Here is a 72,089-nt window from a genome sequence, read left to right as displayed (position 1 = left end):
GGGTGGGTGGGTGAGTGGGCAAGTGCATGGATGGGTTTATGGGTACTAAGTGAGTGGCTGGGTGAGTCAGTGCCTAGATGCATGTGTTGTTCGAGATTGAGTTTGAATGGCTTGGTGAGTGGGTGAGTGTGTGAGTGGCTCGGTGGTTGAGTTAGTGTGTGCTTGAATTCGTGGGTGGTTGAGTGGGTGGGTGTTTAAGTGAGTGGGTGAGTGAGTGGGTGAGTGTGTGGGTTAGTGGGTGGGAGAGTCATATAGTGGGGGACCACAGTGGCGATATGTTAACTACCTCGCCTCGTATCCTGACCCTGATGCCTCTACATTTCCCTCCACATTTAGAAACATGCATTTAGAGGAGTTGGTTGCTATAAATTTATACATGATAAGCCACTTTGTTGAGCTATCATTTGTGGCGATGATGCTTCTGAAATAAATATTTATAGCTCAGTGGGCCTTACCTGGTAAAATAAAAAAAATATTAAAATTGTTGTTTAGTGTGTTGATGATAGGGCAGGTGGGTGAGTGGGCAAGTGCATGGATGGGTTTATGATGACTAAGTGAGTGGCTGGGTGAGTCAGTGCCTAGATGCATGTGTTGTTCGAGATTGAATTTGAATGGCTTGGTGAGTGGGTGAGTGTGTGAGTGGCTCGGTGGTTGAGTTAGTGTGTGCTTGAATTCGTGGGTGATTGAGTTAATGGGTGATTGAGTTAATGGGTGGTTGAGTTAATGGGTGGTTGAGTTAATGGGTGGTTTAATTATGGGTGGTTTAATTATTGGTTGGTTGAGTGATGGGTGGGTGATTAGTTATTTGGGTGGTGGGTGATTTGGTGAGTCGGTGAGTGGCTGAGGGAGGGGGGGGTGGTTGGGTGAGTGGGTGGCAGGGTGAGTGTAAGTGGGTGGGTGGGTGAGTAGGTGAGTGGCTCGGTAAATAATTGAGCAGCTGGGCGAGTAGGTGAGTGTATGGGTGAGTGTGGGTGGGTGGGTGAGTGTGGGTGGGTGGGTGTGTGGTTGGGTGAATGAGTGTGTGGGAAGGAGGTTAGGTGGGTAGTGGGTGGGTTATACATTGAGTGAGTGCGTCAGTGACTGGGTGAGTTAGTGGGTGGGTCGGTGAGTGGGTGGGTGGGTTTGTGAGTGGGTGGGTTAGCGATTGAGTGGCTCGGTGACTGAGTGCTGGGTGGGTGAGTGTGTGGGTGAGTGTGTGAGTGTGTGGGTGTTAGTTAGTGGGTGGGTGGGTGATTGATGGGGTGGGTGGGTGAGTGATGGGGTGGGTGGGTGATTGATGGGGTGGGTGGGTGATTGATGGGGTGGGTGGGTGATTGATGGGGTGGGTGGGTGTATGAGTGAGGATATGGATGGGTGGGTTTGTGAGTGCGTGAGGGAGTAAGTGGGTGGTTGGGTGAGTGCTTAAGTGGGTGGGTCAGTGAGTGGGTGTGTGGGTGTGTGTGTGTGAGTTAGTTTGGTATGAGATTGAGTGGGATGCTGGGTGAGTGGTTGAGAAGATAGGTGGGTAAGTTAGTGAGTGAGTGGGTGGGTGAACGGTGAGTGAGTGAATGGGTGAGGGCTGGGTGGGTAATTTAACGTGGGAGGTTGAGTGGGTAAGTTAGCGTGTAAGTGAGTGGATGGTTGAGTCAGAGAGTGAGGCGCCAAGGTGGTGAGATGTTCACTATTTTGCCTAGTATACAGGAGGATTCGATCCCGACCCTGTCGCCTGTATATTTGGAGTTTGCAAGTTCTCACCCGTGGTCGCCTAGATTTTGTTCTAAGTCCTCCGGGGTTTCCCTCTGCATTTAGAAGCAACATGCGTTTAGAGGATTTGGCTGCAATAAATGTCTCTGTGATAAGCCACTTGGTTTATCTATGAGTTGTTACAGGTATATTCTGAAATGGATCTATATAGCTCAATGGGCCTTACCTGGTGAAATAAAAAGTAGTTTAGTTTAGGGGGTAGGTGGCTCGTTGGGTCGGTAGGTCTGTTGGGGGTCGAGTTGGTGGCAGGTTGAGTGGGTGAGTAGGTAAGTGGCTGGGTGAGTGGGTGGGCTGGTGAGTGTGTGAGTTAGAGATTGAGTGGGTGGACGGGTGGGTGTGTGATTGAGGGAGTGAAATGGTGAGTGGATGGGTGAATGAATTGTTGAGTGAGTGAGTCAGTCAGTGGGTGTGTGGGTGGGTGCGTAGGTAAGTGGGTTCGGCAAAACAACCCCCTACCTCCTCACGTTGCCGGACGGGCAACTCTGTTGTGGACAGTGCTTTGGGAGAAGGGCCAATGCCGATTGGCCTCTCCCCTCATGGCGTCTGTGACCAAACGGGGGCTCTGGATGGGTGCAAGGGGCTGGTAACCCCTCCACCTTCAATTAATTACCACAAAACCACGAATTAATAAGCTTGTGCCGGAGGCCCCGGGAAGACAGGCGTCTATGACGTCTCCTGGCCAAACTCCAATTGGCGAAGCCAGGAGATTGAATATTTTCCCTCGGGGCTCCTCCAGAAACAACGAAAAACCACTTCGTGTGGCCACATGGAATGTTCGAATGCTCACTGCGGAGGAGAGGCTGCCACTCCTCTGTCGGGAGCTGGACCGGTACCACCTGGATCTCTGTGGCATTCAGGAGGTCCGGTGGACCGGTTCTGGCTCCTGCCACCATGAGGGGTGGACAGTCCTCTACTCGGGGCAGGAGACTGCCAAACAACAGGGTGTGGCTCTTCTTCTAAACAAAAGAATGAAGGGGGCGTGGGAGCGTGGCGGTGAGGTGTGGGAAACTGTAAACCCCAGGCTACTTTGGGCTCGCCTTCCTATCAACCGGAGGCGAGGAGTGGTGGTCGTGGTTACTTATGCCCCCACCGAAGACGAACATCCGTGGAGGAATGCAGGCAAAGCCAATGAGTCAGATGCCTTCTATGACCTCCTGTCACAGGTGCTGGCTAAAGTGGCCACTCGGGATAGAGTCATCTTGTTGAGTGACTTTAATGCCTGAGTTGGTCATGATACTGGCACCTGGTCTGGAGTGATTGGAGTGCATGGGCCAGAACAGCTCAATAACAACGGTAGGAGTCTGCTAGATTTTAGTGCAGCCCATGGGCTTGTAATTACCAACACGCTCTTCCGGCATCGGCGCATCTACACAACATCATGGATGCATGCCGGGTCCAAGCAAGAACATCTGCTGGACGACATAGTGACGGACCAGCGGATGCGAGCCCATGTCCTTGACACCAGGACCTACCGTGGAGCTGATCTACCCTCTGACCATCGACTAGTCATCTATAAGATGCACCTGCCATTCTTCCACTCCGGTGGTGGGTGTACACCCCAGGACCCCATTCCAACCTAAAGTGGCCTGGTCTCAGTAAGCTGATGAAAGTTGCAAGTGAGAATTTCATCGTCGCTTGCGGCTGGGGTTGGCATCGTCCCCCACTCCCCCTGATGTTGAGGGTAAATGGGCGAGGTTTAGGACTGTGACTCATGCAGCTGCAATGGCTGCTTTGGGTATGCGGTCCACACCTCCCCAGAGACCCTGGCTGACAGAGGAGGTGTTCAGGATAATTGAGAAAAAGCGACAGGCCCACTCTTATCGGCTACAGCATTCCACGTCAGAGAATGAGGAGGCTTACCGCAGCCTTCGCTCAGAGGTTCGGAGAGCCATAAGGCGCTGCAAGAATGGGTGGTGGTCGCGGGTTGCTGAGGAGATGGAGTCTGCCTCGCGATCACAAATCACTATTTAACTCCATCAAAAAAGTAACCTGCAGCACCACACCGATTGCCATCAGGGGAAAAAACGGTGATCCAATCTCCGAGCCCCAGGAACAGGTTTTCAGATTTGCTGAGCATTTCTGTGAGGTCCTGGGGGAGGGGAAATCCCTCTGCCAGGAAAACATCATGGCACAAAGTGGGGATGACCCTGCTGAGGCTACAGTGCCTCAAATATTGGAAGAAGTCACCCCCTGTGAGTGGCTGGCTGAGGTGCCATCTTTTGAGGAAGTACTGAAGGCGATCCGGAGTCTGAGACCAGGAAAGGCACCGGGCAGAGATGATCTCCCAAGCGAAATGTTGAGGGAGGGTGGCGTTTGTGCACAAACTGCCCTATATGACATTATAACAACAGTCTGGACCACTGGATGGGTTCTGCAGGATCGGAAGGATGCCCTGGTGGTCCCCCTCTTTAAGAAGGGGGACCGCACAGACTGTAACAACTACAGGGGCATCTCACTCCTCAGTGTGCCGGGAAAGGTCCTGGCAAGGATTATTCAACATCGCCTTGCTAGACACGCTGAGGAGAGGCTTGCGGAGCCCCAATGCGGTTTCAGGAAAGGGCGGTCCTGCACAGATGCCATATTTTCTGTCCTTCTGCTTCAGCAGAGGTGTAGGGAATTCCAACAAGACCTACATCTCTGCTTTATTGACTTGGTCAAGGTTACCATCAGTAGGCCTGGACTCTGGGTTGTTCTTCATGCTTTCGGAGTCCCTGACCCTCTGCTCACGATCATTAAGGACCTTCATGATGGTGAGGGGGCCCGGGTAAAACTACGTGGCCGGGAGTCAGAGCCATTCCCTGTACACCTTGGGGTGCGACATGAATGTCCTCTGGCTCCCACATTATTTAACATTTATTTTAACCACGTAGTTCGTGAAGCCTTGAATAGCTGTACCGGGGGAATTTCCATTTGGTACAGATATAATGGGAGGCTGATCGATGCCCGGGTGCGATCAAGGGATGGCTCCCTATTGGTCAACCACGTTATGTATGCTGATGATTTGGTAATAGCTGCTCATTCAGGAGGAGTTGGAGACGCTGCTGCTGAGACTGGAGCGTGCCACGAAGAGGTGGGGCCTTACCATCAGCCCCACCAAAACTAAGCACCTGCCTGGGTATTTTGTACCATCGGACACTCCACCCACACAACTCCCAATCGGTGATGGGGCAGTTGTGGAGAGTTTTCCATACCTGGGCAGTGTGCTTATGACCGGCTCCAATCAGTAGAGCAGCAATATCTTTTAATCGGTTGCATAACGCTGTGTGGAAGCTACCTGGTCTGTCACTCCGCACGAAGCTTCAGGTCTTCTCGGCCACAGCCATTCCCTCCCTTCTCTACGCTTGCGAAACGTGGACCCCCCTAATGGAGCATCTTCGCCGGTTAGAAACATTTAGGCTGGCCTGCCTACGATCCATCCTGGGTTTAACCAGGCTGGATTGTGTGAGGAGCTCACAAATCCTTGAAAGATCTGGGCAAAGTCCCATCGGTGAACTCCTCCAGCAGGCAAGGCTGCGTTGGCTGGGTCATGTAGCCCGCATGCCCAGTGATGTGGTACAGGAGGACGTGGAGCTGAGTGGACTTGCCGATGACTGGTATCAGTGGTGTCAAGATCGGCCTCAGTGGAGGAGGCTCGTGAAGAACGCTACTGGGCAGTTGGAGGCAGTCGCCCTCCAACAACAACGGAGGGTGGAGGAGTGACGCTCACAATAACGAGCGGAGCGCCGGGTGGCTAAAACACAGCAAGTTGGCACAGTAGGGGGCACAGGTGGTGCATCAGCCAGTCATCTCGGTCATCTCAGTCATTCGACCCGTGGCACCTGGGTCTGCCCCGTGACCTCCTGCCAGCGGGCGTTCGACGCTTCACGTGGCCTCAACGTGCACATGGCCTGGCACAAGCGTCGTGGTGACGTCACCGCCACTTAGTGGCGAATGGCGGTTGTTGTAATAGGCAAGTGGTTAGCAAGGTGTGTGTGTTTTTGAGTGGGTGGGTGTTTAAGTGGGTATGTGGCTGAATGGGTAGCTGGCTGAATGGGTGGGTGAGTGGGTGGCTGTGAGTTAGAGAGTAGAGCCCCATGGTGGTGAGATGTTAACTACCTTACCTTTTGTACAGGAGGTTTTGGGTTCGGTCTCGACCGTGACGCCTGTATATTTGGAGTTTGCATGTTCTCTTCGTGGTTCATGGATTTTTCTTCGAGTCCTCCGGGTTTCCCCTCCATATTTATCAAGATGCATTTAGAGGAACTGGATGCTATAAATGTCTACGTGATAATCCACTTGGTTAAACCATCATTTGTGGCCATGTTGTTTCTGAATAAGATCTATATACTGTAGCTCTGTGGGCCTCACCTGGTAAAACAATTTAATTTTAGTTTACAGTTGGGCGAGTGGGTGGTTGAGTGCTTAGGTGTGTGAGTGGGTGGTTAGGTTAGTAGGTGAGGGGCTGGGTGAGTGAGTTTTTGGGTTAGATATGGAGTAAGTCACAGTGTGAGTGGGTGGGTTGGTGCATGAGTTGGTCAGTGAGTGAGTGGGTGGGTGAGTGGGTGAGTGAGTGAGTTAGTGAGTGGGTGTGTAGGTGGGTGCGTGGATGAGTGGTTGAGTGAGTAGGTTAGAAATTTAGTGCGTGGCAGGGTGAGTGGGTTTGTGAGTCGGTTAGTGGGTTGGTAGGTGGCTTTAGTAGTTGAGTGGGTGAGTCAAAGAATTGTACGACACGGTGGCAATGTTAACTACCTCGCCTGCTTACAGAAGGTTGTGGGTTCGATCCCGACCCTGACGCCTGTATATTTCACTCCACATTTAGAAACATGTAATAAGAGGAATTGGGTGCAATAAATGTCTACATGATAAGCGACTTTGTTGAACTATCATTTGTGGCGAGGGTGCTTCTGAAAACAATATTTATAGCTCAGTGGGCCTTACCTGGTAAAATACCGCTGGGAGGAAGAATATCTCACATTACCAGAAGAGGTGAGGACTACACATAGAGTGGGTGATTAACTGGGTGGGTTTGTGAGTGTGGGTCAGTGGTTGAGGGAGTAGGTGAGTGGGTGAGTGAGTGTGTTAGAGATTGTGGGTGATATGGTAAGTCATGGGTGACGTGAGTGGGTGTGTTGTGTGGGAGTAAATAGACGAGTGGTTGGGAGGGTGAGTGAGTGGTAGGTTGATTGACTGGGTGAGTGGGTGGGTAGGTGAGTGGGTTAGAGATTGATTGGGTGAGTTAGTGGGTGGGTGGCTGAGTGGGTGGGTGGCTGAGTGGGTGGGTGGCTGAGTAGGTGGGTGGCTGAGTGGGTGGGTGGCTGAGTGGGTGGGTGGGTGGTGCGTGAATGGGTTCGAGATTGAGTGGGTGGTGGGTGGTTAGGTGAATGAGTGGGTGGGTTTGTGAATGGTTGAGGTGACTGAGTGGTTGGGTCAGCGCGTGAGTGGGTGCGGGAGTGAGTGAGGTGGGTTGGTAAGTTGGTGAGAGGATGAGTGAATTGGTGGGTTAGAGATTGCGTGGGTGGGTGAATAGGTGGGTGGGTGAGTGAGTGGGTAAGAGATTGAGTGGGTGGCAGGATAAGTGGGTGGGTGAGGTAGTGAGTGGGTGGCTAAATGGGTGTGTGAGTGGGTGGGTGAATAGGTGAGTGAATATGTGCATGGTTGAGTGGGTGAATAAGTGAGTGGGTGGGTAAGTGGATTGTTGCGTGAATGTGTGGGTGGTTGAGTTATTGGGTAGATGGGTAGATGGGTGTGTGAATATGGGAGGTTGAGTGGGTGAGTTCGTGTGTGAGTGAGTGGGTGGGTGAGTCAGAGAGTGAGGCACCACGGTGGCGAGATGTTAACTACCTCGCTTAGTATACAGGAGGTTGTGGATTTTATCCCAGCCCTTCCACTTGTATATTTGGAGTTTCTATGTTCTTCCCCGTGGTCGTGTGGAATTTTCTCCAGGTTGTCCCTCCACATTTGAACATGCATTCATATAATTTGGTTGCTATAACATTTTACGTGAAAAGCCACTGAATTGAACTGTCATTTGTGCTGAGGTGGCTTCCGACAAAGATCTATAAAATGAAAAATAATGTAATATTAGTTAATTGTGTGGATGAGTGTGTGCGTGCGTGAGTGGGTGCGTGGGTGGATGAGTGAGTGGATGGGTTGATGGGTCGTAGGTAGGTCTCGGCAAGGTAAGGTAAAAGTTAAAAGGTAAAGACAACGAGCCTATTTTTACCCTACCTTTTACCTTACCACAATACAATCACTCTACCCTACCTTTTACCCTTTAGCAGGTAAGGTAAAAGGTAAAAAGCAACGAGCCTACCTTTTACCCTTACCCCATATAAATTACCCAATTACAGGGTAATTACTAGGGAACTACACATGAACAAGGTTTATAACGGTAAATGCTAGGTAGAGCGCTTTATTCATATAGAATACTCTCGATGATTCCAATTTTACACGCTTGTTGTCGTTGTTGTCATTGTTGTTGTCGTTGTCGTCGTTGTTGTATCCTCAAATCTTGTAACTAAATGTTTACCCACTTCCTAATGTGGTATCGACTGCAAACTTGGTATACTTATGTCATACTGATGACAACACTATATTCTATCATAAAATCCTTTTTTTATGTGTTTTGTTTCGGCTTGGGTCTAATTGTCCACGCTCAACTGACGTTGGCTGTAATTAGCCATGGTCCCTTACGTTATGGAAAGCTTCGGTGCCACTTCCTGGAGTCGTGGAGTTCTGCCATTACTCGTACATTTAATAAAAGCGTGTTTTAAAGAAAGTTTGTTTTTAATATTACTTATTAAATGGAGGCCACGGACTGCGCCACGGAGCTTTTAGCGGTAAACAAGGAACCGTATTTACTGGGTAATACTTCGCGCTACCTTTACCCTACCGGGTAATTCTTCTGAGCTACCTTTACCCTACCCTTTACCTTACCCCTTGGCATGTCGACACATTTACCCTTTACCCTTTTAACCGGTAAAAAGGGTAAATTACCTTACCTTGCCGAGACCTAGTCGTAGGTGAGTCACTGAGTGAGTGAGTGGCTGGGTGCATGAGTGTGGGTTAGAGATTGAGTGGGTGGCTTGGTGAGTGGGTGAGTGGCTCAGCTGCCACTGCAATTTAGTGGCCTAAAATACAATGTTTCGATCCGGATGATCGCTGAAAATTATGATCTGTGTTTTGATTTAGTGTGCTGATCTTAAAGGTGCATTGAAAAATGTTGATACTCCGACTGATGCTCCTACTGTTGTGGAGTGACTCATGCAGCCAGCTATGGCTGCAGAGTTTGGTAGTACATGTTGTTTACGTCGTTTATTGTGAATATTCGGTCACAGTTCCTATGACCACTGTTTCATTGATTTTATGGCTTTATTTTGGTGATTTTCGAAAAGTTTTTTGGTTTGGCTATGTTTGTTGTAGTACAGAGTTAGACTGATGGCCTTAATCTAAGTTGTCTTGTGGTTGTTGTTGTTTGACTTGCATCCCGCTGGGATTTTTGCACACAGTGTTGGTGTACGGTGATTTTTCTGCAATATTTTGCTGTCTTTTCTTGTATTTTCTGTTTGCACATAGTCACTATAAGATGTATTCTTGTTCATGTTTTTGTTTTTTGTTTGTTGCGGTTGCACCCGATTCAAGAGCCGAATTGCTCACAAAGCTATACCTAATAAATGAACTTGAAAATAAACTTGAATTTGAGTGGATGGGTAATTGAGTGGGTGAGTGTGTGGGTTAGTGGGTGGGAGAGTCAGACAGTGGGGCGCCACGGCGGCGAGATGTTGTGGGGTGGGCTGCTTCTCAACGAGCCAGGCGAGAGGGACAACAGCCTGGTCATGTTGGGTTCATAGCACAGTGGGGCACACGCGTACACACAAGCAGACCACGCACGTGTGAACACAATCACACCAGTGGGAGCCACTCACGCGATAGGGATGGGCCACAGGGATGGGCCACACGGTCCACTCCAGCTCCATGTATGGCTTGCCCTTGTACAGATGTTAATTACCCCATCTGGTATACAGGCCGTGGGTTTGATCCCGACCCTGCCGCCTGTGTATTTGGAGTTTGTATATTCTCTCTGTGGTGGCGTGGCTTTGTCTCTGGGTACTCCGGTTTTTACCTCCACAATAAAAAAACACATGTTTAAAGAGTATTTACCTGCTATACATTTCCACTTGAGAAGCCACTTTCATTTTGTTTAAAAGTTTATTCTAAACAGCCACTTTCAGTTTAAGGAACTATACCACGTATTTGTCGTACTGATATCATCTGAGGTGCATGCAGCCCAGCAATTACTTCCTCAATGCTGGCAGATGGACCTCTGTGGGGGCGACTGCCCCCCGACTCCTCTCCCCCTTCCTCCTCCTCTTCCTCCCTCGCTGCCGCTCGTAGCTTTGGCCTCGCTACCTCCGCGTCCCCCCTGTGAGACATAACTCTTGACTGGCCCTCGGCCACCTCGGATCATTCACCCACACTCCCCGCGGTCATTCCTCCCCCAAATGTTCGGAGAAGACTCCTCGCACGCGCGTGCCCGTGCACGCCGCTGCCCACACTCGGGTACGAGCAGCCACCTGCGCCTATTGGCCCTCCACATGCTCGACAAGGGTGTCAAAGAGAAGGCGTGCGCTGCCCACTTTGGGCTGCCACCACGCGGTGCGAGCTAAATATCGGTGAATCTTGTCGGCGGCTAGCTCCTCAATTACCTCCGTCGCGTACCCTGGGCGGGCGATCCGTGTTAGCGATCGCACGTCCTCGGCATAATCGCGAAAGTCCTCGCCGGGTTGGCGGCGGCGCGCCTCTAAGGCCGCCTTTGCCTCTCTCTCATTATACGCGCCGAAGCGCAGGTTGAGTCGGCGCATTAATTCCCCCCACTGGGTTTGTGTACTTGCGGGTAGAGCTACCATCAAAGGTTTGTACACGAAGCCATACAAATATACAAACGCAGACATAATTTCAACCGTGATGATGGTTACAAACTGAGTAATCATTGGAAAGATGTGATTAACCATGCAAAAAATATTTAACTACACTTATTTGGACTATCTTATTTGACAGAAAAGTATTACAGGTTACTGATAGACAGCCAGTTTTGTTTTACCAGGTTTAGCTTTCTACCAGGTTTAGCTTTCTTTTTTCACACTTTTGTTATGTAGGCTAGGCGTAGTCACAAACCGAACCTCTCCATAATAAAGGCTCAGTCTTTTGTTATGTAGTCTATTCATAGTCTCAAGCCGCACCTTTAATCATTGGAAAGATGTGATTAACCATGCAAAAAAAGATTTAACTACACTTATTTGGACCATCTTATTTGACAGAAAACTATTACAAGTTACTGATAGACAGCCAGTTTTGTTTTACCAGGTTTAGCTTTCTACCAGGTTTAGCTTTCTTTTTTCACACTTTTGTTATGTAGGCTAGGCGTAGTCACAAACCGAACCTCTCCATAATAAAGGCTCAGTCTTTTGTTATGCAGTCTATTCATAGTCTCAAGCCGCACCTTACCATAATAATAAAAAGTGGGCCATTCCTGCCCCCCCCCTCAACCATTATATATACGGAGTGGTATCTCTTGTAATCTCTCATTTACTTGATACAGCTGTCGGGCTGTGATGGTTCCACCTGAAGACGGAAGCTTGTGTTGCCTCCGAAACGTCGTGATTTTTATTTTATTTTACTCATTTTAATTTTTTGCCTACGTAACTTTACCGGAAAAAACCTAAGAATATGAATATTCCACAAAGTCGGCTGCCCGCCCATCCAAATGCATATTAAGTTGCTATAACGCCTACGCGTCCGTCCAGCCATTAATATCTTTAGCACACGTCATGCTGCGGGCGAACGATTTCCATGAAGGAATCCCTCGCCCGGTGAATACATGTCTTACCTGAGCGTGGGGTGAAGCGCCTCTTTCCCTTGGAGGTGCGGGGGATCGTACCACCTCTGACACCATTTTGTGGGGGCGACTACCCCCCGACTCCTCTCCCCCTTCCTCCCTCCTCGCTGCTGCAGCTCGTAGCTTTGGCCTCGCTACCTCCGCGTCCCCCCTGTGAGACATAACTCTTGGCTGGTCCTCTTGGCTGGCCCTCGGCCACCTCGGGTCATTCACCCACACTCCCCGTGGGCATTCCTCCCCCAAATATTCGGAGAAGACTCCTGGTACGCGCGTGCCCGTGCACGCCGCTACCCACACTCGGGTACGCGCAGCCACCCACGCATATTGGCCCTCCACGTGCACGCGCTAAAAATAGCGCGGCAGCTGCCCGCGCGCTGCTCACCTCGTCTGCTACGACTCGCGCAAAAAATAGCCGTATGAGGATGCGCGGCCGCGGCGCAGCACGAGCCCCCCTGGCTGTACAACCCACCACAATACCCACCACCACCACAATAACCGCCACCACACCTACCACTATGCGACAACCGCAACCACCCCTGTGCAATAGTGAAGCAATGACCGGAGGGTCTGCCCGTTAATTTCCAGGGCAACGGCACGCTACGGATGATAAGGCATGTGCGTTAAGCCCCGAGTGAACACGCATGGGCGAGCGCAAACACGTGGGTAAATACGCCCTCGCGCGCAAACAACGGCACCGACGCGTGGCCGTTTGATCACTGAATACGCGCGCGCTCTCCACGTACGCCCGTACACAGACCATGTCCCCACTCTCTCCACACTCGCAGAAACCACACAAAATTGTTGTTGATCACTAACGGTTTATTGCCGGCGTGCCTGATACTAAATGTTACATAAACCGGGGCCGAAATCAGTGAGGAAGCTGCTCTGTTTCCCGACGGTCTAAACCCAATCCGCCCCGCCTATTTCGAATTACTCTCTCGAGGGATTCTCACGCTGTTCGCTATCTCTCTCACGTACTCACGGTTCGATTCGTACGGAGCTCCTGCGGGCCCGTCCTCGCTGCACTGCGACTCGTCACACGGACGTTAGAGTGGCTGGAGAGTCAACCGATCGCTGACTTGTGAAGGACACGAACTAACTCTTGTGCTGTCTATTGTCCTTTTATTGTCCTCTCCATCAAAGGGGCCATTGCTTAGCTCGTGGTTGCTCCCAGCCAATCAGAACGCTTCCCTGGCGCGCAATCGCAGCTTGGCCGGCGCGCCGAATGTTCAGCCGCCTGCCCCGCTCCCACTACCTGCCTAGTTGCATCTTTTAGTGTTCTCACTGCGGGTGCTGAGTGGCCTTGCCATGACCAAGTAATTTCAAGTCAATTCACGGCGCCACAGTGTAATTTAACCTCGGGGAAGCCTCGGCCAATTCCCTGGCCCCAGGAAACCGTGGAGAATGTTCCTCACGAGGAGGGCTCCTGGGTGAAAACCTGTAGGCCAGGTGACTTCCCCACGAGGCCCTATGTGGGGGTGTGTGTGTTCATGTGGGGGTGGTGAGGGAAGAGCAGCGTCGGCCAAACTGCTTTGTTGTGTTGGCATCGCGGGCGCGGCGCCGGAAGAGCGGCTTCGCCGCTGTGGCATCACACCTCCACTCGAGGAGCTCGAGAAAGCCCCTCGAGATAGTTTTGGCCTCCTGTTCCCTGCTGGCCAGACATTGTTTAGGAGGTGGGATTACCCACACTGTATCCCACTACACACAAATTGCCCATCGACTGCGCTGTTCCCATAATAAATATACTGGTGAGTGGACAGGAGGGGGAATTTAAAAAAAAAATTCAACGAAGTGGCTTATTACGTAGAAATGTATAGCAACCAAATACTCCAAACGTGCCGATTCTAAATGTGGAGGGAAAAACAGGAGGACACGGAGACAAATTTAGGTGACCACAGGAAGAATATGCAAACTCCAAATATACCGGCGGCAGGGTCGGGATCGATTCCATGACCTCCTGTATACTTGGCAAGGTAGTTAACATCTCACCACCGTGGTGCCCCATTCTCTGACTCACTCGCCCATCCACTCACACGCTAACTTACTCACTCAACTTCCTACACTAACTTACCTACCCACCAGCCACTCACCCAACCACCCACCCATTCACCTACTGACTCACACCACTTACTCAAATAACCATCCACTCACAATTACCCAGCCACTGACTCAACCACCCACCAACTCACCAACCCAGCACCCATTCAACCACCCAACCACCAACCCACCCATTCACTCACTCACCCACGAAACAAAAACTAAACTGTATTTATTTTACCAGGCAGGGCCCAATGAGCTATATAGATCTTTTTCAGATGCGACCTCGCCACAAATGATAGTTCAACGAAGTGGGTTATCACGTGTAAATTTATAGCAGCCAATTTCCTATACATGCTTGTTTCTAAATGTGGAGGGAAAACCCAGAGAACCCAAAGAAAAATACATACGACCACAGGAAGTACATGCAAACTCCAAATATATACAGGCTTTAGGGTTGGGGTGGAACCTACGAACTCCAATATACCAGATGAGGGAGTTAACATCTCGCCACTCTGGCGCTTCATTATCTGACTCACCCACCCACTCAACTATGAAAGCCACCCACACACTCACCCACTCACAACCCACTCACCCACTCACCCTGCCATCCACTCAATCACTACCCCACTGACTCATCCAGACACCCAGCCACTCACTCAAGAACTTACCTATGCACCCACCTACACACCCACTTACTAACTCAACGACCCACCCACTCACCTATTCACCCACCCACTCACACACCCACCCATCCACCCACCCACGCAAACACCCACGCACTCAATCACCCATCTACCCACCCACCCACCCAATAAACTAAAACGAAACTTTTTCATTTTACCAGGTAAGGCCCACAGGGCTATATAGATCTTTTTCAAAAGCGACCTTGTTACAAATGGCAGGTTAACGAAGTGGCTTATCATATGCATTGCAGCCAAATCCTCTGAATGCATGTTTATTCTCAATGCAGAGGGAAAACTCCGAGGACCCGGAGAAAAATCCACGCGACCACAAGGAGAACAAGCACAATCAAATATACAGGAGACAGGGTCTGGATCAAATCGACAACCTCCTGTATACTAGGTGAGGTAGTTAACATCTCACCACCGTGGCACCCCATTTTCTGACTCACTCACTCAAACACCCACCCATTCACCTATTCAATCACACCACTTACTCAAATACCCACCCTCTCACTCAATAACCCATCCACTCACTCATGAACCCACCCAAACACTCACCCACTCACTCATCCATCCACTCACTCATGAACCCACCCAAACACTCACCCACTCACTCATTCATCCACTCACATACTCACCCAGCCACTCACCTACTCACCCAGTTATATACACATACACTCACCATGCCACCCACTCAATTTCTAAACCACCCACTCGCCCAACCACCCGGCCACTCCCTCAGCAACTCACCCACTAACCACGTAATTATTCACCCACCCACCCATCACTCAACCACCCAATAATTCAACCACCAAAAACATTCAACCACCCACTAACTCAAGCACCCACTAACTCAACCACCGAGCCACTCACCCACCCACGCACCCACCCGCCCACTGACCAACACACTAAACTAAATATAAATGGCGTTATTTTACCAGGTAAGGCTGACAGAGCTATATAAATATTTTTCAGAAATGACCTGGTTAAAAATTATAGGTCAACGAAGTGGCTTAACACATAGACATTTATTGCAGCCACATCCTATAAATGCATGTTGATTTTAAATTCAGAGAGAAATATACAGGCGTCAGGGTCGGGATCAAACCCACAACCTTCTGCATACCAGGCAAGGCGTCGTCGTGAAGAAGCTGCCGGGAGGAAGAATATCTCACAATACCGGAAGAGGTGAGGACTACACATCGAGTGGGTGATTAACTGGGTAGGTCTGTGAGTCGGTGGGTCAGTGGTTGAGGGAGTCGGTGAGAGGGTAAGTGTGTTAGAGATTAAGTGGGTGGCACGGTAAGTCGGTGGGTGACGTGAGTGGGTGTGTTGAGTGAATATATGAGTGGGTGGGTGAGTGGCTGGGTGAGTGGGTTAGAGATTGATTGGGTGAGTGGATGGGTGGCTGAGTGGGTGGGTGAGAATAGGTTAGAGATTGAGTGGGTGGTGGATGGTTGGGTGAAGTAGTGGGTGGGTGAGTTTGTGAATGGTTGAAGTGAGTGGGTGGGTCAGTGTGAGTGGGTGAGAGGCGGGTTGGTGAGAGGATGAGTGAATTGGTGTGTTAGAAATTAAGTGGGTGAGTGCCTTAGAGATTGAGTGGGTGGCAGGGTAAGTGGGTGGATGAGGTAGTGAGTGGGTGGGTGGCTTAATGGGTGCGTGAGTGGGTGGGTAAATAGGTGAGTGGGTGGATGATTGAGTTAGTGGGTGGATGGGTGAGGGAATATGGGAGGTTGAGTGTGTGAGTGGATGGGTGAGTCAGAGAGTGAGGCACCATGGTGGCGAGATGTTAACTACCTTGCCAGGTATGCAGAAGGTTGTGGGTTTGATCCCGACTGACGCCTGTATAGTTCTCTCCGCATTTAAAATGAACATGCATTTATAGGATTTGGCTGCAATAAATGTCTACGTGATAAGCCACTTTGTTGACCTATCATTTGTAACCAGGTCACTTCTGAAAAAGATGTATATAGCTCTGTCGGCCTTACCTGGTAAAATAAACATAATTTAGATTGTGTAGTGTGTTGGTGAGTGTGTGGGTGGGTGCTTGTAAGAGGCTCGGTTGAGTTTGTGGGTAGTAGTGGATGGTTGAGTTAGTGGATGCTTGAGTTAGTGGGAACTTGAGTTGATGGGTGGTTGAATTATTGGGTGTTTGAATTATTGGGTGGTTGAGTGATGGGTGGGTGAATAATTATGTGGTTAGTGGGTGAGTAGCTGAGTAGCTGAGGGAGTTGTTGGGTGTGTGTGTGGGTTAAAAATTGAGTAGGTGACATGGTGAGTGGATGTGTATTTGACTGGGTGAGTAGGTGAGTGGCTAGGTGAGTATGTGAGTGGATGAATGAGTGAGTGGATGAGGGGGTGTGTGTGTGTGAGTGGGTGAGTGTGTGGGTAGGAGGTTAGGTGGGTAGTGGGTGGGTTAGAAATTTAGTGAGTGGGTTAGTGATTGGGTGAGTGAGTGGGTGGGTGCGTGGGTGAGTTGTGGTTGAAAGAGTCAGTTGCAGAGTGAGTTGATGGGTTAGAGATTGACTCGCTCAGTGAGTGCTGGGTGGGTTAGTGAGTTATTGGGTAGGTGAGTTGGTGAGTGTTACCGTGTGGGTGCTTGACTGGGTGGCTGGGTGTCCAAATTAACGGGTGTGAGTCGGTGAGTGGGTTAGAGATTGAGTGGGTCATTGTACGATTGAGTGGGTGAGTGGATGGGTGAGTAACTGAGTGGGTGGGTGAGTGTTTGGGTGGGTTCATTAGTGAGTGGATGGGTTATTGAGTGAGAGGGTGGGTATTTGAGTAAGTGGTGTGAGTGAATAGATGAATGGGTGGGTGGTTGAGTGAGTGGGTGGTTGGGTGAGTGGGTGAGCGACTGGTGGGTGGGTAAGTTAATGTGGGAGGTTGAGTGGGTAAGTTAGTAGGTGGGTGAGTGGGTTGGTGAGTCAGAGTGGGGCACCACGGTGGTGGGATATTAACTACCTCGCCTAGTATACAGGCAGTCATGGATTCCATCCTGACCCTGTCGACTATATATTTGGAATGTGCTTGTTCTCCCCGTGGTCACGTGGATTTTTCTCCGGGTCCTTGGGGTTTTACCTCTGCATTGAGAATAAACATGCATTCAGAGGATTTGGCTGCAATACATGGAGATGTGATAAGCCACTTTGTAACAAGGTCGCTTTTGAAAAAAAATCTATATAGCTGTGGGCCTTAGCTTGTACAATTAGAAATAGTTTAGTTTTTGTTTATTGGGTGCGTGAGTGGGTAGGTGAGTGATTGAGTGCGTGGGTGGTTAGGTGGGTGTGTTAGTGGGGGAGTGAATAGGTGAGTGGGTGGGTAGGTGGGTGCACAGGTAAGTTCTTGAGTGGCTTGGTGTGTAGATGAGTGAGTGGCTTAGCAGTTGAGTGGATGGCAGGGTGAGTGGGATTGCGAGTGGGTGAGTGTGTGGGTGGCTTTAGTAGTTGAGTGGGTGGGTAAGTCAGATAAAGAGGCACCACAGTGGCGAGATGTTACTCCCTCGCTTGGTATATTGGACATAATAAAAAAGAAACTCATGGATGACATTGGTCGCGAAAGCCGACGTATTAAACTGGTATATTGGATTTCGTAGGTTTGACCCCAACCATGATGCCTGTATATTTGGAGTCTGCATGTTCTCCCTGTGGTCTCTCTGGGGTTTCCCTTCACATTTATAGGATATTGGCTGCTATAAATGTTTACGTGATAACTCTCTTCGTTAAACTATCATTTGTAGCCAGGTCGCTTCTGAAAAATATCTATATAGCTCATTGGGCCTTGCCTAGTAAAATAAAAACAAGTTTAGTTTTTGGTGAGTGAGTGGTTTGGCGGTTGGGTGGTTAAATGGGGGTTGGGTGGTTGAGTTGGTGGGTGGGTCATTGTGTGAGTGGATGGGTATTTGAGTACGTGGTGTGAGTGAGTAGGTGAATGGTTGGGTGAGTCAGAGAATGGGGCACCACGGTGCCCACCTGATATACAGGTGGGCATGGACTTGATCCCGGCCCTGCCGCCTGTATATTTGAAGTTTGCCTATTTTCCCCGAGGTCACCTGGATTTTTCTCCGGGTTCTCCGGGCTTTTCCTCCACATTTAGAAACATGCATTTATAGGATTTGGCTGCTATAATTTTCCGCGTGATAAGCCACTTAGTTAAGCTATCATTTGTGGCCAGGTTGCTTCTGAAAATATTTATATAGCTCTGTGGGCCTTACCTTGTAAAATAAAAATTGTTTAATTTTGTTTATTGGGTGGGTGAGTGGGATGTTGAGTGCATGGGTGGGTGGGCGTGTGATTGGGGGAGTGAATAGGTGAGTGGGTGGGTGAGTCGATTGTTGAGTGAGTGGGTTAGTGGATGGGTGAGTGAGTAGGTTGTTGGGTGAGTGTGTGGGTTGGTGGGTGATTTAATAAGTGGGTGAGTGAGGGGCAGGGTGAATGATTGGGTGGGTGGGTGAGTGGATGGGTTGTTTTGAGTAGGGTGATTGATTGCGAATGGGTGATTGAGTTTGTGGGTGGGTAGGTGAGTGGGTGAATGGGTGTGTTGGTAAGTGAGCGTGTGAGTTAGTCGGTACGATTATTGAGCGGGTGGCTGCCTGAGTGCGGAGAAGATGGGTGATTAAGTTAGTGCAGGGGTCGGCAACCTACGGCTCCGGAGCCGCATGCGGCTCTTTACGGGCTGCTTCTTGACGATATGTACGTATGTACAGTATGTACTCAGATGCATTGCGGCTCTTGAAATACTGAATTTTGTACCGAATTGGAAAGAAATGGCTCTTCTTGTTATTTTGGTTGCCGACCCCTGAGTTAGTGGGTAGGTGAGTTGGTGGGTGGTTGAGTGAGTGGGTGGGTGAGTGAGTTAGTGGGTGAGTTTGTGAATAGTTAAGGTGAGTGACTGGGTGGGTCAGTGTGTGAGTGGGTGCGGGAGTGGGTGAGAGGTGGGTTGGTGATTTGGTGAGAGGATGAGTGATTTGGTGGGTTATAGATTCAATGGGTGGGTGAGTGAGTGAATGGGTTAGAGATTTAGTGGGTGGGTGAGGTAGTGAGTGGGTGCATGGTTGGGCGGGTGATTGAGTTAGTGGGTGGGTGGATGGGTGAGGGAATATGGGAGGTTGAGTGGGTGAGTTAGTGTGTGGGTTGGTGAGTCAGTGTGAGGCACCGCGGTGGCGAGATGTTAACTACCTCGCCTAGTAGTATGCTATACAGCATATACATTGTTCACACCCACAACTTCACTCCATATGATGTACTGTACTGTATATGTAGTGTTGACAAAATAGGCAGACTTCCCTTTGTAGGCAACACCGTTTATTCGCTCTAACGACTAAGAGCGTCCCTAACACGGAGAGGTATCGGCCTCTCCCACCCGATAGCCTCGAGGATACGTCCTCACACTTAGTGTGCCCTCACACTATTCTCTGCTATCGGGAATTCCTTCGCTAAGGGACCTAGGGGAGGCTATGCTCACCCGACCTTGTCAGGGTAACGGGTGCCGCCACTGGGCCGTTCGGACCTGGCCCTGACAAGGGCTGGGGGTCGGAAGTGCCAGGGCGCTATCTAGATGTCTTCGGGTCTTGAGGTGAGTGCGGACTGACTCACGCTGGGAGAGCTGCCCTTTTTATACTCCTCTCTCCCAACCGCCCTCTCTCTCGAGAGGCTTGGAATTGAACTCAGCCAGCGGGATTATGGTGCAATACAGAAAACCACTGCACCACCACTCCACACTAACACAGCTGAACTGAAGCGATGGTGATATCTGAAACAGTTCTGAGCTCCCTTTTCACCAACTTACACTCATCAACGTAAAAAAGTATGGTCAAACAACCTCCATGACTGACACAGTGTGTGGAGGGCTTCATGTCGTAGTGGATTGACAAAGGGGCTGTAAATAATTATATTTAGTCTTCAACATTCACTTTACAACAACTGAGGTTTTGAGGAGATTCTTGTACAAATAAAAAGGCGGCTGTAGCGGGAGTGAATCCATTGACTCTGCGCACAGCTTGGTGGACTCCACCAAGCCGTTGCAACCCCCGGGCAGATCTCAATAAACGTTCAAATGCCGCATCTGTGGTGAATAGCGTTTTTGAGTTAATGCTGACTGGACATAATGACAGCTGTCCGGCTCTAGTTTTGCGCGGATCCCACAGCCATCACTCTGTGGCCCGCATCCGTGGAAGCTCGCAAACGGAATGCCCAGTGGTCCTCTTGGCGGTGCTGCCCTGTCGCTCAGTCTGGCATGAGCTCAAGCAGCTCCGAGTCCGACAGTCCGTTAGCAGATATGATCCGGTCGAGCTCACGCTGGTAGCTCTCGGGGTTACGTAGGAAGTGCGGCAGCCGCGTCTTCTCTGCTGTGGCCAGCGGACGCAGCCGCTCCACGTCCTCGATGGAGACCTGCCAGAGGGGGCCCGGAGTCGGCTCAGTGGTGACGGTGCAAGGGAGAGTTCGGAGGGCCGAGAAATATAGCTTCAGTGCTTGACTACCAAGAGTCACTCATAAACCAATGGAACATCGAGCACTGCCTCTGGAGCAATGTTTCTAAATGCCAGCCCTCGTGACCTCCCAGGGAACAGCTTTACATGATTGCCAATCGTCATGTGCACAAAGTACGTCGTGGTTTAATTTGCAGATGAATTGAAAAAAAAACCCTGGGCATAGGACGAGTTTTGAATCATTGCTCTTGACCATCCAGCACTACCACGACACACTGTGCATCAATACCAGGCCAACACAACACTAATGCTAATGCTACAAGACCATGACATCAACATTTTCTCAGTTTACATTGTTTAATTATATTAGCATTACTCTTCTTTCCATCACCAGTAAGACCCACCAGATTATCTGGTGTTTGGTCATAACATTGACATCAAACCTTTGCATGTGCACGAGCATGTACGTGTGTGCACATATACGTACACTTATGTGTATCCTTGTGTGCGTGCATGCATACGTGTGAGCACATGGGCTCGTGTGTGCATGTGTGTGTACGTATCGATAACCATGCACGCTTGCATTGACGAGCATGAACTCGCCTTGCCCAGGGTGTAGAGCATCTGGAAGTCAATGGAGCGGCGGTGGCGCAGGATGGCGAGGACGCCCGTCAGGTAAACCTGGTCTTTGTTGAAGCAGCCTGGAGCCCGAAAACACGGTCGTGCCACCCGGCATTAGCCCAACCGCGTGACCATCGCGGAAGCCGCATACTCGCTACCTACGGATACAATGAAGTCGTTGCTTAACGCGTGGTGTTCACATAACCCGTTTTCGCTGGACAGTTTTCCCTCGTTTTTCACGTACTTGCTATCTGCTACTTTGGCTATCTGCAAATCGTATTTGGAACTCTACATCACTGCATCGAGAGAAAGTGATGAGATAATTTAAGGTAAGTTAATTTAGAAACTACTAGCGGGAAGTACCCGGCGTTGCCGGGTGAAAAAGACACACATTGACTTAGACCCACACAGACATCGACCCACACACACAAACACATCGACTTACACACAGATATGGACTCGCACACACAGACATCCATTTTATATACACACACATGGAGTTACACACACAAATCGACGTACACACATACAGCGACTCACACACACACACATACGTAGACTCTCACACACACATCGACCTAAGCACACATATGGACTTACACACACATGGACCCACGCACACACATCGACTTACACACACATATGGACTAACACACACACATATGGACTCACACACACATTGACAGACATACGTAGATACACACACAGTGACTTACATACTCACATGGAGCCATACACACACATCGACTAACACACACACACACATCGACTAACACAACAACAACAACAACAACCGCCATTCGCCACTAAGTGGCGGTGACGTCACCACGACGCTTGTGCCAGGCCAAGTGCACCTTGAGGCCACGTGAAGTGTCGAACGCCCGCTGGCAGGAGGTCACGGGGCAGACCCAGCAGGTGCCACGGGTCGACTGACCGAGATGACCGAGATGACTGGCTGATGCACCACCTGTGCCCCCTACCATACCAACTTGCTGTGCTTTAGCCACCCGGCGCTCCGCTCGTTGTTGTGAGCGTCGCTCCTCCGCCCTCCGTTGTTGTTGGAGGGCGACTGCTTCCAACTGCCCAGTAGCGTCCTTCACGAGCCTCCTCCACTGAGGCCGATCTTGACACCGCTGGTACCAGTCATCGGCTCCACGTCCTCCCGTACCACATCACTCCATCGCTTCTCTAGCCCGTGCCGCGCCCGTTTAGCCCCCTCGATCCGGCCGAACAAAAGCTGTTTAGGCATGCGGTAGCTGGGCATGCGGGCTACATGACCTAGCCAACGCAGCCTTGCCTGCCGGAGGAGCTCACCGATGGGACTTTGCCCAGATCTTTCAAGGATTTGTGAGCTCCTCACACAATCCAGCCTGGTTAAACCCAGTATGGATCGTAGGCAGGCCAGCCTAAATGTTTCCAACCGGTGAAGATGCTCCATTAGGGGGGTCCACGTTTCGCAAGCGTAGAGAAGGGAGGGAATGACCGTGGCCGAGAAGACCTGAAGCTTCGTGCGGAGCGACAGACCAGGTAGCTTCCACACAGCGTTACGCAACCGATGAAAATATAATGCCGCTCGACTGATTCGGAGTGAGACCTCTGCTGATAAACTGGAGCCGGTCATAAGCACACTGCCCAGGTATGGGAAACTCTCCACTCTCTCCACAACTGCCCCATCACCGATTGGGAGTTGAGGGGGTGGAGTGTCCGATGGTACAAAATACCCAGGCAGGTGCTTAGTTTTGGTGGGACTGATGGTAAGGCCCCACCTCTTAGTGGCACGCTCCAGTCTCAGCAGCAGCGTCTCCAACTCCTCTTCTGAATGAGCAGCTATTACCAAATCATCGGCATACATAACGTGGTTGACCAATAGGGAGCCATCCCTTGATCACACCCGGGCGTCGATCAGCCTCCCATTATATCTGTACCAAATGGAAATTCCCCCGGTACAGCTATTGAAGGCTTCACGAACTACGCAGTTGAAATAGATGTTAAATAATGTGGGAGCCAGAGGACATCCCTGTCGCACCCCAAGGTGTACAGGGAAAGGCTCCGACTCCCGGCCACGTAGTTTTACCCGGGCCCGCTCACCATCATGAAGGTCCTTAATGATCGTGAGCAGAGGGTCAGGGACTCCGAAAGCACGAAGAACAACCCAGAGCCCAGGCCTACTGATGGTATCATAGGCCTTGACCAGGTCAATAAAGCAGAGATGTAGGTCTTGTTGGAATTCCCTACACCTCTGCTGTAGCAGACAGACAGAAAATATGGCATCTGTACAGGACCGCCCTTTCCTGAAACCGCATTGGGGTTCCGCAAGCCTCTCCTCAGCGTGCCTAGCAAGGCGATGTTGAATAATCCTTGCCAGGACCTTTCCCGGCACACTGAGGAGTGAGATGCCCCTGTAGTTGTTACAGTCTGTGCGGTCCCCCTTCTTAAAGAGGGGGACCACCAGGGCATCCTTCCAGTCCTGTGATACCCGTCGAGCGGTCCAGAATGTTGTTATGATGTCATATAGGGCAGTCTGTGCACAAGCGCCACCCTCCCTCAGCATTTCGCTTGGGAGATCATCTCTGCCCGGTGCCTTTCCTGGTCTCAGACTCCGGATCGCCTTCAGTACTTCCTCAACAGATGGCACCTCAGCCAGCCACTCACAGGGGGTGACCTCCTCCAATATTTGAGGCATCGCAGCCTCAGCAGGGTTATCCCCACTTTGTGCCATGATGTTTTCCTGGCTGAGAGATTTTCCCTCCCCCAGGACCTCACAGACATGCTCAGCAAATCTGCAAACCTGTTCCTGGGGGTCGGAGATTGGATCACCATTTTTTCCCCTAATGATGGTAATAGGTGTGGCGCTGCAGGTTACTTTTTTGATGGAGTTAAATAGTGATTTGTGATCGCGGACCACCGAGGCAGATTCCATCTCCTCAGCAACCCGCGACCACCACCCATCCTTGCAGCGCCTTACAGCTCTCCAAACCTCCGAGCGAAGGCTGCGGTAAACCTCCTCATTCTCTGACGTGGGATGCTGTAGCCGATGAGAGTGGGCCTGTCGCTTTTTCTCAATTAACCTGAACACCTCCTCTGTCAGCCAGGGTTTCTGGGGAGGTCTGGACCGCGTACCCAAAGCAGACATTGCAGCTGCATGAGTCACAGTCTTAAACCTCGCCCATTTACCCTCGATATCAGGTGGAGTGGGGGATGATGCCAACCCCAGCTGCAAGCGATGATGAAATTCTCGCTTGCAACTTTCATCAGCTAACTGAGACCAGGCCACTTTTGGTTGAAATGGGATCCTGGCTGTACACCCACCACTGGAGTGGAAGAATGGCAGGCGCATCTTACAGATGACTAGTCGATGGTCAGAGGGCAGATCAGCTCCACGGTAGGTCCTGGTGTCAAGGACATGGGCTCGCATCCGCTGGTCCGTCACTATGTAGTCCAGAAGATGTTCTTGCTTGGACCCGGCATGCATCCATGATGTTGTGTGGATGCGCTGATGCCGGTAGAGCGTGTTGGTAATTACAAGCCAATGGGCTGCACAAAAATCTAGCAGCCTCCTACCGTTGTTATTGAGCTGATCTGGCCCATGCCTTCCAATCACTCCAGACCAGGTGCCAGCATCATGACCAACTCGGGCATTGAAGTCACCCAACAAGATGACTCTGTCCCGAGTGGCCACTTTAGCCAGCACCTGTGACAGGAGGTCATAGAAAGCGTCTGACTCATCGGCTTTGCCTGCATCCCTCCACGGATGTTCGTCTTCGGTGGGGGCATAAGTAACCACGACCACCACTCCTCGCCTCCGGTTGATGGGAAGGCGAGCCCAAAGTATCCTGGGGCTTACAGCTTCCCACACCTCACCGCCACGCTCCCACGCCCCCTTCATTCTTTTGTTCAGAAGAGCCACACCCTGTTGTTTGGCAGTCTCCTGCCCCGAGTAGAGGACTGTCCACCCCTCATGGTGGCAGGAGCCAGAACCGGTCCACCGGACCTCCTGAATGCCACAGAGATCCAGGCGGTACCGGTCCAGCTCCCGACAAAGGAGTGGCAGCCTCTCCTCCGCAGTGAGCGTTCGAACATTCCACGTGGCCATCCGCAATGGTTTTTCGTTGTTTCTGGAGGAGCCCCGAGGGTGAAGATTCAATCTCCTGGCTCCGCCAAATGGGGTTTGGCCAGGAGACATCATAAAAGCCTTACCCCCCGGGGCCTCCGGCACAAGCTTATTAGTTACAGGTTTATGTTTAATTCGTGGTTTCGTGGTAATTAATTGAAGGTGGAGGGGTTACCAGCCCCTCGCACCCATCCAGAGCCCCCGTTTAGCCACTGTGGTGGTCACAGACGCCATGAGGGGAGAGGCCAATGGGCATTGGCCCTCCCCCCACAGCACTGCCCACGACAGTGTTGCCCGTCCGGCACCGCGAGGAGGTAGGAGGTTGTTTTGCCGGACTAACACACACACAGCGACTGACACACACACATGGACTGACTCGCACACTTGGACTCACACACACTCATAGACTTACACAGCAATCCCCGATGATGCACAGCTAGAGCAATGTTCTCTTTGAGAACAAAGGTCTTCCCAGTACTGGCAGGTGCATCAAGGAAAAAGAAGACTAGATTTGTAGTCTCAATGTCTTCCAAGATTTCCGTGTAGGCTTCTATTTGTGCATCCATCAGCTTTGATTAATTTTTCTAAATACATTTAAGAAGCTGTAAAGCATGATAGCATATTTAACGTAGGATCTCTTAAGCAAGGACATGCAGGTTGTCCCTGTAGGGTGTTGGTAGTCCCATAGACGGGAGGTATTTTCCACCAATGGAGTGCAGTTTGTCCTGAAGGAGGATGAGGGCCTGTTTGAAGATGACATCAGAAAAGTTGACGTCGAGGTTTGTATTTTCTCATTCAGCTCCGTTAAGGATCTCCTCACTCATGCCCTCTTTGTATTTTTGCCAGAGTCCCATGGGGTTAGATGGGCTGCAAACTTGAAGATTTATGCAGAAGAGCAATGTCAGTTGGAAAGGGGACTGACCAACAGAAGCTTCTGTCATAGCTTTATGAAGATGGTGATCATCTTCTTAGGTTTTTTTTCGGTAAAGTCACGTAGAAAGTAAAATAAAATAAAAACAAAAATCATGACGTTTCGGAGGCAACACAAGTCTCCGTCATCAGGTGGGACCGTCACAGCCAGATTAGCTGTATCAAGTGAGGCAATGATTCAAGATGTAATCCCTTAAAAGCGAGTTGAGGGGGGAGGGAGAGGGAGGGGGGAGCTCATCAGACTATGGTAGCCAATGAAAGGAACGTATCGGGAGAGAGGGGGGGGCGAGGCCAAAAGGGTGGGCGATGGACGTGGAAGCGCTTGTGCGCAAGCGGCCAATTACTGCACACGCCAACACAATGGAGCGATTGTGCGCAAGCGGCCAGCCACTGCACCCGCCAACACAATGGGCAGAGAGGAGGAGGGGAGGTCTAATACACATGATAGACAAAAGAACGAAAATGATGATGGGTACAAACTTAGGGGGAGCTCATCAGACTATGGTAGCCAATGAATGGAACGTATCGGGAGGGAGGGGGGGGGCGGGGGGGGCGAGGCCAAAAGGGTGGGCGACGGACGTGGAAGCGCTTGTGCGCAAGAGGCCAATTACTGCACACGCCAACACAATGGAGAGAGAGGGGGAGGGGGGGTCTGATACACATGATAGACAAAAGAACGAAAATGCCCATGTTTATACCAATGCTGGCTGAACAATGAAGAGAGTACTGTTAAAATAACTGAGGATGTTAACACTCGGTAAAGTACAGTAAAATAGTGCCTGTCAGATAAGATGGTCCAAAAAATTTGTGATTAAGTCTTTTTTGCGTGGTTGATAACATCTTTGGTGATCATGCGCAAGAATTGCACGAAGATTGCAAGCTTCCCTGTATGTTTGACAGACAACTCCTTCCATTGTTTAGAGGTCTTGGAAAGATTTGTGCCCTTTGGCAATATGGAGAAGTATTGGGAGAAAATAGCACTGCTCATTGTTGGGATGAACTGCGTAGGCTCATCCTAAGGCATCAGATTCACCGTCAGCAGCACGATGCTTCCATTTTTTTGAGCAGTCCATGTATAGTAGGAGGGAACTTAATGGAGAGCAGATTGGCAGCAAATGGGTCACTTGGGCACAAAACAAAAAACGCCATAAGGGTGGTATCTTGTGGAGCCAGGGCCTGTTGTTGGGCATTTCCTTTGGTGACGTAGATGCGTTGACCATTTTGGAGATGAAGTGCCAAATGGACGACTGTGGGGGAACGGTCATGGATGGGAAAGCCAATAATTATGCAAATGGACTTATTGTTGCTGATGTATGTTCCTTGGAAAAAAGTTTGAGCTCATGCACACTTTGCCCCTCTGTTTTGTAAGGCAAAGACAGCCATGTCAGAGCCTTTATTGATGTATTGGCAAAAATATTTAATGGCTTTTTCTAGAATAGCAGAATTTCACATTAAAGTGGGCGTGGAAGATCTTGCAAAGAGGGCAGTAGGGAGGCAGGCCTGAGCGTTGTTTGAAATCCACCATGCTCAGTATTTTTGTGACGATCAGCCCACATTGTGACCGTTTGCATCTCCTTTGGCATTGATGGCGTCCCAGAGATGAGCGCTCACTCTCAATGTTGGCATACTCATCAACAACATACTGGTGAAAGAGGTTGGCGCACCATAATATGTGGTTTCCTCCTCTGTCTATGATCACGAAGGAATATAAGTTTTTTTAGAGGAGACAGTTTTGTGAGGATGTCTTTGTCCTGCAGCTTTGTAATTTAATTGGAGGAATCTTGACGTGGTATCCATCTTGGCCTTGCGACAGGAAAATGTGTTATTGTAGGGCATTGTATGCTCTGTTAGTGTCAGGAAATCGTGCGATGGTGTTTTCTTGGTATGGAAGAACAATGTCTCTCTCACATTGTTCCTCACCCACCGTAAGAAAGCAAGGTCAACAATATATGGGGCATTAAACCTCCCTGCATGCTCCCCGCTTTGGTGGAAAGTAAAGGTGCGGTACGGCCAAATAAATTGTCACGCACAACGAGTCTGTGTGCAAAATGTCAGCACGATTGGATCACGGGAAGTGGTTTAAAAAACGACCGAAAGATTTGCACGGTCGTAAGCGCGCAAGCAAGCAAGCAAGTGAACTTAATATGAAGGATTTAAAAAGGAAATACTGTAAGGCGGTTTTGCCATTAGGGAACACTTTTTTCACAACGCGGATTGCATCCTGTGATAACGCAGTATGCACAAAGTTTCTTGAGCTTTGCAGCTGAGTGGTATGATACAGTACGCGGAATGATACAGTAATGCGGAAGCATACTCTGTTATTTGTCCTGTCATCTGTGTGTGTCAAATGTATCTCATGAAACTTTATCGTTATATTATTTATGGAAAAATGTATTTCCCTTAACTCGCTTTTCATTTGACCAGGCGCTTTTCAGGAACGCATCTACCACGTTAAATGAGAAATGACTGTATACATGTGTAGTGGCATAGCGCTGGCTGCTGGCAAAAAAGGGTAACTGCGGTGTATGCCAATACCCACGTCAGCAGGCCTCGATAGACACGAGTGGGGGACATCTAGGGGAAAGGTCACAGAGGGGGGCCCATCGGGAAGCCTCCAGAACCCGCTAGCAGGTCCCAGATAGGGAGCGTGGCCGGGACGGAGCGAGGCCACGCTGAGAGTATAAGAAGGGCCCCTGTGAGGGACCTCGTGGCTGTTGCTGGAAGTAGGATCCCCGTCATGCTGTTCAAGATAGTCGTCGTTACCATCTCGTCGTCACCATCGTCGCTGTTGTCTCGTCGCCATCGCCGCTGCTGTCTTCACTCAATATTGCGCTGCTAGCTAGTTGTTGGCTGTCTCCATTCAGCACCGTCAGTATTAGACGGTTAGTGTTTTGTATAGGCTAGCAACAGTAATAGTGTGTACCCATGTAGGGTGTGTATTATCGCCGATGGTGTTCGTTAAATAAAAGAAGTGCCTTCAAGTCTTACTGTCTCCGAGTTAGTCACTACACATGTGTAGTGTAATAGCTCCGGCTGGTGGACAACGGCGGCAACTGTGGTGGACACGGATGACCCCATCTGGAGGCCCCTGGAACCTACTAGTGGCTTTGAGAAGGGAGGCACGGTCAGGGTGGAGCCAGGCCGCGCTGCTAGGATAAAAGGAGCCGAGAGTGGGAGCTCGAGGCTTCAGGTTCTGGGAGTGGACTCGTCTCGTCGTCGCTGCCGTCTTCACGAGATATTGCGTTGAAAGGTTAGTTGTTGGCTATCTCAGTCAGCGCCGTCAGTGTTAGATGGCTGGTGTTGTGTACAGGGTAGGCTAAGCAAACTGTGGAGAGTGTGTGGACGAGACCGTGAATGTTAAGAATAGAGAAGGTGCCTCCTACAAACCTTGTCTCCGAATCACTGACACTACACATGTAACAATTCATGGAGTTTAAATTTCAGGCCTGTGTCAACCCACTGCTGGATGAAGGTCTCTGCACACCATGTCAGTAATAAGGGTTACTTCACCACGCAGGTCGGTGCAGGTTGGTGAAAGGGGTGCTCAGGATCAGTTCAGATGGTAAATACCACTATACTCTTTGGGTCTTTCGGTAAAGTCACGTAGATTGAAAAATAATAGATCACGACGTTCGATCGCAACACAGACAATCATCTTCAGGTGGGAGAGAAAAAGCTACTGAAACAAGGTCTTATATAGGCCTGAGATGGGAGTCCCTCAGGGTAAGAGGGCGGGGCTAGAGATGGTCTCCCTGAGGCTGTGGAAGTGGCCAAAGTATTGTGAGAGATTAGCATGTCAATGATGCATCGGTGACAGAGCGAGTAGGACATCCAAGCCTGTCAATACAAAGACATCCAACCTAGTAATGCAACTCAAGAGAGTCAGCTAACATCGGCAGGAAGGATGGAAACATATGGTTAATCACGTCCTTCCAATGATTGCTCAATTTGTACCCATCTTCTCAGTTGAAGTTGTGTCTGTGTTTATATATCTGGATGGCTTCATGAACAAATCTTTAATGATAGCCAGTGGTTTTGCAGAGTACCTTCGTCTTGGAAAAATCAATTTCATGTGAGCCCACAGCGTTAAAACAATGATGTTTAGTTTCCCCAATGTAACTACTGCCGCAGACACAGCTTAGTTTGTAGGTTTGTAGACACCGGGGTATTGCATGTCAGGGATCACATCCTTCACAGATGGGATCAGATCACAAATTTTATGTACCTGTCTCGGACCATGTTCGTGAACAGATCTGAAACACGGTAGGACCAATACCTCGGCCGTGGCTGATCATTGTTTTAATGCTGTGAGCTCACATGAAATAAAAATTTCCAAGACGAAGGTACTCTGCAAACCCACTGGCTATCATCAAAGATTTGTTCATGAAGCCATCCAGATATATAAACACAGACACAATTTCAACCGAGAAGATGGGTACAAACTGAGCAATGATTGTGTCGTGGTCAAGGTTGACACCAAGGTTGACACAGGTCACACAGGTCACACAAGCTAGGGGAGAGGTACGTACTGGTCTGGACCGGTCCGGACCGGCAGGGACGAGAGGTGGTTGGAACCGCTCTGAGGGGAGGGGGCTGGCGAGAGCCAGGGCCCCGAGACACCCCCGCCCCTCAGAGGGAGGAGATATAAGACGGCTCCCGGAGAGCGGAGGGGGTCAATCTCAGGAGAAGCTGAAGGAGGTGCGGCCGGAGATCCTGGACCCCCAAGCCTCGAGGATGCCGCCCCGCTGGGACTGAGTGGGCTGAGTAGCTATAGGCTAGGGAAGGAGAGTAACTGGGTAGCTGTAGGCTAGGGAAGGGGAGTAAGGAGAAGAGAGCCGGAGGCTGTACCTCCCTAGGTTGTGTGGTTGGGCTGTTCCCCCAGTGAGTCCGGAGGACTAGTGTTATTGGAATAAAAGCGTGTGGCCTCTACGAAGTCTCTGCCTCATTCAAGAATACTACAACTGGTGTTAGAAGCGGCCAACGAACCTCGCCAACATGGAAACAAGACAGAAAGCGCTCACCAGGGGCCAGGAGAAGGACGTCGAGGGCGACGCTGAGCCGGAGTCGGGAGCGCCATTTCCGGGGGACGGGTCTGCAGGGGCGGGCTCGGGTTCTCCGGGGCCCTCCAGGAGTCCGCCGACGTCGGGATGGGCGATCCAGTCGGCCCATGCCCGGCTGGCCGATCTCCTCCATGCCGCTGCCTCCATCCTCGACGAGCTCACGCTGGGGGGAGCGGGAGCACCGGGTGGAGAACCAGGCCGGAGGATGGGACGGGTTCCCGCCGAGAAACGCGCCATTCCCGCGCAAAATTTTGACATCGCCTCCGGAGGGGGAAACGTCACTTCCGCTGGGAATGCGGCCGCCGGAGATGACGTCACTTCCGCCGGGGGGGTCACCGCTTCCGGGGGAAATGACGTCACCCGCCCAGGAGGTCATGGGGCACAGGTGACTCGCGTCACATCCGGCATCGGCGGCCTTACATCGGGAGAAGCAGAGTTTTCGGGTAGGTGCCCGCCGATTTGGTCGGATATTTTGCCGCCGGAAGATGCTTCAAATACTGCACTTGGGACGCTGCTGTCTTCAAGGGGGGACTACATCCCGGCGCTGCAACAGCGCTTGCCTTCGCTGCAGGTTTTCGCGGCAAAGGGGGGGGACTGGGCTGCTTTTTCACGCCGTTTCGTGGCAAATGCCGAGACGGCTGGGTGGTCTGCCGACATCGCTCTCCGAGCCCTGCCTTCCGCCTTGGACGACGTGGCCTTGGCCACGTTCCTCCTTATTCCACGGAGGGAGCGCTCCACCTTGCAGGAGGCCCTCAATCGGATGGCCTTAGTGTATGGACCTCCATCCGAAACAAGACATCGTTTCGCCAGTCGGAGGAGGGAGGCGGACGAGACACCCCTCGCCTATCAGAGTGCACTGATGGCGTTGGCTCAAGCGGCCTATCCTCGAATGGACGATGTGGGCCTGGACTCCATAGTGCTTGAGAAGTTGCTGCTGCTGGCTCGGGAACTGAGGATTGCCGTCCACGTCAAAGATGAAGCTAACCTTTCCTCGCTGGGGGCGGCACATTACTTACACACAGAGTTGCTCCTCCAGCGGGATGGGCAGGTGGCGGCGTGCGCCGCTGCAAGAGTTGACGAGGTCCCGGATACCCAGGCCTTCGCGTCGCAGCGGGCCGCCAGTTGGAGGGGGGCCGACCGGCCTCGCCAAGGGGAAACCCGGAGGAGACACGGATCCCCGCGGGCGTGGGCTCGCGTCACGTGCTACAACTGTGGCCAGCTGGGTCACCTGGCATCGGGTTGCCCAGCACCCCGGCGCCGAGCTCCGGGTCGTCCACCATCGTCCGCCCGTCCACCGGCCGCTCCACAAGAACCCCAGGCATGTCGCGACACCTCACGCACACGGTCCCTGCCCGCATCTCATACACCGCATACACCGCCAATCGGCGCGCCACTAAATCGCGTTGCGTTGAGGGGGGGGGAGCGGAACGCGGCTGATGTTCGGGGGCCACTTCGCGCTGTTCAGTGGTCCGAGTTGGCCCACAGGGTCGTGGCCGCGGCGACGGGCTCGTCGGTTATTCTCGGGGATATTGAGGGAATTCAATTTCGATTGCTGGTCGATACGGGAGCTTCGGCTACTATAATTTCAGACCTCATATACAACGTGTTACCAAAGAGATGTCAGGCACTCACCCCGTTCTCCGTCCCTTGCTTTGCGGCGAATGGGGGTTCCCTGGGGATTATTGGCCAAATAACTGCACAAATTTGTATTGGCGACATTAAATTATCTGGTCCCGTTTTGGTTTCCGATGCCTTGGCCGTTCCCTGTTTGTTGGGTACGGACTTCTTGGGGAGGATGCCCATCAAAATTTTAATTGACAAAGGCTGCATCGAGCTTCCTTCGGGCCGCCGGATGGCGTTTCTGCCCTCACCAAACCGGCTGCGCACAGCTTGCACGACTGTTCCGGCTATGGCGTCTGAAACCGTGCGGATTCCGCCGGGTGCGCAGATGCTAATACCGCTTCAGTTACGCAAACCACTGGAGGCAGACGCTACGTCGGGGGTTTTGTTGTCTCCTTCCAATACGACCGAGCGAGGGTTGGACCTGGTGGGTGCACAAACGCTTGTGCCTAGAGATGGACAGCCCTTCATTCAGGTGCTGAATGCGGGGTTGCGGACGAAGGTCGTGCACCGAGGGGCTGTCATTGCACATGCGTCGCTGCCGCTGCACACTGACTCCGTCGCGGCTCATGTCGGTGAGGCACCGGCGTTCGGGACGCAGGTGGGTGTCGATGAGGCATGGATGGATTCTCTCTGTTCAGGGGCTGAAAATCTTTCAGAGTCACAAAGATTAAAGCTGCGCATGTTGCTTCGTGAATTTCCCGATGTTTTTAGCAAACACAAATTCGATGTTGGGTGCACTAATCTATTGAAACACCACATTGATACGGGAGATTCCGCTCCCATTCGGCAAAATCCGTTCCGATTGAGTCCGGCAGAGAAGGAACATGTCCGGTTGGCAGTGAATGACATGCTTGCCGCTGACATTGTGGCTCCCTCCAACAGCCCATGGGGTGCGCCGATTGTGCTTGTTAAAAAACATGATGGCAGTTTGAGGTTTTGTGTGGATTTTCGGAAGCTTAACAAGGTTTCGCTGGCGGACGCGTATCCGCTCCCTCGCATGGACGAGTCGCTCGATGCCTTGGCGGGGGCACGGTATTTTTCAACCTTGGACCTTTTGTCGGGGTTTTGGCAACTGCCCTTGGATGACGCTTCCAAACCTAAGACCGCGTTTCGTACGCCACAGGGCCTTTATCAGTTCAATCGGTTGCCCATGGGATTGCACTCAGCTCCAGCGACGTTCCAGAGATTGATGGAACTGGTCCTCGCTGGCCTGCAGTGGGACTCTTGTCTTATATATCTGGACGACGTGATTATTTTCAGCCGTACGTTTGAGGAACATCTGGACAGACTGCGGGCTGTATTTCTCAGAGTGCGATCGGCTAACCTTAAATTTAAGCCTCAGAAATGTTTTCTGTTGCGTGAATCGGTGCGGTACCTCGGCCACGTTGTCAGTTCTACGGGTATAGCCACCGATCCTGCTAAAACTGACTGTGTAAGAACGTGGCCCACGCCCACGTCTGTGGGGGAAGTCCGCAGCTTTATAGGCTTTGCGTCCTATTACCGCCGGTTTGTTGAGGGGTTTGCGACGATCGCCAAACCCCTTCATGCTCTGACGGCTAAGGGGGCTAAATTCCATTGGGGGGAAGAGGAAGACAGGGCGTTCAGGGCGCTTCGCGATGCCCTTGTCCGAGCTCCTCCCTTATGCTATCCCGATTTCACATTGCCCTTCATCCTGGACACCGATGCCAGCAATACCGGCATCGGCGCGGTGCTTTCGCAGGTGGTCAACGGGGTCGAACGGGTCGTTGCCTACGGCAGTAGAGTCCTGTCTCCGGCAGAACAACGTTATTGCGTCACCCGCCGTGAACTGCTCGCGATTGTCGTGTTTGTTCAACAATATCGACCGTACCTATACGGTAGGCATTTTACGGTTCGTTCAGATCACGCCGCGCTACAGTATGCGTTGAAAATAGACCAGCCGTCCGGCCAGCTGTCACGTTGGCTTGAGGTCCTACAGGACTACACGTTCACGGTGGTGTACCGGAAGGGGACACAACATTCAAACGCGGATGGCTTGTCACGCCTCCCTCCGGGTGATGGGTGCGCGTGTTTTATGGGTTCGGGGAGATGCAAATCGGCCACGAGTACCGCTCCGGCTTCCCCCTTGGCGGCGGCAGCAGGGGTGGTCGATGGGGAACCTGTCACCGAGGGGGACTCACAGGTGTTGGTCGCTCGCGACTCGCTCCTCGATCTGCCTCTGGACGAATGGGGACGGTTCCAGATGGAAGACAATTCCCTCCTCAGGTTACGCCGTCGTGCGGAGAGAGGGGGAGATTGTCAGGGAAAGGTAGGTACTGTCAGCTTGCGGGAGGGTCTCCTCATGTCATGGGACGCCAGCTCGGGGCGTTACAAAATCGTCGTCCCCACCGCTCTGCGGGGCAGGGCCGTGTGGGCGGCGCACGAACGCATCCTGCATTTGGGTATTCACAAAACGCTCGCTACACTGCAATTGGATTTTTTTTGGCCGGGAATGGCGCGCGATGTCGCCGACCTTTTGAATAGTTGCACGCAGTGTGCGCGGCGGAAACACCCGGCTAGGGCGGCTTGCCCACCCCTTCAGTCCATTCAGGTGTCCCGGGTTAACGAGCTGGTGGCCCTTGACATTCTGGGTCCCTTCCCTGTCACCGCTCGGGGTAATAAGTACCTGCTGGTTGGGGTTGAATATTTCACCCGTTGGCCTATGGCCTGGCCCCTCCCCAACCAGTCGGCGGCAGCCATTGCGGAGGCGTTTCTCCAGGGCTACGTCCTGGATAAGGGCGCCCCGGAACGGCTGCTAACCGACCAGGGAAAGAACTTTTCGTCCAATCTTCTGCGGGAGGTTTGTGACCTTTTGTGCACGCAGAAGGTCCGGACTTCCCCCTACCACCCGCAGACCGATGGTATGGTCGAACGTCTACACCGGACCATTACCTCTATGTTGTGTCATCAGGTAGACGACACACAGTTGGATTGGGACCTGAGGATTCCCGGAGTTCTGGCCGCATATAGGTTGGCGCCTCACGCGGCCACGGGCTATTCGCCCTTCTACTTAATGTACGGCAGGGATGTCGACCCCCCCATGGAGGTGCAATTGCGGGTCCAGTCGGCGGCGTCTCGCTCGAAACTGTCCGAACACGCTCAGTTCAATATTCGGAAGTTGGTCGAGGCGAGGGTGGCCGCGCAGGAAAATTCCAGGGCAAGGCAACGGGCCAATGAGCGTCTGTATGATCGCCGGGTTACGGGGTATAAATGGGCGGTAGGGGATAAGGCGTGGCTGCACTGCCCGCAGGTGCCGCTGTCAACGTCATCGAAATTGCTGCGGCCCTGGCGGGGGCCGGTCGACATTATTCGGGTCGTTCGGGACCAGTGTGTTAGGGTCGCGTGCGGACGGCGTTCTTGGTACGTGCACCCCTCGCGCCTGAAGCCCTATGTCACACCACGCACTCACACATCTTCATCTCGCAGGGGCCGGCCGCGTGACGTGTCCGGCAGGTTGGGGGAAGGGCCTCGCGACCCCCTTGTTGTTCCGACACCCCCTGCCACTCTTTCGGATGCTGCAGGTGTGAGTCCACCTAGGGTGGCCTCACCGGAGGAGCGGGAAGCGAGCCGGCCGCCTGTCCAGCAGGAAGACGGCTCGCGGGCTTTGTCCCCGGGGCCTCGGGACGTGCCGGACGCCCGTCATTTGGGCCCTCCTGACCCTCCGCAAGGAACGCTGGCCTCTGGCGATGGACCCGCCACACGGACTCGTTCGAAGGGTCTCAGGTTTTCCTGAGACCTGTCGCAGACACACTGCCTCCTCGCGGAGCCTGGGTGTTCGAGTCACCTTGTTCGTTGGTGTGGTGTGTCCGCGGTGTTCTTGTGTACAGGGGGGTTGGGGTAAATTATTGGGGACGGTTGTGGTTGCTGTTCTGTTGTTGTTACTGTTGTGTTGAGGCTCACGCATTGTTCTTGTCGTGTTCAGAATTCCTGGTTCGCGAGTTAGGGTTGGGATGTGGATAGTGATGCAGCCGGGACGGCTGCGTGCTGTGTAGGGGGGGGTGATGTCGTGGTCAAGGTTGACACCAAGGTTGACACAGGTCACACAGGTCACACAAGCTAGGGGAGAGGTACGTACTGGTCTGGACCGGTCCGGACCGGCAGGGACGAGAGGTGGTTGGAACCGCTCTGAGGGGAGGGGGCTGGCGAGAGCCAGGGCCCTGAGACACCCCCGCCCCTCAGAGGGAGGAGATATAAGACGGCTCCCGGAGAGCGGAGGGGGTCAATCTCAGGAGAAGCTGAAGGAGGTGCGGCCGGAGATCCTGGACCCCCAAGCCTCGAGGATGCCGCCCCGCTGGGACTGAGTGGGCTGAGTAGCTATAGGCTAGGGAAGGAGAGTAACTGGGTAGCTGTAGGCTAGGGAAGGGGAGTAAGGAGAAGAGAGCCGGAGGCTGTACCTCCCTAGGTTGTGTGGTTGGGCTGTTCCCCCAGTGAGTCCGGAGGACTAGTGTTATTGGAATAAAAGCGTGTGGCCTCTACGAAGTCTCTGCCTCATTCAAGAATACTACAATTGGAAGGACGTTATTAACCAGTTTAAGTCATAACTGGCTCTGATGTTTCCATCCTTCCTGCCGATGTTAGCTGACTCTCGGAGTTGCATTACTAGGTTGGATGTCTTTGTATTGACAGGCTGGATGTCCTACTCGCTCTGTCACCGATGCATCATTGACATGCTAATCTCTCACAATACAATGGCCACTTCCACAGCCTCAAAGAGACCATCTCTAGCCCCACCCTCTTACCCTGAGGGGACTCCCATCTCAGGCCTATATAAGACCTTGTTTCAGTAGCTTTCTCTCTCTCACATGAAGACGAATGCCTGTGTTGTGATCGAAACGTCGTGATCTATTATATTTCTATCTACGTGACTTTACCGAAAGACCCACAGAGTATGAATTCCTGCAGTCACGAAAGCTTTAAATCAATATGTAAATACCACTGTTCGCCATAGCCAGTAATCTAACTCAGGTCACCACATTCACAGCACAGTGCAAAATAACCACCATTGCCACCGCCCTACACAATATGCACACGAGTTCATCAGTCAACGCACTAACCGCTGCGCCACCAGTGCACCCTGATTCGTCGCGTCTCACACGCTCGACTTTAACACGATGCCAATGCTCACCCGGGACGGAGGTGTCCTCCTGGCCGCGCTTCGCGCGGAGGCAATACTCCCATCGTGTGGATGGGTCACGCACGAAGCGGCCGAGCTCCGCGAAGAGCGCGGAGAAGGAGAGGTGGGCGGCACGGCTCACAGCGTAATAGAGCAGCGCGGCGCGCCACAGCAGCGGGTCACGGCGGTGCAACACACTGTGCACGCTCGCCAGCCCCTCCTCAGTGGGATTCGCCGGGCGCAGCGCAAAGCGGCGCCGCCCGCTTGGGCGTCCCCACGGCTGGCGGGCGCCATTCAGCCCCCGCAGGAAGTGTGTGCCTAGGGCGAGGGTCGCGCGCGCCAATGGAGGGGGGATGCAGCGACGGGTGTTAAATGTCGACGCGACGCAGGCAAGCAGTGGCGCCTTGTTAACACCTGTTGCGGAACGTTAAAGGTCCTCCGATTGTCCTTCTGCAAGAGGAGGCCAATGTGTGCCGGTTTCATGATGCCATTTTGCCAAAGTCGAAAAGTTGTTTGCAAATTACTCAATTGAGATTAAACATAGCAATCGTCGTCTTCTACAGGCAGACCAATGCTCCAAGTCACTATTGCAATTGAGTTTCATCCTGGAATCTTGAGTACTCACCTAGTTAAACAAAATATACTTTCAATTGAGGGGGTTTGAGAATGTTCAACAAATAAGATTTTCTGGAAAGTCTAAAGACAAGATTTAATGAGGGAGTACACCAAAGCGGTTTAATGAGGGATTTAAAGATGGGGTTCAGCAAAAGAGTTAAACTTGGAGGTAAAAATTTTGGCTCTCATGAGGTGGATTTAAGGTGGGTTTTACAAGGAGGTTTAATTTGTTTACTGAGGTTTGCCAAGGAGCCCAACCCAGAAAACATTTGATGAAAATAAGTTGCGAAAGGTCAGGAGGTAAGGATGGATGTATGGGAAGGGCTGCGCCTCTCGGCTGGGAATGGGCAGGAACGGAGCATTATTCGGTGGGGTGTTCATCTCGAGGTCACACATGTGCGTGTCTCCTTCTACCCTTCCACCTTTCCCCTCCCCCATATAACTCCTCACTTGGGTGGGGCAGTGAGCCAAATTCTTCCCCTTCATAGGGAGGGCCCTGTTGCGCCGAACTCGGGTTGCCTGTCCCCCCTCTCCCCCCGTTTTTCGAATGGCGTATTGTAACAGGCTCGTGTTGCGTTACAATAAAAACATGTAAAAAATGATTTGCAAAAATGTATTTCTAAAATTGAATCTCTGGTGGTTTACCTCTTTCTCTGGATGTCAAAACGAATCATTAGTATACAGTAAAACCTTGTTATTTCGGTATTTGATCATTCGTAATTGTGGATAATTCGGCACGGCTGCGCATTCGACATATATAAAGTACTAGCAGGAAGTACCCGGCGTTGCCCGGGTCTTAAAAATATTTCAAAACTACTCTTAAAAATGTAACAGCAGTGCATATTGACTGTGGTGGTACCTGCTATGATTACAGCAGTGCATACTGTGGTGCTACCTGCTTTCACTGCAGCAGTGCATACTGTGGTGGTACCTGCTATGATTACATCAGTGCATATTGACTGTGGTGGTACCTGCTATGATTTAAAAACTATTATGAATAATATTGGTCGCGAAAACCTACGTGTTAAATTGACTAACCTCTATGGGGAGGATACTTTTCTCAAAACTAGAAAATTGGAGAAGCTCTGCATCAAGCGGATGAAATTAATATCGTCACTGGCGTTCCTCAAAAGGTGCAGAGATTCGAAGGTAATACCAAACGCAGTTAAAATAATACATCACATAAAGTCTGTTAAAGCTAATCAAATACTACACAAAGCTAGCGAATTATTATTCATAGAGAGAATACAACACAACAGGGGTGAATTGTCTTACATTTCAGAATCTCTAAGGCTGTTGCACTTGGATATAAGCAATAGTGTATCTATGCATTATTGGAATATAATCGATACTATAACACAACACCCGACGGAGCCGGGGGGGGGCGACGGAGCCAGGGAAGGGGCCGACGGAGCCGGGGGGGGTGGGGCGACGGAGCCGAGGGGGGGCCGACAGAGCCGGGGGGGGGGGCGATGAAGCCAGGGGTGGGGCCGACCCATTCACTCATCATACACAGGTTCACTCATCGTGCGCTGGCACTCGCACATCATACACTAACTCACACTGCCGCTGACTCGCTCACACATCATCCACTGACTCACTCATCATACGCTGACTCGCACATCATACACTCACTCACGCTGCCGCCGACTCACTCACACATCATACACTGGGAGTGTCGTGCTGCCAGCTATCGCTGCAGGTTTTGTCGTACGTGTTATGTATATCGTTTATTCTTAAATTTTTTATCACAGTTCAAATGATTACTGTTGTTAAATTGTTTTTATAGCTTTATTTTGGTAATTCAAAAACATATGGTTCATCTAAATTGTCTTATGGTTGTTGTTGTTGGCTTGCACCACATTGTGATTTTTGCACACAGCGTTTGAATACGTTTTTAAGGAATATTTTCTGGTTTATTCTATGATGTTTCTGTTGCGCGTTCTCGCTTTGGCATGTTCTGTGTTCATATTTTGTTTGTTGCGGCTGCCCCCGGCTCAAGAGCCGCATGGCTCACAGGGCTATACCTAATAAATGAAACTTGAAACTACTGTGGTGGTACCTGCTATGATTACAGCAGTGCATACTGACTGTGGTGGTACCTGCTATGATTACATCAGTGCATACTGTGGTGATACCTGCTATGATTATAGCAGTGCATATTGACTGTGGTGGTACCTGCTATGATTTAAAAACTATTATGAATAATATTGGTCGCGAAACCCTACGTGTTAAATTGACTAACCTCTATGGGGAGGATACTTTTCTCAAAAGTAGAAAATTGGAGAAGCTCTGCATCCAGCGGATGAAATTAATATCGTCACTGGCGTTCCTCAAAAGGTGCAGAGATTCGAAGGTAATACCAAACGCAGTTAAAATAATACATCACATAAAGTCTGTTAAAGCTAATCAAATACTACACAAAGCTAGCGAATTATTATTCATAGAGAGAATACAACACAACAGGGGTGAATTGTCTTACATTTCAGAATCTCTAAGGCTGTTGCACTTAGATAAAAGCAATAGTGTATCTATGCATTATTGGAATATAATCGATACTATAACACAACAACCGACGGAGCCGGGGGGGGGCGACGGAGCCAGGGAGGTGGCCGACGGAGCCGGGGGGGAATGGGGCGACGGAGCCGGGGGGGGGGGGCGATGAAGCCAGGGGGGGGGGGGGCCGACCCATTCACTCATCATACACAGGTTCACTCATCGTGTGCTGGCACTCGCACATCATACACTAACTCACACTGCCGCTGACTCGCTCACACATCATCCACTGACTCACTCATCATACGCTGACTCGCACATCATACACTCACTCACGCTGCCGCCGACTCACTCACACATCATACACTGGGAGTGTCGTGCTGCCAGCTATCGCTGCAGGTTTTGTCGTACGTGTTATGTATATCGTTTATTCTTAAATTTTTAATCACAGTTCAAATGATTACTGTTGTTAAATTGTTTTTATAGCTTTATTTTGGTAATTCAAAAACATATGGTTCATCTAAATTGTCTTATGGTTGTTGTTGTTGGCTTGCACCACATTGTGATTTTTGCACACAGCGTTTGAATACGTTTTTAAGGAATATTTTCTGGTTTATTCTATGATGTTTCTGTTGCGCGTTCTCGCTTTGGCATGTTCTGTGTTCATATTTTGTTTGTTGCGGCTGCCCCCGGCTCAAGAGCCGCATGGCTCACAGGGCTATACCTAATAAATGAAACTTGAAACTACTGTGGTGGTACCTGCTATGATTACAGCAGTGCATACTGACTGTGGTGGTACCTGCTATGATTACATCAGTGCATACTGTGGTGATACCTGCTATGATTATAGCAGTGCATATTGACTGTGGTGGTACCTGCAATGATTTAAAAACTATTATGAATAATATTGGTCGCGAAACCCTACGTGTTAAATTGACTAACCTCTATGGGGAGGATACTTTTCTCAAAAGTAGAAAATTGGAGAAGCTCTGCATCCAGCGGATGAAATTAATATCGTCACTGGCGTTCCTCAAAAGGTGCAGAGATTCGAAGGTAATACCAAACGCAGTTAAAATAATACATCACATAAAGTCTGTTAAAGCTAATCAAATACTACACAAAGCTAGCGAATTATTATTCATAGAGAGAATACAACACAACAGGGGTGAATTGTCTTACATTTCAGAATCTCTAAGGCTGTTGCACTTAGATAAAAGCAATAGTGTATCTATGCATTATTGGAATATAATCGATACTATAACACAACAACCGACGGAGCCGGGGGGGGGGGGCGACGGAGCCAGGGAGGTGGCCGACGGAGCCGGGGGGGAATGGGGCGACGGAGCCGGGGGGGGGGGGGCGATGAAGCCAGGGGGGGGGGGGGCCGACCCATTCACTCATCATACACAGGTTCACTCATCGTGCGCTGGCACTCGCACATCATACACTAACTCACACTGCCGCTGACTCGCTCACACATCATCCACTGACTCACTCATCATACGCTGACTCGCACATCATACACTCACTCACGCTGCCGCCGACTCACTCACACATCATACACTGGGAGTGTCGTGCTGCCAGCTATCGCTGCAGGTTTTGTCGTACGTGTTATGTATATCGTTTATTCTTAAATTTTTAATCACAGTTCCTATGATTACTGTTTTTAAATTGTTTTTATAGCTTTATTTTGGTAATTCAAGAACATATGGTTCATCTAAATTGTCTTATGGTTGTTGTTGTTGGCTTGCACCACATTGTGATTTTTGCACACAGCGTTTGAATACGTTTTTTAGGAATATTTTCTGGTTTATTCTATGATGTTGCTGTTGCGCGTTCTCGCTTTGGCATGTTCTGTGTTCATATTTTGTTTGTTGCGGCTGCCCCCGGCTCAAGAGCCACATGGCTCACAGGGCTATACCAAATAAATGAAACTTGAAACTACTGTGGTGGTACCTGCTATGATTACAGCAGTGCATACTGTGATGGTACCTGCTATGATTACAGCAGTGCATACTGACTGTGGTGGTACCTATGATTACAGCAGTCCATACTGTGGTGATACCTGCTTTCACTGCAGCAGTGCATACTGTGGTGGTACCTGCTATGATTAAAGCAGTGCATACTGACTGTGGTACCTGCTATTATTACAGCAGTGCATACTGACAGTGGTAGTACCTGCTATGATTACAGCAGTGCATAGCGACTGTGGTGGTACCTGCTATCACTACAGTAGTACATGCTTACTCTATAGCAGTATTTATCGACTCTATAGCACAAAGTACTCACCTGACAGAGTGGCATGGTGAGGCCTAGTCCCGTGCGGTGATACCTGCTATGATTACAGCAGTGAATACTGACTGTGGTGGTACCTGCTATGATTACAGCAGTGCATACCGACTGTGGTGGTACCTGCTACATCTAGCGACTGTATAGTAGTGTAATAAAGGACTCGATCCTGGGTCTGTCTCCGTTGTCCTTTATTTGGGTTCTTACACTTGTCCCACACGGCCCTCGCTCAGAGGCTCCCCCGCTTGGCAGCTCGACCTCTGCCTTCACTCCCGTAGCCTTTCGCGCTCCTGCAGCTCCGCTGCAGGTCCCCCTTGTGCAGCCCTCCGGCTGCTCTCACAGCAGCTCCACCGCTGCTCCCCGTTCCTCCGTGCTCGGTCACCGCTGGCTGGCGGTGCCGAGTCTTACCGTGTGTGGCGATCTCGCCACTCTCCAACCTCAGCCCTGCGTTGCCTCTGTGGCGATCTCGCCACTCTCTGTCTCTATCCCCAACTCTCTCTTCCACCCCGCTGGCTGGCGCCGTCATGAGCCCCTCAGCCACCAGGCTGAGGCACGGCGACCACCCAACGTGTTCTCCACTCTTCACTCCCCCGACTGACCCAGATGTCTTCCTGTCTCCCCGCTATAACATCTCCCCCCACGTGACCCTGACTCCTCCCTTTCGGATCGTCACATCCGACCCGCCCATTTACGCCCGCATTACAGTAGTAATAACTGCAAGCATCGAGGTGAGGGAGACATCACACAGTGAAGATTTTTATAGCATTTCTAACGCGAAAGAAAATGTTCCCCCCCCCACCAAAGGCGCGTGAGTTGGTATGGTCATGCGCGCGTGATAAATAAATAAATGATCTACTGCCTATAGTGCTAGCATCTAGCGACTGTGTATATTAGTAACTGCACGCATCGTGGTGGGGTGGGACATGACACAGTGAATAATTTACGTCAGCGTATAGTGTATTTTATAGCATTTTTAACGCGAAAGAAAATGTCCCCCTCACTCCCACCAAAGGCGGGCGACTTGGCATGGGCCGTTCCCCCCACCAAAGGCGCGTGAGTTGGTATGGTCGTGCAAGCGCCATAAATACATAATTGTAAAGCGCACAAAAATCACACTAAATCGCTAATTAAACTAATTAAAATTTGAGGGATGTGAAAAAGGAATAGCACTTGCTGATCGCGGGGCTTACGGCATGGTAACTGGCTATTTTCTTTTTACGCAAACCCCACCGTTGGAGAGCCAAGCGAGCGACCACACACAAACCCAAACACAAACCCACAATTTTTTACTTTTATATAAATGGAAGAAGTAATTCTCCACGAGCCGAAATGTCGACCAAAATAATTATTCAGTCTAGTGGAGGCGCGCATGTTGAGCGTTAGTGCAGACCTTTTGCTTTGGACTTTACCTTGTTTATGCACTCTGTGCAAGCCAACCTTCTCAGAAATGTTGTCCACACCTACATCAAGAAGTAATAGAAAGGGACTGAAGTATAAATCCCTTAGTCTGCTAAACAAATCCAAAGTTTCGGATATAATTGATGCAGATGTGTCAATGCGTATGGTGTGTGAAAGGTTTGGAGAATAAAAAAAATAATATATATATAATATATATATAGAGGCACTGGGGAGTACCATTGTACATAATTTAGAATATTGGATAATTCGGCAAGGCCAGAGCCCCATATGTCGAATTAACAATGGTTTACTGTAAATCCCTTGGCTTGGCGGTAGACCTCGTATGCGCACTCACCGATCTCGTGCTGCAGCATCCCCTCGAGCCAGTGCTCACGCGCCGCTGCCGTGTTGATGCATAGCGTGGGGCGGCCGTTCTGCACTGTCATGGAGGCACGCGACAGCAGGTCGTCGTGCAGGCTCACCACCACCTACAGCAGCCAGAACCACACAGTGGGTCAGAGCTTCAACCACACCACCACCTACAACAGCCAGCGCCATGCAGTGGGTGAGAGCAACAACTACGCCACCACCTACACCACTCAACAACACGCGGTGGATGAGAGCCACAAACAAACTCATTACCTTTCGATTTAAAGCTTTCGTAACTGCAGGGATTCATCTTCTTGGTTCTTTCGGTAAAGTCACGTAGAATGGAAATAATAAAATAATAAAAATAAAACATAATAAAATAATTCTCACGACGTTTCGGCCACAACGCAAGTAGCCGTCCTCAGGTGGAGAACAGGTCTGTCGAGGAGACAAAGTCTGAATGACAAGCCCCAGGCTTGGAGCGACTATTTCAGCTGGGATGGAGGGGCGAAGAGCGCCTTAACAAAATAATTTGCATATCAAGATGAATTTAGCATATTTATGGGAAATGCAGATATGCGATTAGTACTACTTGTGAAATGCGTAGGAGGTTTGGCGAGGGGTTTAAAGTCATTATGCCCGTGCATTATGCAGGATTAGCAGCATCAAAGGGAGGGGATAGGGGTGGCATTAATAAAGGGAAGGAGTGTTAATAGTATGTAGCTGCAGTAACTAAACCACCACGTAAACAACTAAAGTATAAACTACATAGTATCATCAGTATACTAAATATACTCTTCAATAAGCTGCAGGGAATGGATTCTTTGCTCCGCTGCAAGTCTCCCTCACTACTCTCCCATTGATATATTTCGTTGCTTCCTCTTAGTATCTTTTACATGACGGTCAATGGTACAGTGTAAAGCGGATTGTATAATAGTATAAAATTGTAATGCTTAATACAATGTACAAAGAAACATATAGTATCGTAATTGTATAGTGAATATACAGCAGTGTGATATACATTAGGGTGGGTAGAATAATACAAAGTGGTGTATAGCAATACAGTATATAATTTAATGTTGGGTTTGTCTATGGCAGTATATAGTACGGTGTAGACTCGTGTGATGTAAGAGAATAAAGTTTAGATGGTAGCATATTATATTTTTTGCGACATAGAATTGTAATGTATTACTTACTGTTAGTAACTCAGCTTATTGTAGAGTATATTTAGTATACTGATGATACTATGTAGTTTATACTTTAGTTGTTTACGTGGTGGTTTAGTTACTGCAGCTACATACTATTAACACTCCTTCCCTTTATTAATGCCACCCCTATCCCCTCCCTTTGATGCTGCTAATCCTGCATAATGCACGGGCATAATGACTTTCAACCCCTCGCAAAACCTCCTACGCATTTCACAAGTAGTACTAATCACATATCTGCATTTGCCATAAATATGCTAAATTCCTCTTGATATGCAAATTCTTTTGTCAAGGCGCTCTTCGCCCCTCCATCCCAGCTTAAATAGTCGCTCCAAGCCTGGTGCTTATCATTCAGACTCGTCTCCTCGACAGACCTGTTCTCCACCTGAGGACGGCTACTTGCGTTGTGGCCGAAACGTCGTGAGAATTATTTATTATGTTTTATTTTTATTATTTTATTATTTCCATTCTACGTGACTTTACCGAAAGAACCAAGAAGATAAACTCATTACCGCCTACACCACGTGGTGGGTGACAGCTTCAACCACACCACCTATACCACTCAACACCACGCAGTAGGTGGGAGCTACACCACACCTTCAGCTACACCACTCAACACCACGTGGTAGGTGAGATGTATAACCATACTACCACCTACATCACTCAACACCACGTCGGTGGGTGAGTGGTATAACCACACCACCTACACCACTCAGCATTGTCATGGGCGACAGCTTCAACCACACCACCACCTACACCACTCAACATCATGTGATGGGTGTGAGCTTCAATCAGTCACCACGACCTGCACCACACAGTATCACAATGAGATTCAAAACCATGCACTCATTACCACCATCACCCAGCATTATGTCAATACTAGAGGTGAGACTTGTAGCCATACACCAAGCATGATATCAATACTCTTTGGTTCTTTCGGTAAAGTCACGTAGGTATAAAATCAATTAAATCACGACATTTCGTGCGCAACATAAGTGTAATGTGAGGTTATATCCGGGTCGTTGACAGATTACAACTCGTCACGACGAATGGCTCTGCCGGTCCTGGTTCATAGCCAATGGGGGGAAGCCTAGGGGCGTGGCCCTGACGTAATGGAAAGGTGACAACTAGTTGTAAAGGATTGGTTCTGCTGGCTTGAGCCACAGCCAATGGGGAGACGAGTCAGGGGCGTGGTCTCGGGAGCCTCTGGAATATTCCATAGAGGCTAACCAGGATTGGTGGAAACGTATCACGTGACCTGGGTATGAAATAGGGGTGGAGACGTACGACACGTGGTCAGAACGGGAACGAACAGAGGAAGGGGGCCACGCGGGAGCGGGGCTCCGGGTTGCCACGTGGCAGTGTGTCTCTCTCTCTATTTGTCCCTCTCACGCTGCTGACAGGCAGCGTGAAGGGAAGCTGTAATGCAAAGTTGAATAAAAGACCGGATTCCAGAAGTCGCCTCAACGAGCTTTATTACACAAGCGTCCATCATCAGGTGGGAAAGCATGGTCTGCTGCTGAGGAAGACTGTTTTAAAACAGTCTGCCTCAGCTTGTGTTGCGCCCGAAACGTCGTGATTTATTTTATTTTATACCTATGTTGAGTAGTTCCGACGGACGTACTCGTAGACGGAGGTAAGTTAAGGGCTTCCGCCAGGGTTTATTAAAGCTTATCAATATTACACAGGGTACACAACTCCCAGGGGCTAGGGGTCCTACTCTGAGTCCGGGTCCCTGCCGGCTAGCTCCGGTCTCTCTCTCTCGTGTCGGATCGTGGACTCTGCCGACTCCACCGACCGGAGAGAGAAGCACCTCTATCGGCTACCACCGGCTTCTCCCCAGACTCCCTATTCGATCCCTCTCTCTACCCCTGGTTCCCTCTTCACCCTGTTTACTTTCCCCGTTCCCACAGTGACCCCGCTTACGTCACGGGGTATCCCTTAAGTACCCTAGGAGACGTGACGTCATGTGCACTGTCCAGCGCGCGTGACCCCACGTCCCGTGACGTCATCGCACTGGACAGCGCACACGACGCCACTACTCTCCCCTACTCCTCTACATCACCCCCCCCCCCCGTGAAAAAAAAACAGCCGACCCGGCTGCAATCACCCCACACCGGACCGAAGACCGAACAATCATGAGTGCGTGTGCCTGAAGGTAAAACCGGCTGCTAGACAACTCAACCTTAGGGCAGCACGGCCCCTCAAGCAGAACAGCAACAACCACAACAACAAAAAAACAAAAGAAATAGAGCCCGAAGGTCTCATCCGCCGGATAGCGCCGAATGGGCGCCAGGGGCTGGGCCCGCTGAACGGCCATCAGGGCCGTCACCGGAGCCGCATCCCCCTCGAGCGGGTATACGCTGCTGGCCCGCTCCCCCGTGTGGCGTCCGCTACCCGTGCAGGTGGCCCATCAGCGGGCAATAGGCCGACCGCCGTGGCCTCCGGTGACTGGGGGGTCTCTGTCGGCCTCACTCGGGAGGGGCCTGGGGGCACACACACAGGCCGGACGTCACCTCCGTCAACGAGACCCGGCCGGTCAGGCACGCTGGATACATCACATCAGCCGGCCGCTCCGGAATTGGGGGTGGATCCCCCAGGGTAGATGGAACATAACGTTTGAGCCGGGACGGGTGCACTATTCACTGCTGGCGACCGAACCGAATCCGGACGCATTGCGGCCGGCGGACCTCCTCAACCTCCACGGGGCCCTGCCAAGGGCGATGCAATTTGGCCGATGTGCCAACGAGGACCTGGGGACAATGCAGCCACGCTTTTTGACCCACTACCCACGGGAGGCCAGCTGCCTGGTGTTTGGGCAGCCGCTCATTAGCCGCCTGTCGGCTGGCGGAATTCTCGGCAGCAGCCTGTCGCGCCTTGCGCAGCCGGTCAAGCGCGACCTTCAAAGGTGCCGGCACCGCCGACTCCTTCCTGGAGAAGCCAACGTCCATTTGGACGTGCACCGGGGGCTCCGGTTCCCTACCGTACATCAAATAAAAAGGCGAAAATCCCGTGGAGGCATGAGGGGCCAACCAATACGCCGCCAAGACCCCCGGGACAAACAGGTCCCAGTCTGACTGGGACGTGTTCACCTGGTGGCACAGCATGGACGTAAGGGTGCGGTTCAAGCGCTCTACCATCCCGTCTGACTGGGGGTGGTAGGGCGAAGTGCGGATTTTCTTGGTGTCATAGAGGTCACACACCTCCTTGAGCAACCTAGACGAGAAATTCCGCCCCTGGTCAGTCAACAATTGTTCCGGCGCGCCCTTGTCAAACACGTACCCCTGGACGAAGGCCTCGGTGATAGAAGAGGCCGACTGATCGACCAAAGGCCATGCCATGGGCCAACGTGTGAGGTACTCAACGCCCACCAAGAGGTATTTGTGGCCCCGTTGGGATGCAGGGAATGGCCCCAAAATGTCGAGCGCCACAAGCTCATTAACGCGAGAAACCCGGGTGGACTGCAGCGGGGCCCGGTCCCGGACAACTGGGCCCTTCCTCCGCACGCAGTCGTGGCAACCCTTCAAAATCAGTGCCACGTTACCCTCAACACCCGGCCAGTAATAGTCCCGCTTAAGGGTCAATAAGGTCTTGTGGTAGCCAAGGTGCATAAGCTTCTCGTGAATGGCTCGGGTTAATTTACCACACAGGCTAGTGGGCACAACCACACAAAAGCGTTCCAATTGGGCATCCCAACGCATGAGGAGTCCGTCATGCACGGCGATCGCCGGGGCAGCCGACGAAGTTGAGCTCCGGGCCTTACGCCCGACGCGGTGCCGTAGCTTCAGCAGAGAGGAATCCTCCATCTGCAAGCTGGACCATACCTCCCGGGGGAGTCCAAGGCCGAAATCCTCGGGCCCCGCCGCACCTGTAGGGGTGGCCGCCTCGGCCGACGTGACCAACTGGGCCGCAACGTCCCCTGGAGCCTTGCAACAGCTAGAGCCCAGGGCGCAAGCACACCCGCCGCCTGCCGGCAATCGGGATAAACCGTCCGCATTTCCATGCTGTGTCCCCTTCCTGTGGATTACATCAAAGGGGTAATCCTGGAGCACTTCGAGCCAGCGAGACAGCGGACCCGAGGGCTGACTAATCCTCAGCGAATATTGCAGGGCCGCGTGGTCAGTTCGGACCGTAAACAGCCTACCGTACAAATAGGGTCTATACAACTGAACAAAATAAACTATGGCCAAAAGCTCCCTCCGGGTCACACAATATCGCTGTTCCGTCGGGAACAGAACGCGACTGCCATAGGCTACCACCCTCTCAACCCCGTCGACCACCTGGGCCAGGACAGCCCCAATTCCCGTGTCGCTGGCATCCGTATCGAGCAGGAAGGGTTTCGAAAAATCTTGGTACCCCAAGGGCGGCGCGTCCGCCAAGGCCGTGCGAAACGCCGCAAAAGCCGCCTCCTCCTCCGCGCCCCAGCGAAACCTTTGGCCTTTGGCGGAAAGGGCGTGCAGTGGCTTCGCAATTGTCGCAAAATCGAGGACAAACCGGCGATAGTACGATGCGAAGCCAACGAAGCTACGCACCTCCGCAACAGATGTGGGAGTCTGCCATGTCCGGACACAAGCCGTTTTATCCGGGTCCGTGGCGATACCTGACGCGCTAACAATGTGTCCCAAATACTTCACCGATGGTTGTAGCAAGTGGCATTTCTGGGGTTGAATTTCAAGCCAGCAGCACACACTTTGACGAACACCGCCTCAAGGCGATGCAAGTGCTCGCCAAACGTACGGCCAAAAACAATAACGTCATCCAAGTAGATTAGACAAGACTCCCACTGCAGCCCTGCCAAGACCATCTCCATGAGACGCTGGAAGGTGGCCGGGGCCGAATGGAGACCCATAGGAAGCCGATTGAACTCGAACAACCCCTGGGGCGTGCGGAACGCTGTCTTGGGTCTAGAGGCCTCATCCAGTGGCAATTGCCAGAAGCCGGAGAGCAAATCTAAAGTCGAAAAGAACCGCGCACCCGAGAGGGCGTCCAGGGAATCATCCATGCGAGGCAATGGATATGCATCAGCCACCGAGATCTTGTTCAATCTACGGAAATCGACGCAGAACCGGAGACTCCCGTCCCGTTTCTTGACTAGCACAATGGGGGCACCCCAAGGGCTAGTAGATGGGGAGATGATGTCCGCCGCCAACATTTCGTCGACAGCCGAGCGGACATGATCTTTTTCCGCTGGGCTAAAGCGGTGGGAATTAAGTCGAATAGGGGCCGCGTCGCCCGTGTCTATGTGGTGGTCCAAAAGAGTAGTGCGACCCAGATCAAACTTACTTTGGCTGAACACATCGGTGAACCGCTCGATGAGGTCGCGGAGTTGCCGACGTTCCACGGAGGACAACGAGGCATTCTCGTCGCACAATGTGGCGATCCATGATGCGTCGAGGTCCCCCGTGCGCATCATGCCCGCCACGACCCCTCCATCCGGGGCAGCGCTCTCGGGTGGAAGAGCCGGGGTCGCGTGCGCCAGGACGGCGCCGGCCGGGACTACGACCGGCACGGGTCCCGAATTGAGGACCTGCAAAAAAAGGTCCTGGCCCCCCGACACGGCTGTCAAGGCGCCAACCAACCCCTTCATCCTTGAAAAGTAGCTTGACGGGGACAGGATACCCGTCTCCGTGGAGCCCATTTCGAGCGGTTTGCGCAACCTAAGGGGTAGCAGGATTTGTGACGCCGGCGGTACGGTCACCGGCGCTTTATTCAAGGCCCGTACACCGGCGACCAAGGAGACAGGATGGTAGGCGATTGTAGGAATTGCAGCCGCCTCCCTAACGGCATTTCCACACAGCCCTGGTCAACGAAAATTCGGATGGGCATCCTAGACAAAACGTCGGTCCCCAAGAGGCATGGCACTGCCAAGGTCCTGGAGACCAAAATAGGCCCGGCCAACTCAATCTCGTCAACCCGAACCGACGCTACGTGGCCCAAGATGCCCAAACTGCCGCCGTTCACGACGACACAAGCCCCGCGAACCGGCCTTAACGGACCCACGCTGCGGGGTAGCAGCCCGAAAATGGCTTCAGAAATAATGGTGGCCGACGCCCCCGTATCCACCAGGAGGCGAACGTGCACCCCTTGCACATGTCCTGCCACCGCTGAGGAGCTGGCAGTTGCCGCCACCATCCGATGCGCAAGCGCATCCCAGTGGCGGGTCTGTCTGGGCCATTGAGGGGGTGATGACGATGGTGCACCCGACCCTTCGAGGACAACCCCATGACGATGGGCCCTAGCCCCGCTAGATGCATGAGGTGAAGGGAGCGGCCGCGCAGATGATGCGTCGCGACTCGCCTGGGGCCCTGGACCCGATGCCAACGAGGGTCCGGGAGAAGGTGGAGCCCCTTTTCCAAAGGCCCCCGGGGCATTCCAGCAGCCCCGCTCAATGTGGCTCCGATGACCACAGCGGAAGCAGGCCACCGTGGCCGCCTCCTGCGGACGGGAAGGTACCGGCCGCCACCGCTGCTCCGGATGGCGACCACCCGCCCCCCTTCCTCGACGATCGGACATCGCCAGGGCCGCGAGGGTGTCCACCCCCTGAGAGGCGGCCCCCCCGTCCGGCGCCGGGGGACCCCCGCACACGCCGCCATCCGAGGCTGTTGTCGGAGGGAGAGGTGCGCCTGAATGTTTTCGGCGACTGCCAAGGATGTGATCTGCCGATCATTGTTGATCGACAGAGCAATTCCTAGCTCCCTTGCCAGGTCAAGCAGCTTCCCCAAGGCCATAGAATCAAGTGCCCTGCCGTACAGGTGAGGGTATGCAGCCTGCGCCAGGGCCAGGAGCGAGCAGCGGAAGGCCAGCGGCAGTTCCCCCTCCTCCCGCCGCCGCAGCGAAAACTTTAGCTGCGTGCAGGATGGCGGCTCAAAAACGTTGGCCATTTGGATATAGGCCACCGGGAGCGTAGCCCGATTGGCCGGATGGATGGACTTGAAGGACTGCAGAGCCCTCTCGTCCAAGCAGGTCGGAAGCGCAGGCAGGTCGAACCGGTCCTGGAAGGCCGACCAGTCGCCCCCTTTCGCGACAAACGGCGCAACGTCGGGTAACCGGCGCAGCCATTGGCCGCGTGGCGCCGCGAGGTGTGGAAGCCAAGCGGCACCTGTGGGCCACCCGGCGGACGCGAGGTGGTGCGGTGGTGGCAGCGTTGCGGCACCCGTGGGCCACGCCGAAGACGCGGAAAGGTGCGGTGGTGCTGCGGCCCCCGCGGGCCATGCCCCGGGCGCGGCGAAGTGCGGCAGAGTTGCGGCCCCCATGGGCCACGCCGTAGGCGCAGCGAAGTGCGGCAGAGTTGCGGCCCCATAGGCCACACCGTAGACGCAGCGAAGTGCGGTAGAGTTGCGGCCCCCATGGGCCACGCCATAGACGCAGCGAGGTGTGAAGGCGCCTCCGCTTTCGCGACCCACCTGTCAGCGGCGGCGTACGAAGCCTCCCGTGACGCGGCGAGGGACCACGGTGTTGCAGCCTCCACGGGCCACGCCGAAGACGCGGCGGTATAATTCGGGCCTGCAGCGGCCCCCGCGGCCCATCCCGCCGGCGCAGCGAGGTGCGGGACAGCGGCCGTAGCTGCGGAAACCTCCGGCGACGCGGCGAGGGGCGGCGGCATTGCGGCCTCCCCGGGCTACACTGTAGTCACAGCAGTGTAACACGGAGCCAGTGGCCGGCCCCGTGAGCGCGGCGACGGGCGGAGCCGCGGCAGCACCCGCGGCCCATTCCGGCGGCACGGCGATGTACGGGGCAGCGGCGACTGCCGCTGCGGCGGCTGCCGCTGCCCACCCCGGCGGCGCGTACTTACCCGGGGCCCCCCCGGCGGGCGCAGCTTGATGTGGAGCCGCGTCGTCGCCGGCGGCTGGTCCCGCAGGAACGGCGTGCCGAGAAACTCCGGCCACGCCGGTGGAGAGACCCGGCGTCGCGGTCGCCATGGCAGCCATGGCGCCGACTTGCGGCGTCGCAGCAACAATGGCCGCCGCCCGCCGCGTCGCAGCCGTAGCAGCGGCCGCATACGGCTCCCGAGCCAACATGGCCGCCGCGGACTGCGTCGCAGCCAACATGGCGGCCATTTCCGGTGGAGCGACCACCGGGAAAACGGCGGCGGTTTCAACGATGGGAGTTGACGGTTGCTCCCGTCCCGAGTGCGGGCCGGTTGGCTGCGTCCGCGTCTCCACTTCGGCCAACCTAACGGTGAGCTGCCCCACCGCCTGCAGGACCTGCTGCAGCAGGGCTGCGGGGACGCTCTCCGTCTCTGGCGGCGGTGGTGAGCTGGCACTCCCGGCTGCCGACTCCTCCCGCTCCGGCCCGCTCGTCTCCATGGGGACCGTCACCGGGGTCCCGGGCTCCGGGGTCGCTGCTGGAGCCTCCTCTCCGCCTTCGGCACCCTCCAAGTCATGTGCCGGTGGGTTCTTACGCCGTGCCCCCGCTTTAGACATTGTGGCGACGGTGTCAACTACTGACACCAGTTGTTGAGTAGTTCCGACAGACGTACTCGTAGACGGAGGTAAGTTAAGGGCTTCCGCCAGGGTTTATTAAAGCTTATCAATATTACACAGGATATACAACTCCCAGGGGCTAGGGGTCCTACTCTGAGTCCGGGTCCCTGCCGGCTAGCTTCGGTCTCTCTCTCTCGTGTCGGATCGTGGACTCTGCCGACTCCACCGACCGGAGAGAGAAGCACCTCTATCGGCTACCACCGGCTTCTCCCCAGACTCCCTATTTGATCCCTCTCTCTACCCCTGGTTCCCTCTTCACCCTGTTTACTTTCCCCGTTCCCACAGTGACCCCGCTTACGTCACGGGGTATCCCTTAAGTACCCTAGGAGACGTGACGTCATGTGCACTGTCCAGCGCGCGTGACCCCACGTCCCGTGACGTCATCGCACTGGACAGTGCACACGATGCGACTACTCTCCCCTACTCCTCTACACCTACGTGACTTTACCGAAAGAACCAAAGAGTATGGATTCCTGCAGTCACGAAAGCTTCAAATCAAGATGATATCAATACTAGAGGTGAGATTTGTAACCATACACCCAACACGATGCAAATTCTAGAGGCGAGACTTATAACCAGACACCCAGCACCACCTATGCTGCCCAATACTGCAGGAGAGAGGCATAATCATTATGTCCCATAAATCAGTTTATTTACAAAATAATAAACTTAATTTGTCTGAGTCATCAGGCACAGCATTTACTAGGGTAATCATTGTAGTCAAATAAGGGCTCATTTCCACTTGAAGAAAGCGGGACCTATGGGATTGATGATAAGCTATCTAAGGCTTGTTATTTCTGTTGTAAGGCGGCGTTAGTGAAGACATGGGGAGGTGTTTACCGCTCCCGCTGTATTTGCAGTTACTTTCTCCACTGAGACCCAGCCTCTTGCACCTCACTGCTGTTTTCTTGGCTGCTGCACGCAGAAGGGGAAACACGCTTCCAGCCAAAACACGCCGAGGGTTCACGTCGCAAAGCAGCCCCACCTCGCCGAGGCAGCCCTCCTTCTCCATGTAGGTGCGCACGTGAGCCCAGATGCGGCGAGGGGACAGCACGTCGCCCCCCATGTCCTGCTCAAAGTGTTCGTAGCTGCCATACCGGCTCAGTGTCCGCTCCAGGATGCTCACAGCCTGGGCAGGAAAGACAAGGTGAGAAAATGTAGCCATGCCCCTTAACATTGCCATGTTCCTATAAGTAAAATATTACCACGACCATAAAAAGAGCCCAAGCAAACACTAAACATAACCTTTAAATATAGCCTACCTATAACTTTACCCCTCGCAATAATCCTCATCCTATAAATGACCATAACACCAACAACCCTAATCCGAAAACAAAACTTGGCAATAGCCCAAATCCTCATAGACCTTAATCTTAGAACTCTAAACTGAAACCGACACTCGTCCTAAAACAGTCAAACAGCACCTAACTCGAAAACAGGCCTTTACCTCAACCCTTAACGTAAACCCAAATACGAACACAAACCCTAGCACAAATCGTAACACAAGCGCTTGACCTTAACCATGAAACAAACCCTCAAACAGCTCTGACGGAAGCCCTCTGAGTATGCCAAACATTCTCGTGATGCCGCACAGTGCACCCCGACCTGCAGAAGGAAGTGGCGCAATGGTGCATGGTCGCTAACGTTGCGAACTAAGTGAACGCGAATGTTGGACCTCTCGTGAACCCCCCCAGGAGCTACCCCTTGCCCCTACCTGTGGCAGGAAGCAGTTCGACGGAACAGCATAGCGCGCAAGCAGCACGGGATCGGCAGGGTTCGCGTACTCGAAACGCGGGTTGTATGCGAAGCCGGCGCGCACGAAGCGCCCACGTTCGCGCTGCACATTGCGTGGTTTGATGGCGGCGAGAAGGCAGGGCGGGCGTGCCGACACACCACGGCAGAGCCCCAAATCCAGTCCGCGCCCTGCCCCGGGAAAAACGTGGGGAGAGAGAAGCCGAAGATGTGGCACTGGAGGTCATGGTCACAATGTTAACGCTCGTTGGTGCGTTGCTTAGTTAGCACACCATGCTATAAATCGAGCAACTGGAGCTGGATTCATATCTGTTGAGTTTGGGAGTGACCAACAGAAGAGGCGCAGATCCAATAGTGGAGAAACTGATAAGGGGGTGATATTTGAGAGAAGGGGACTGAGTTGATGGGGAAGATAACCCTGCCTGCAGGAGGGGCTATCCTCTAGTTAACCATAATTATGCAGCGTTAACATTATGGACAAGAACCCATGATATTTTTTGAAAAAATTGTTGGCCATGTATGCTGATGTCATGGTCCTACTTTGCCAAATAACTTGCAAATTACTTAACTGCGTAATACAAAAGAGCAGTCTCGCCCCCACTTGCAGGCTGGAGCTGCCGTTCCCTTTGTGCCACACGAGAAACAGCTGCCACAGGTCCCTCTTGACTAGACTACTGCAGAGTACCTCGAGACATCCTGTATGGGAGATGTGGTAGAAATATTAAGTGGTGGTGGTGATGATGATGAGTGGTACGTGATGGGACAGCTCACAGCGCTGGAGGAGATGTGGAAGGTGCCGGAACTCGTCCTGGGCTCCGTCTCCCGTGAGGTCGTGCTGCGTGCTGCCCACCGGCCTCTGGGAAAGGTCCAGGCTTCTCCCCGCCACACGCAGGTCGCCCACAACGTGCCTTTTGCCTACCACAGGTGACCCTACCACAGGCATACCCACTGTCCGATCCGGCAGTGACCTGCTCGTCACCTGTAGCTATAAACATAGCAGAGCAGAGCAGAGGCAGGGATGGCGGTTCCCAAGTTAGCCTGGCTTGATCGGTTCTGACAAGGTGAGACACCCACCGGCATAGAGGAGCTCTTGGAGATGCTTCATGACAAGCAAGTCCACTTTTCATCGGGAATCCTTAAGAGGGGAGTAGGAGGTGGTGGCGCAGACGGAATAGGCCGGCCTGAGAAGAGCGGGGAGGGCAATGGCATGCAGAGACCACAGTGGCGGCGCGGCCCATGGCCAGGGGCGCTCATCGGCGGCGATGTCATGACCGGGCCCCTCGGCTTCCTCACTGGCCTCAAGGGGTGGCTGCCATCGGCTTCACGAGCGGAATGATCATCCAGAAACGGAAGGAGCGGCTGGACCACCTCATTCTAAAACCAGATTGGGGCTCTGCAAGCCTCTCCTCAGTGTGCCTGGTAAGGAGGTAAGGAGGTGATGTTGAATAATCCTTGCAAGGACCTTTCCTGGCACACTAAGGAGGGAGGTGCCTGTGTAACTGTTACATTATGTGCTTTATCTTGACTTAAAGCTTTCGTGACTGCAGTAATTCATACTCTTTGGGTCTATTAGATCTCTTAACAGACTTCGAGACAAGAAGGCTCATCTGATCGAGTCGCTCACTTTTCTGAAGAGATGCCGTGACACCAAGGTAATACTGATCGCCTTTAAACTCACATATGCTGCTGTCACTTCTCCTAATGCTAAACGGATCTTGTTTAGGGTCGGCCTAGCCCTGGTCTCAGAGAGAACAAGATTGCTCCGATTTGAACTAGAACATTTAGACAAGACTCTCTTGCAATCACACTTAGCATTGACAGAAAAAAGTGTCTACATCTGAATGGGACCATGTAGATAACATGACAGCCTCTTCAGCCACCTCAATGTCAGCTAAATGCAAAGAGAACCTGATTGCCAAGTTCAGCCTCCTGTCTAGGAAGAAGCCAGATCCACACGAATGAAAGTTAGACGTTGACAAGATTGTTATCAATCAGAGTAACAGCCCAATTTCCAACAGCCTAAAATCGGTACTAGCTAAAGGGTTGAATTCGCAGTCACCCCTAAACACATCCCAGTTGATGATTTCATTGCCCAGGTCGACGTAGCCACTAAGGGTTTGGGACACATTCCTGCAGATGTGGCAAGATCATAAATCGCTGCAATTATCAAAAACGCTAAGAAACCTTTTAGCAACATCAGCAAAGATGAGCGCTTTGAGCTTGCTCAACTGAAAAAGAGATGACAAATTTTTATTTAAAGCTTTCGTGACTACAGGGATTCATCTTCTTGGTTCTTTCAGTAAAGTCACGTAGAAGGGAAATAATAAAAATAAAACATAATAATTCTCACGACGTTTCGGCCACAACGCAAGCAGCCGTTCTCACCTGAGGACTGAATTTCAGACGCTGTCTTTCCGACAGACCTGTTCTACACCTGAGGACGGCTGCTTGCGTTGTGGCCGAAACGTCGTGAGAATTGTATTTTATTATGTTTTATTTTTATTATTTTATTATTTCCCTTCTACGTGACTTTACCGAAAGAATCAAGAAGAGAGATGACAGTCATCCTCTCAGCCGACAAGGGCAATGCCACTGTCATCATGGATAAAACCACATACAGAAACAAAATACAGGACCTAATGAATGATGGTAGCTATACCAAAATCCATAGAGATCCTACCAACCACCTGGTTACGTAAACCAACAATATCATCACTGATTCGACATCTTTAATCGAACCAACCAAGTGGCTCTGTCTAAAACCATCTGCTGCTAGACCACCCAGATTTTATGGCTTACCAAAAATCCATAAAGAAGGTACACCTCTCCATCCTATCGTCTCCATCATTGACTCACCCACCTACAAACTAGCCCAATTTCTGTCTGAGACCTTGCTTCCATTCACTGGCAAGACCACCTCAGCTGTACTTAATTCAGCTCACTTGGTTTCTCTAATTAAAGACATCTCACTAGCTCCAGGTGATTTGCTTGTCAGTTTCGATGTAGTTTTTTTGTTTACCAAAGTTCATGTGCCTGACACCATTGCAATAATTCAAGATTTGGTCCAACAAGGATTGAATGCTGATGTACCGGCCCTGGTGAGACACTGCCTTACCAACACTTAATTCACCTGGAATGGTACATTCTATAAACAAGTTGACGGTACCCCAATGGGTTCTCTCTTATCTCCAGTAGTAGCCAATGTTTTCATGGAAAATTTTGAAAGAGGTGCCATCCAGGCATCCTTCCTACGTCCTTCCTTGTGGAAGAGATACGTAGATGACACATTCATCATCTGGCCACATGGCCTGCCAGCATTGAACCAATTCTTCAACCACATCAATTCCATACACCCAGCCATCAAATTCACCATGGAGGTGGAAAAGGATGGCAAGTTACCATTCTTGGATGTGTTAATCGAAAAGAGACCAGATGGCTCATTGGGACACTGTCTACAGGAAAGCCACCCACACAGATGCCTATCTAAAACCTGACTCCCATCACCATCCAGCCCAGAAGAATTCCCTCATCAAAACTCTACACCATCGGGCTCATTGCATTTCCGACCATCACCACCTAGCCAGTGAACTGGACCACGTACACCAAACCCTCAAGATGAATGGATATTCGGACTGCACAATCCAAACGTTGGGAGAAAACCATCTGATGACCCGATCAAAACCATCACCTTGCCATACATAGCAGGGGTCACCAAAAAGATTTCCAAAATCATGAGCAAACACAAGATCCAGGTTCAATTCAACACAATACATAAAATTGGTGATCTGATCCCATCTGTGAAGGATGTGATCCCTGACATGCAATACCCCGGTGTCTACAAACTAACTTGTGTCTGCGGCAGTACTTACATTGGGGAAACTAAGCGACATGTCTCAGACCGTGTTCATGAACACAAGGCAGATCTGATCATTCTTAATTTAGGAGCTTTCGTGACTGCAGGAATTATTCTTTGGTTCTTTTCGGTTAAGTCACGTCTAAAAATAAAATAATAAATTAAAATAACATATTACGACGTTTCGATTGCAACACAAGCAATCATCATCAGGTATAAAAGAAATAGCAACAAAAAATCTAACTAGAAAACTATAGACAGACATACAAGCAGACAGACATCACAACGGCACACAGAGAGAGGACACACATCGGCACAAAGAGAGGGGTTGTCTCTATGACGGTCCCTTAAATATAGAGAGGGGGGGCGAGAACGGAGAGAGGGAGGGGGCAGAGAGAATTAGCATATCAATGAGTGTACGCCAACGTACTGCTGCTGCTGCAAGTAAGATGACAATGTGGAACGCGCACGCAAAATTGAAAACTAGGAGACAGGCACACGAAAATTAAATAACCCAGCAAAATATCGAAATGTGATGTAATACAACACAGAGAGTCGGTTAACACACAATTAACGCATAGCCTGGTTGATTACGTGTTTCAAAATTTGCTAAGTTAGAATTTTAAGTGTGAAAATTCCAAAGAGAGGACACAGGCAGAGAGAACAAATAGCCAGAAAGAAAAAGGATAAGCTTAAAACTTCCCCGTAGAAGTGGTTCAATCTTAATTTAGGAGCTTTCGTGACTGCAGGAATTATTCTTTGGTTCTTTTCGGTTAAGTCACGTCTAAAAATAAAATAATAAATTAAAATAACATATTACGACGTTTCGATTGCAACACAAGCAATCATCATCAGGTATAAAAGAAATAGCAACAAAAAATCTAACTAGAAAACTATAGACAGACATACAAGCAGACAGACATCACAACGGCACACAGAGAGAGGACACACATCGGCACAAAGAGAGGGGTTGTCTCTATGACGGTCCCTTAAATATAGAGAGGGGGGGCGAGAACGGAGAGAGGGAGGGGGCAGAGAGAATTAGCATATCAATGAGTGTACGCCAACGTACTGCTGCTGCTGCAAGTAAGATGACAATGTGGAACGCGCACGCAAAATTGAAAACTAGGAGACAGGCACACGAAAATTAAATAACCCAGCAAAATATCGAAATGTGATGTAATGCAATCGAAACGTCGTAATATGTTATTTTAATTTATTATTTTATTTTTAGACGTGACTTAACCGAAAAGAACCAAAGAATAATTCCTGCAGTCACGAAAGCTCCTAAATTAAGATTGAACCACTTCTACGGGGAAGTTTTAAGCTTATCCTTTTTCTTTCTGGCTATTTGTTCTCTCTGCCTGTGTCCTCTCTTTGGAATTTTCACACTTAAAATTCTAACTTAGCAAATTTGGAAACACGTAATCAACCAGGCTATGCGTTAATTGTCTGTTAACCGACTCTCTGTGTTGTATTACATCACATTTCGATATTTTGCTGGGTTATTTAATTTTCGTGTGCCTGTCTCCTAGTTTTCAATTTTGCGTGCGCGTTCCACATTGTCATCTTACTTGCAGCAGCAGCAGTACGTTGGCGTACACTCATTGATATGCTAATTCTCTCTGCCCCCTCCCTCTCTCCGTTCTCGCCCCCCCTCTCTATATTTAAGGGACCGTCATAGAGACAACCCCTCTCTTTGTGCCGATGTGTGTCCTCTCTCTGTGTGCCGTTGTGATGTCTGTCTGCTTGTATGTCTGTCTATAGTTTTCTAGTTAGATTTTTTGTTGCTATTTCTTTTATACCTGATGATGATTGCTTGTGTTGCAATCGAAACGTCGTAATATGTTATTTTAATTTATTATTTTATTTTTAGACGTGACTTAACCGAAAAGAACCAAAGAATAAGATCTGATCATTGTTTTAACGCTGTGGGAACACACGAAATTAATTTTTCCAAGACGAAGGTACTCTGCAAACCTTCTGGCTATCAAGAAAGATTCGTTCATGAAGCCATCCAGATATATAAACACAGACACAATTTCAACCGAGAAGATGGGTACAAACTGAGCAATCATTGGAAGGACGTTATTAACCAGTTTAAGTCATAACTTGGCTCTGATGTTTCCATCCTACCTGCCGATGTTTGCAGATATTTTCGACTCTCTGAGTTGCATTACTAGGTTGGAGGTCTTTGCATTGACAGGCTGCATGTCTTACTAGCACAGTCACCGATGCTCCTTTCCCTCGATGTGGCAGTGGCTCTCGTTTTTTCACAATACAATGGCTACCTTCACAGCCTCAAGACGCCCTCCGTTCTCACAATACATTGACATGCTAATCTCTCTCAATATAATGGCCACCCCCACAGCCTCAGGGCGCCCTCCGATCTTACATTTACATGCAAATACCATCTCTAACCCCGTCCACTTACCCTTGGGCTGCACCCATCTTAGGTCTCTATAACATCCTGTTTCAGCTGCTCTCTTACTGTATTTTTTCACCTGAAGACGATTGCTTGTGTTGTGATCGAAACGTCGTGATTTTTTATTATTTTTCTATCTACGTGACTTTACCGAAAGACCCAAAGAGTATTATGTGCTTTCCCCCTTCTTAAAAAGGGGAACCACCAGGGTATCCTTCCAATCCTGCGGGTCCCTCCTGTGGTCCAGCTAATTGTACTCCTGTCATATTGGACAGCTTGCACAAATTCACCACCTTCCCTCAGCAGTTCGCTTCGAGGTCATTTCTGCTGGCATTTTTTCTGGTCTCAGGCTCTGGATGGCTCTTTGTACTTCCTCAACAGATGGCACATCAGCCAGTCACTAACAGGAGGTGGCTTCTTCCTCCAATATTTGAAGTACTGCAGCCCCAGCAGAGTCAACTCCACCATTTCCCATGATGTTATCCAGGCTGAAGGGTTTCCCTCACAGAAATGCTCAGAAAACTTGCAGACTTGTCCTTGGGGGTTGGAGTTCTTTCCCTTTGGAACAAGACTGCTACAGGGTGACTGTTGCAGGGTGCTTCTCCAAAGCACACAATCACCAATAATGTATCTCCACGACGATGATGATGGTGTTCATGATGATGAAGACTCTGACAATGATTGAAATGAATTACTTAACCCTGAAATAAAACAAATTTAAATTGTGACTTTACAATCAAAAGTCGACACTGCTACCCCGGCAGAATTAAACCTCGCTCAGTAACTCGGCAAAACGCACCAGGATGGCGGAGGTGGCGGCAGAGGTGGCGGCGGAGGTGGAGGCGGCGGTGGTAGCTGACGAGCAACTCTTTGCCTCCTCATGCGGGAAAGCGAGCGTCTGGGCGGACGGCCGCTGCGAGACTCGTGCAGAGCCTGGCTTCGTCTTTCCTGGGGCCGCCACTGAGCTCCGCTTGCTGGAGTGAGGCTCACGCTGTGTGGGGTAGAATCGTGAGAATGGCGGTGGCAGCAGTGGGGACGGTGCCGCGTTCACCGCCGCTACTGCTGTGAAGCTCCTCGCACTGCCGGTGCGCAGTGGGAACCGGTTTTGTGTCGCCCCTTTCTGGCTTCGTGATACCTCTCCGTTTTGGGGACTGCTTTTGGTTTGTGCCACTTTACGTGACGCCTCCTGAGTTTGTGACATGCAGTCATATTTTGACGCCCAGTGGTTGATCTGTAAAATGTGTTTTTTTTGTGAAGACTGAACTTTTTGCGATGGCTTGCCATTATGTTGTGAAAGCTGGATAATTTTTGCCACCTGGTCTTTTTGTGGCAATCGGCTGTTCTGCAACACTTGCTCAGTTTGTACGATGCAGTCATGTTTCAACACCCAGTGGTTGATTTGTGACGTCTGTTCGGGTTGCAGCTGCTGGTATTTTAGTGATGGCTTATTGTAAGTTTGTGGTACCTGGTCTCTTTGCAGCATCTGACTATTCTGTGAGGCCCAGTCTATTTGGGAAGACCTACGGTCATATTGTTCTGGTTTGTCATCATTTTGTGGCAGCTGTCGGTTGTACTGAGACAGTCGGCAGCCAGCCTGCACTGTCACCGGAGCGGCCAGAGTGGTCTTCTTGGTGAGCTCTCGTCCCGGCCAGTAGAGTGATTCTATGGCGGCAATACCATAACAACACCAAAAAAGATGTAACCAATAAAAGGCAGCTAAGTACAGGGTTCCAGGTCTCAGGAAAAAGCCACATCAATGACAGATTTGCAAAGTCACTATTTTTGTAACTGCAGCTATTGAAACAACACCATATGTCAGTGTTTTCATGCACATCGTTTTTTCAGGGTCAATAAAATGAGTACAATTTTGTGTTAAGTCAATATTGTGGGCACTATGGATAGCCTGGCCTTTGGCAAAGGACTGTGGAATTTCCACCACTGGTTCAAGACTATCAATGGAGGTGAGCACAGCCTAAATATTTATTTGAGAATGAAGATATCTATCCTCGTGTGCTACAGTGTAATAAACACAAGGTCCACTCATTAGCATAGGAGCTGACAAAGCTGAACACAGCAGCTCATGTACAAACTTGCAGCAATAACAAAAGACCCGCGCAGTACTGTTCTACGCGTTTTTTTGTGTTGCTACACACAAGGTCAGGATACATACCAATAATAATAGTTTTCAGCCTTTTGTCAAGGCATTGCTGGGTTAAGGCCTTCCCATGCTGTTGCCGGTCATGGTGGGGGTGTTTGTCCATACTTCACTATGCTGGTGTATGCGGGTTGGTAGAAGTAGGAGGGGAGGTCCAGGACAAATTCAGATATACCGGTAACTTGCCAATGATGTTAGTTATGGCCGGGAATGGAACTGTGTTCATAGTGCAGTGCAAGTACCACTGCGCCACCACTCCGCCCCCAAGGTCAGGGGATAATTAACTTAGTACAAGGCCACTCGTTGACACAGATTGGCTTAGTAATCCCTCGATGTCTTGGTGAGCCTTGTATATCTTATTCGGCAGATTGACTGGATTGTTCACAACCTGCATCGCAACGGTTTTCTCTCGAAAGCGGCCGTGTGATGTCAACCATTTGTAGGCATTATGTGGCAATGTTAACATCACAAGCAGAAACTTTATTTACCCAAGAAAGCCTCAGTGAATGCCTTTAGTGTGGAATCCACGCTCAACAAAAACCACAGAACATGGAAAAAACCCCACGCAGCACAAGGTCGTCACACTCAAAATCCAATGCACACACAAGTTGTCAACAACCAACTTGCTGTACTGTCAACCGAATTGTAAAATACTGTACATGTTACTCAGTGTGTTCAAATTCCAGTCTGTAGACTACTTAGCTCATGATCAGGGTTGATAAAAATAGCATTACAGCGATACCCCGGTTTACGTCGGGGATGCATTCGTGAAAGGTGCGACGACGAATATTGAAACGACATCAATCAAAGCAATTTACAGGGTAGGTGTAGGCAAAAGCTGAGAAGTGACGGATAGTGAGAAAGGACGGACGATGTTGTCAACGACGTGTGGGTTGAGGCGACGTAATCAGGTTGTGGTGTTAATAAAGTGACATCATACTCTTTGGGTTTTTTTCGGTAAAGTCACGTAGGTAAAAAACAAAATAAAATAAATGAAAACTAAATTAAATCACGACGTTTCGGAGGCAACACAAGCTTCCGTCTTCAGATGGAACCGTTACAGCCAAAGCCACTGTAGTAAGTGAAGAGAGCTAATAGAAAAACGCGACTATATAGGGGAAGAGGGGGGGAGCAAGGTGGGGGGGGGGGGGTGTGGCATGGGGGGGGATGCTAGGCTGAGTTAAGCCGATTGATAACATCTATTCATTATGCAGGAGAGGGGGGTGTATTGGGGTACCGTGAACAAAGGGGCAGAAGTTGAATTGATTAATAGGGACGCTAAGTTAAGCTGATAGATAACATCTAGTTAATAGGAAATATTTGGAACCTAATTTGCCAGTAAAAAAATATGATAATTGGTTTTTTACCCTTCTATCTGGCAACAAAACTGACACCTTTTTTACAAGGAGTCATGTTTGCATAGACCACAATACCTGCAGCCATAATGCAAACAAAAAACACAACTCTGATAATATATGCACTGTCCTTGAAGTTGATTGGTCCACACCCGAGACAGCTTTCCTTAGAGCCTAGTCTCACATGGGTTGGACCAGATGACGCCAAAAGGCGCACAACTCAAAGACAATGCGCCATCAGAGTATGAGAGCTCGGGGTAAGCATTTACACCATTGGAACCTCATTTGCCAGTAAAAATATAATTGTTTTTTTTACCTTTCTATCTGGCAACAAAACTGACACCTTTTTTACAAGGAGTCATGTTTGCATAGACCACAATACCTGCAGCCATAATGCAAACAAAAAACATAACTCTGATAATATATGCACAGTCCTTGAAGTTGATTGGTCCACACCCGAGACAGCTTTCCTTAGAGCCTAGTCTCACATGGGTTGGACCAGATGACGCCAAAAAGGAAAGCTGTCTCGGGTGTGGACCAATCAACTTCAAGGACAGGCATATATTATCAGAGTTATGTTTTTTGTTTGCATTATGGCTGCAGGTATTGTGATCTATGCAAACATGACTCCTTGTAAAAAAGGTGTCAGTTTTGTTGCCAGATAGAAGGGTAAAAAACCAAATATAATAGGAAAGCTATTAAGAAATAAAACAGCTAAATTAAATCACCAATACCAGCACTACTATACTCTACACTACACTGTACAATAAACTACACTACTATAAACTGCTATACATTACACTATTATATACTCCACAATACACTACACTACTATACTCTACACTACACTATATACTACGATACTATAGACTACTATACACTACACTATTACACAGTACACCATACACTGCTATACACGACTATACACTATTCTACACTATACTATTAAACACTACACTATACACTACTATAAACTACGCAATACACTATTATAAACTTTGCTACATAATACTGAACACTACACAATACACTATACCCGAAACACTACTATAGACTCCTATTCACTATACTATAATACACTACACTGTGCACTGGTATACACTCCACAATGCACTACACTATATACTATAGAATACACTACACAATACACTAATATACAATACACTACTATATACTACACTATACACTGGTATACACTACACAATATACTACCATATACTAAACTAATATACACCACAGAATACACTATACTATACACTACTATACAAAACACTACGATACACGACACTATCCACTACACTATACAATACACTACTATACACTACTATACACTACAACGAAAGGGTAAAGGTGGAACACGCTACAGCAAAATTACTATAGTGAATAACTCACCCCCCCCCCCTCTTGCATAATGAATAGATGTTATCTATCAGCTTAACTCAGCCTAGCATCCCCCCCCATGCCCCCCCCCCCCACCTTGGCTCCCCCCCCCCCCTCTTACCCGATATAGTCGCGTTTCTCTATTAGTTCTCTTCACTTACTATAGTGACTTTGGCTGTAACAGTTCCACCTGAAGGCGGAAGCTTGTGTTGCCTCCGAAACGTCGTGATTTAATTTAGTTTTCATTTATTTTATTTTTTACCTAAGTGACTAACGAAAAACCAGAGAGTATGAATCCTTGCAGTCACGAAAGCATCAAATCTAGAAAGTGACAATATATTTGCAAAACGTAGTAAAAGGGATTGCTGTGAATCGGGGTATGACTGTATTGTTGCGCTTTTTTAGCCAGTAAAGCTTCACCGACTCTTATGGCACTTTTTCAGGGCGTCCTGCTGAGTTTTCATAATTGGGAACGATGTTGCTGCTGCGTGTAACCCCAATTGAGTATTTTCCAGCTAACTTTTCAACATTGGGTTGTTTGGCCAAAACCAGTTACATTGTGTCTTCTTTCCGCTATGGGAATAAACGGGCAAACCCAGAGGAAATCCATGTAGAACAGGTGGAGAACATACAGACTCACACAGTAAAGTGCTCAAGTTGGGAATCCAAACAAGTTAGGAATCTAACTACTGGACATCTGTGAAAAATAGCTGTATAGCTCATCGGATTCCTCAAGTATAAATACAGATTCTGATTCTGCCTTTTACTGTGAGGCACCAGTGTTACCACTGCACCAAGCTTCCGTCCAACATGATTACCGCTTTGTGAAAAGTGATTGTCTCAAAGAAGACTGGCTCCCGTCATCGGAATGTGGAATGCATTTATGAGGCGATAAGACAACCCCATTGCTCATTTGAGTGAGAAGATGCTGAGTTTCAGAATTCACATCCTGATCTTCTTGTTAGCCCCAACCTGGGTCTCCCGCTAGGCCTCGGCAAGGTAAGGTAAAAGTTAAAAGGTAAAAACAACGAGCCTACCTTTACCCTACCTTTTACCTTATCAATCACTCTACCCTTACCTTTTACCCTTTAGCAGGTAAGGTACAAGGTAAAAGGTAAAAAGCAACGAGCTTACCTTTACCCTACCGTTTACCCTTACCCCATACAAATTACCCGTTTACAGGGTAATTACTAGGGAACTACTACATATGAACAAGGTTTATAAAGTAAATGCTCGGTAGATCGCTTTAATCATATAGAATACTCTCGATTATTCCAATTTTACACGCTTTCTTTTAACTCACTCTTTCTGTCGTTGTCGTTATTGTTGTATCCTCAAATCTTGAAACTAAATTTTTACCCACTTCCTAATGTGGTATCGACTGCAAACTTGGTATACTAAGGTCATACTGATGACAATACTATATTCTATAATAAAAAAATCTATATATTTTTAAACAATCTTTTTTAGATGTTATGTTTCAGCTTGGGTCTAATTGTCCACGCTCAACTGACGTTGGCTGTAATTGGCCACGGTCCCTTACGTTGTGGCAAGCTTCGGGGCCACTTCCTGGAGTCGTGGAGTTCTGTCATTACTCGTACATTTCATAAAAGCGTGTTTTTAATCAAGTTTATTTTAATATTACTTATTAAATGTAGGCCACGGACTGCATGACGGAGCTTTTAGCGGTGCAAGGTACCGTATTTACCGGGTAATACTTTGCGCTACCTTTACCCTACCGGGTAATTCTTCCGAGCTACCTTTACCCCTACCCTTTACCTTACCCCTTGGCATGTCGACATCTTTACCCTTTACCTTTACCCTTTTACCCGGTAAAAAGGGTAAATTACCTTACCTTGCCGAGGCCTATCTCCCGCATAGAACACAGTAGAGTCTCAATGTCTGATACCTGGTAAAATAGAAGACGTAAAATCACTTGAACTCACCTTGTTAACAAAGGACATGAATGACAATCGCTAACAGATATAATAGTTGTGAATGAGCTCTCCCCTAGTTCGACAAAGCTCAAGGGGCTAAGAAAAGGGCATTAATCAAAAGCGCTACTAAATCGCATGGGGCTCTTGCGAACACAGTTTTAAATAAAGGTTACCAATTAGATTAATCTCAATGGGTTATCTCTTGGTTAAAGCCGGGCGGTAGATTACATAAATATATGTATGTTGAACTTATTTCGCACCATACGCAGCCAACCGTGCTAATAGGAGGTGCGGATGGATGTTGTGAAACTCAGAATGAGAATATGTATTGATCCTGGAGAAATCCGATGAGTTATGAAGCTCTTTTTCACAGTTGAACCTTATGGCGGTACCCCGGGGCACCATAGTATCCCGGCTCTCGCATAATGTCCGTGTTGCAGTCATTTTTAATCTGTTGATGGTCGGCGATGTGGCAATCGACTCATCTCGATGAGCTGTACTCACGATGCACCACTACGGTGCGTACGAGCGTTCAGGGTTTCGGCGCAATCGACCTCGGTGCGTGTCGACATCGCGGAATAGCACCGATTTCGGATTGATTTGTACTCCAGTCGCGAAGTTAAGTACACCCCTGGAAAAAAAGTATCCCAGAAGTAAAATATTTAATTGCCTCGGCCATTTATTATTTTTTGAGACCCCGGGGTACCGCCATATGGATCAGTTGTCCAGTCTGGGCGGATTAGAAAGTTACAACAATTAAAAACACGATCGTAGTGAAAATTATAGGAAAGCAAAGCAAATGAAATAAATAAATAAATACGCAACAAAGTATACACACACGTTCTAATTGCATAAGCACAGACCACACCAAGACAACGACACAGTCCCTCAATACAACTGCAAGGTTCGAAGGTGCCATAACCCTGAGCTCGCTAGAAGGCAATACACCAAGCGGGCTAATCGCCATCTGTTTCCATCTGTACGGGGATAGAGCGTTGCCCCCTCGCGCAAGGCATGGGGTTCCTCCCCCTCCTCCCACGTGTACAATAAACGCTCGCGTCACGAATTGTCTGAAAACGTCTAAAAATAAAATCCCAATGCAAGAACCCTCCCGAAAATGAGAACAGTAAATGTAAAATGTTAACCAGAAGTGATAATGAATCCCAAAGGCCTAATGGATCCCAAAGGCCTCTCACCTTGGTTCAAAATCAGAATATTTAATTCATATTGGAGGAATCCACCTAGTTCAGAACGAGAATTATTTCATTTATACTGGACGAATCCTATGAGCTATAAAGCTCTTTTTTCACAGACGTTAAGAGACACCACAAGTAGGAGAATCTCAATGGGCGTATAACTGGTTGGATAAACGGCATCACTTACACGAGAGACAGTGAGTGTCGTCAATGTGCACGATGATGGCATGAGATGGCATCAAGCCCGCCAGAAGTGATTGATGATGATCAGTGTTCCCTCTCACCTGCTCAGCACAGAGGCGGGCGGCGCAAGACAACAACAACCGCCATTCGCCACTAAGTGGCGGTGACGTCACCCCGACGCTTGTGCCAGGCCAAGTGCACCTTGACAACGAACACCCAGCCACGCACACCGCGTAAAGGGCGATTCCTCTCTCACCTCTCACTCGAATGGCGTCCGTGGGCAGCGCCGCCCTCATCACGGGGAGGAAGAGGTCGCTGCCGCTTTCTAACCCTCCATGAGACGAGTCGCCCGCCTCCAGTCTGAAGACCGCGGAACCTCAACGGGGGGGGGGGGGGCACTACCACCCCGCTTGGTGCGCGCGCTCCTCTAGGGGGGCGTCACGTGAGCGCGCCGTGACGTCACGCCGCTGTGGTTTACCGGTTGCCAGGCAACCCCAATTGGGCTTCTTGCACATTTATTTTAATACTAGATTTTACTACCCGGCTTCAGTTTTTCAGTTTCATTTATTTGGTATAGTACTGTGAGCTATTCGGCTCTTGAATCGGGTGCAACAGCAACAAACAAACAACTAAAACACGAACAAGAAAACATCTGAAAGTGACTATGCGCAAACAGAAAAATCCAGAAAAAAACAGCAAAAAATCTTCCAGAAAAAAGCACCGTACACCAACACTGTGCAAAAATCCCAGTGGGATGC

General features: G+C 50.4%; 1 protein-coding gene across 9 annotated transcripts; it reads right to left on the bottom strand.

Annotated features, from left to right (window-relative positions):
- Positions 1 to 19,623: 19,623 nt before the first annotated feature.
- LOC144946718 (putative tyrosine carboxypeptidase MATCAP2) lies at positions 19,624 to 71,714 on the bottom strand. Of its 9 annotated transcripts, XM_078875845.1 has the most exons (9): positions 71,588 to 71,701; positions 63,925 to 64,116; positions 57,619 to 57,832; positions 56,810 to 57,018; positions 56,081 to 56,224; positions 45,394 to 45,526; positions 38,253 to 38,558; positions 21,368 to 21,465; positions 19,624 to 20,726 (listed from the first exon to the last, which is right to left on the bottom strand). In XM_078875845.1, exons 3-9 carry the CDS (start codon positions 57,788 to 57,790, stop codon positions 20,562 to 20,564), a joined length of 1,227 nt encoding a protein of 408 aa, XP_078731971.1. In that variant the 5' UTR covers positions 57,791 to 57,832; positions 63,925 to 64,116; positions 71,588 to 71,701; the 3' UTR covers positions 19,624 to 20,561. The 9 variants fall into 9 exon arrangements, with proteins under 9 accessions (XP_078731971.1, XP_078731970.1, XP_078731966.1 ...); XM_078875844.1 differs by lacking the exon at positions 63,925 to 64,116 and having other exon boundaries at positions 71,588 to 71,714; XM_078875840.1 differs by lacking the exon at positions 63,925 to 64,116 and having other exon boundaries at positions 56,880 to 57,018; positions 71,588 to 71,712.
- Between the last annotated feature and the right edge of the window lie 375 nt (positions 71,715 to 72,089).

Source organism: Lampetra fluviatilis, chromosome 42, assembly GCF_964198595.1.
Source record: "Lampetra fluviatilis chromosome 42, kcLamFluv1.1, whole genome shotgun sequence".
NCBI classification, from domain to species: Eukaryota; Metazoa; Chordata; class Hyperoartia; order Petromyzontiformes; family Petromyzontidae; genus Lampetra; species Lampetra fluviatilis.
This window is presented reverse-complemented; position numbering and strand designations above follow the sequence as displayed.

Bases quoted from the DNA above. Each gene is read 5' to 3' on its own strand.
- LOC144946718 (XM_078875838.1), bottom strand. From the start codon at position 71,627: ATGAGGGCGGCGCTGCCCACGGACGCCATTCGAGTGAGAG. The intron at 57,778-71,587 runs GTGAGAGAGGAA...TGCCTGTGGTAG, and splicing joins GGACGCCATTCGAGTGAGAG to GGTCACCTGTGGTAGGCAAA. The intron at 21,466-38,252 runs GTGAGCATTGGC...TTCGGGCTCCAG, and splicing joins GGAGGACACCTCCGTCCCGG to GCTGCTTCAACAAAGACCAG.